Source organism: Stenella coeruleoalba (assembly GCF_951394435.1).
Source record: "Stenella coeruleoalba genome assembly, chromosome: 15".
Classification (NCBI taxonomy): Eukaryota; Metazoa; Chordata; class Mammalia; order Artiodactyla; family Delphinidae; genus Stenella; species Stenella coeruleoalba.
In genome coordinates this window covers 889,892-957,953 of record NC_137161.1, presented here as the reverse complement: position 1 = coordinate 957,953, position 68,062 = coordinate 889,892, and the positions used below count along the sequence as shown (strand labels likewise).

Genomic DNA, 68,062 nt, shown 5'->3' with positions numbered 1-68,062 from the left:
GAAGCCTGCGTGCCTAGAGCCCGTGCTCCGCAACAATAGAAGCCACCACAATGAGAAGCCCGCGCACCGCAACGAAGAGTAGCCCCTGCTCACCGCAACTAGAGAAAAGCCCGTGCACAGCAACGAAGACCCAACGCAGCCAAAAAGTAAATAAACGTAAAAAAAAAAAAACGACTTACAAGAAAATATTTTTGAAAAAGCAAGTTCAGTGTGCCCTCATTCTCTCTGTGCTGGCAGTGGTTTGGACTGTTTTCATTAACATTAGCCTGGCCCTGTCAGCAGGACGGGCCAGGCCCACCTCCGAGGGCAGAAACCCACCCAGCTGAGGTGTGTACCAGGGAGGGCCCATTCTCCCCGAGAGCGTTAGTCTCCCAGAGGCGGGGGTCTGGGTACAGTGCAGGAAGGAGGCCTGGGGTACAGCCCACTCTGCCAGACGGGCAGCCACGCAGGCCCCAGGCACACCCCTCCATCTGTGTGGAGAACAGAGCACAGCTCCCCTCCCTGCCCTCTCCTCTCCACCTCTGACCTATTTTCAGGCACGCAGGGATCTTCCGAATTCCTCCTTCCCACAGCCAGTGGGGCAAAACCTCCGGCCGGCCTTGGGGCAGGGGCGGGGCAGCTCCAAGGGGCAAGCGAAAACGGTCATCCAGGTCGGGGCAGGATGAGGGCCACCGGGGCCTCTTCTCTCTTTAAGGCAAAGCACAGGAGTCTGAGTCAAAAGCCAACTGGAAGCCATAGGCACAGAGCCCACCGATGCAGCACCCAGGCAGCCGCCCAGAACACAGAGCGCAGAGGAGGGGATGGGTGCATGCTGGAGGAGAAACAGCAAATCTTAGCAGTCATTCACACCTTAGTGAGAATTACTGTCTAAGAAATTCCAAAGGAAGGTATAGGGAGAAAGAAAGCTTGGAAAGACAATGAAAAACAGAGCTGCACAAAGTGGTCCAAGCCTGCACCACTCCGCCCCTGCTCACCACCAGGCCTCCCTCTCTCCAAGCAAGATCTGGGTGGAAACAGCCACAGGAAGCGAAACCCAACACTTGATGTGAGCCTCTCATGCAGAAACCAGGAAAACCCGGTGTGCAGGCCCCCGCGGCCGCCAGTCCACAAGCCTCGATGTCCCTGCACCACTGGGCCACCGAGACCCACCTGCTGCTCTTCCTGGCCTCGTTCTCACCCCACCCACTCTTCTTATTTAAGTAACTGTGTTTCAGAAAGAGCTTTAAAACTGCACTATTAGTGGAAAATCACTATCACTTGCCTCAAATAAACATTCACCCTGAAACGCACACAGCACCCAAGAGCCTCCTGGACTCCGCGCCTGCCCGCGGCCGGCTGGAGGCTCTGAGTGACGCGATGATGGGTGACCAGCACCAGAGGCCCCTCCTCCCCACCCCCAGATGCCAGGGCAACCCTACCGAGTCAAGCCCAGGCCCCTTAGTGTGGACCCCTGGCCTCCCAGTCCGGGCAGCCCTGTCCACCTGGCCCCCTGTTCCCCCCAGCGTGCTCTGCCCTCCTCCCCAGGCACACGGCCCAGGCTCAGGGTCTGTCCCCTGCCAGCAGCCCCTGCAGCACACGCCCTCCCCCGACCTCCACCACCCCTGTGAACCCTGGGCTCTCGTGTGCCACCCCCGCCCCCGCCCGGACAGGAGGGTCCATTTTCCTGGGGACCATGGCTTGTCCCCTCCTCCCTCCCCTCCTCCCCCTCCCCCCCCAAGGCCTGGCAGGATGTTCCACCTGTTTCTCCCAGCAGGGGACACTCCCTGTGCCGCTGCCTCTCCAAGGTGGCAGGCAGCCCTGAAGAGGACGGAGGAAAGTGCTCCTGTCGCTAAGCGCCCCTCCGAGGACCCCCTTTCCTGCTGGAATCACTCAGGAGGAGGAGATGGGGGGCGGGGGTAGGGAGGGAAAGGGAGCCAGAGGCGCTTGAGAGGTGGAGGGAGGCGGAGGGAACAGAGGCAGTGGGGGCAGGAGGGAGGAGGCAGGGAAGGAAGAGAGATGGGGGGAGTGGGGGAGACGGTGCTGAGAGGGCTGGAGACACACAGACTGTGGACCAAAGGGGAAGAATTCACCCGGAGGCCAAGGTACAGCGACTAGAAAGACACAGACGAGGGCAGAGACCTGGGCCCAAGGAAGCAGTGCCCACCAGGAGGCCACCCTGGTTCCTCCCGTGGCCAAGGCTGCCAGAGGCCCAGCTCTGGCCCTGCGGCCAGCCGAGGAGGGTCCTGCGGCTCCTGTCCGAGTCAAGCCGTCGCAGTCTTCTGGAATCCCGGTCTGGGCCGGCTCTGGCTCCGTACTGCCGGGGTGGACCCCGTGCTGGGGCCTCTTGGAGCCAAGGGACAAGGGGGCACACAGGGGGGCCTGGGGCAGGGCTGCCACCCTCGCCTCTGTGACGGGGGGGGGGCCTTGGTGGGGGCAGGGCTGCTCCTCCCCCCGGCTGTAAGCGGAAGAGGCAGGGGTGCAGCAGAGCCCCACCAGTGCAGACTCGGGATAAAGAGCCTTGGCCCTGGGCCGGGCGGACCTCACCCCACCTTCACCCTGCCTGGCTGAGGAGACAGCCAGGTGTGGTAGGGGTCCCATGGAGGGACACCCCAGGGCCAAAGGGGTCCCTGCCCCCAGCTCTGCAAAGCCCAGGTTCCAGGAGGAAAGTTCCTCTAAGTGGGCATCCTAGCCCAGGGGGTCCTGCGTGCCTGGGTGGGCTGGGCCCCTGCAGCTGGGCAGGAGGGGCTCAGGGCTGTTAAGGGGGACTCTGCAGGCCCTGGAGGAACTCCAGGGAGACCGGCCCCCAGGCCTGCCCCTGGCCCGGCCTCCTCTATGCTTTCTGGAGGGCAGCAGTGGGGGCGAGCCCTCGCCTTCTCCTTCCCAGGGGTAATTCGCTGGCACTAGACCCCTAGGCAGGGCAAGTGGGGGGCCAGCCTGGGTCCCCTCCCCACAACACGCCCTCTGGGACCCGGGCTGGGCCTGGGGGCAACGGGGGCTGCTCCACTGCCAGGATGTGGGCGTGGGGAGCGTGGGGGGCAGCCAGCCCGGGGGAGGGTGACTGGGAGGCTGAGGAGGCTCCTGGAACCTCAGGGAAGTCAAGCAGGGGTGCGTGGGGAACAAAAGGCCTGTGCCCGCCCCTGGCCAGGCATCGGGCGGAGCCCCTCACGCCAGGCCCTGCCTGGGACTCTGCGCTGGCCTCTGCGCTCCCTGCCTGCCCAGGTGCACCACTTACCTTGTCTCCTGGTGAGCACCTGGCAGCATCCGAGGCCCGAGGACCCCGCAGGAGAGCTGCACCTCTGGGCCTGCTGGGTCCTCGCCCACCCGTCCTTCCTTGCGGGGCTGGGCTAGCCGGGGCCAGGGAGGAGGGAGAAGGGGGTGGGAACTTGGGAGAGGGGCTGCAGCCTCATTTCCATGCCGGCCCCTGAGCGCCCCCGCCCATTGTGCGCCTGGCCAGCTCACAATCACAGCCTTTGTGGTGGCCTTGCTCCCGCCCTGGCCCTCGCCCTCGCCCCGCACTCAGGCATGGCGGGTGTCCCAACCCCCCACCTACTTCAAAGGGCGAGGGGAGGAACTCCTCCCGTCAGGCGCCCTGCAAATCTAAGCCAAGAGACAGGAACAGAGACCCGAGCCTCTGCGCTTGTGGGGGTCTAGCCGTGTTTGCACTCCGGCCTCCCTCCACCCAGTCACACGGGGAGAAGCCATAGGTCGGTGTCCTTGGAGCACGTGGAGCGGAAGAGGCCCCAGGAGGGTCCCAGCTGGGTGGGGTGGAGCCCCTCCTCCCATGGTATCAGGCACTGCTCTGTCAGTCTCTGAGCTGTGGGAGGAATGGAGGGAATGGGCAGGACCCGGGACCTTTCCTCGGGGGATGTTGGGGGGACCTGGGCCTCGCTGCAGGAGCATGTCTGAGGTCCCTGGACCACCCAAGCTGGAGCTTGGAAGCTGTGGACCTTTCTGAGGGTACAGGGGGCCCAGAGCAGGGCTCGCCTTGGAGCCCTGTGTCCACGCCAGCGGACTGCTCCCCGCCCTCGGGCTGAAGCTCCCGGCTCCCCCGCTCCCAGGCTACATCTGCCCTGAAGGCCCCTGCCACTGGCCTCCGGCCTCTCCCCACTCCCTTCAGGTCCCAAGACCCCATCCTCCATTCCTCCCCCACCTTGGAGCGAAGACAGGGTCAAGGGTCAAGAGACCGAGAGCCAGCGGTTCCCAGATGTGCCGCGGCCCCTCCCCTTTCTAGAGGCATGACAGGCCTAGCACCCAGGAGGCCGGGCAGTGTGACGAGGAAGCAGGAGCGGAAAGGGCGGGGGTTCTCCCCTGGTTCCTGTGGATTTGCTTAATCCCACGCGATACTCGCAGGCTTTCACAGTGGCGGAGAGGAGGGGAGAGGAGAAGGAAGGGGGTCTCGGCCGCATCCCTCCCTCTCTCCTCCCCGCCCCCGCCCCTCGGAGCCACCTGACCCATCTCCAAGTTGCAGGCCCAGGCTCGCGAGGTCTTTGTGCGTGCGTGCGGAGGCGGCCGCCCAGAACCCGGAGCCCTGAGCCAACGGCCGAGCCACCTCCCTGCGCCCTTCGCTGGGAGCCGGGGAGCCCCCGCCCCCATCCGTGGAGCTGGCAAATAAATGAATCCACAAACACAAACTCTTGGTGCGCTGGGTGGGAGCGGCGGCGTGGGCAGCGGCGGAGAGAAGGTTCGGGTGCAACTGGGCTGGGGTTTGGTGAGGCTGGGCCGGGGCCCGAGGAGCCGGAGGGAGCACACACCCAAGTGGGGGCCTGGCAGCAGCAGGTTGACTCTTACGGAACCTTCAAAGGATTCAGGGCCACCAAGAAGGTCCCCCCGGGCTGGCACAGAAGGGCGGGCAGGGCAGAGGCTGCAGCTGGTCTCTCTTTCCCACCCAGCACCCACCCCCATGCCCAGGGAGGCCCTTCCTCCCGAGGGCCGGAGCTCGCTGAGAATGGAGGGAGGGGCGAGCCTCGGGCCCCGCGGGGGCTCAGGATCCCAAGAGCAAATGCTGCAGGCTGCCCTGGGGACGCGCAAAGAGCCGGTCTGACCCCAGGCGAGGGGGCCAACCCCCCACCTGAGCCGCCTGGGAGGGATCTGCTCAGCAGGGAGGGGAGCAGGCCTGCAAGGGGCGGATCCTCCCCTGGCCCTGGGTGGGGCCAGCCCCGTACGAAAGGGGATCCGAAGAAAGATTTGGGGTCTGCAAACCTGAGGAGCCCTCCCCCATAGAATGCAGACAAGCTCCAGAGAGCTGGATGCCAGAGCCGTCCTGGACCTGTCCACGAAGCCAAGGGTGGGGGGCAGGCGTGGGCCGAACCCTTCGAGGGTGAGGACAGGAGCGGGGCCAGAAAAGTCCAGAGGCGACGCGGGAGGAGAGAGACTGGGGTTCAGGGGTCGGGTTCAACACCATGGACAGCAGCCCCCGCCTCGGTGGGGACCCGCCCCAGTCGCACGAGAGGCTGCGGGCGGGCGAACTGCCAGCAGGCCCGCCGGCCCCGCCCTCACCCCACCAGCCGGCATCAGGCCTGGGCCCGGCTGCAGCTGTGAACCCACCAGGCTGGGGATCGTACTGGGTGCTGGGCTGGGGGAGGTGAAGTTCAGCTTCCCTGTAGACAAGCAGGGATTTTTCACACCCCATGCAAGGGAGAAGGGCCACTCCTGACACCAGCGAAGGGCAAGGAACTGCAGCTGGGAAGCTTCCTAGGGAGGGTGGTCCTGGTGGGTTGAGGACCCACGGGGGTTGAGGGCAGAGCCTCTCTGAGTGCCACCCCCTTCCCAGTCGGCTCTGCTTCCCCAGGGCTCCTGCAGTGCTGGAGTGGGCCCAGAGGGAGGAACAGGACCGTATTCGCAAGGTTGCGAGGGTCAGCGGGGTCTGCTCTGAGGGCAGATGGCGCAGGGGCTGGGTGGGCCTGGAGGGAAGGAGAGGGGACGGAGGCCTGCTGGCCCGGCCTGGGCCTGCGGCTCCCTCACCGTCTACACCGGAACAAAGGCCCGCGGGGGAGGCCTGAGGTGGTCTGGCTTACAGAAGCCACTAGTCCTTGGCCCTAGTGGGACGAATCAGTCTCAGCCCTCAGAAGGACTCCAAGGAGAGGGCCGAGCTCAGAGTCGGGCCGTGGGCCAGGATCGAGAACACCCACCTCAGTCAGGACACAGTGAGAAGAGCGCTCTTCGGTGGGGGTGGCTACCTCCGTCCTCCAGATAACCGCCCAGTGGGCCGCGGCAAGTCCCTTTCCTTCCTCTGGGGGCTGGAGGGGCTGGGAGAGTGACGGTGCAGAGCGTGTGCCGGGGAGACAACTGCGGGCTCGAACCTGTGGCGCAGGCCGAGGGCGGGGGTGCGTCTGCGGGCGAGACTAGTTTGCGTGGAGCTGAGGCGTGGCTGGTGGGTGTCAGGGTGCGCTCAGAGGGACTGCGGCCGGTGGGCTGCAGAAGGAGCGTTCGCGTGGGTGCAGGAGGGGCGCGGGAGGGGTTGGTGTGTGTGTGTGAGAGAGGCGTTCCCGGGGGCAGACGCGTGGCCTTGGGGCGCCAGGGACGGTCGAGGGCGCTCGAGGGCGGCGTCCGTGTGAGCGGAGGAGCGCGCGGGGCGCGACGCGGCGAGTGTCCGCGGGAGGCACCGGGCGCGCAGTGCGTGTGTGCGCGTGTGCGCGGCGCGCGTGCCCCCGCAGTTCTCAAGGACACCTCGCGGAGGCGGCGGCGGAGCCGGTGTCCGGGTGACGTCACCGCGCGCCCCAGTGATAATCGCCCGGTGCCCGAGCCGGGCGCGGATACGCGCGGAGGCGGCGGCGGCGGCGGCGGCGGCGGGCGGGGGACAGTCGCTCCCGGGCCGGCGCCAGCGAGCAGGAGCTGGGCGCCCGCCGCGCTGAGCCCGCGGACAGTCGGCTTCCAACCGGCCCGCGGCGTTCGGGGACTTACTCGGCTCCTTCTGCGGCGTCCCCGCGCCCTCCTCCGCCCCGGGCAGCGGCGCGCGGGGGCCCGAGGAGGAGGCGGAGGCGACGGCTGCAGCTCCCGCCCTGGACGGGTAACTGTGCTCGGGGCCGGGCGGGGCGGTCCCGCGAGCGGCTTCTCCGGGTCTCCCCGGCTTTCTCTCCACCAACAGCTCTCGCGGTTCCCGGCGCGTGGGCAGGGTGAGCTCACTGGGCTGTAAAAAGAGACTGGCTTTCATTTCTGAGCATCGAGATTCTTTTTTATAACCGCTTTCGTAGCGCGCTCGCGGGTCGGGCCGGGGAGGGAGGTACAGCGGGGGAGGCAGCTGCGGAGAAGCTCGCGCTGCGCTGTCGGAGCGGGCTCCGCGCCTCTCGGCAGCCCGCGGCAGGCGGCCGGGCGCGCACACGCTCGCTCACCCCTCGCCTCCAGCGCCTCCTTGCCGCGATTCCTCGGTGTGCCAGGTTCCGCCCGAGGGGCTTGCTTGGGCCCCCTCCCCGCTGCGGAAGGGGAAGAAGAGTGGGCTCTTCAGAGTTGGGGGCGGATCCGGGCTGGAGTCCGAGGAGAAACCGTCGGCGTGGCGCAGCGCCCCCGCCCCGCGCGCCCCGTGGCGAAGACGCCGGAGCGTTCGCGCCCTTCGGGCGAGGATCCCACGCGAGCCGGAGCCGCTGCCCCGACCCCGGCCCGGCAGCTCGCCGCCCGCCGCAGCCCTGAGGGCCCCTCTGCGTGTTCACAGCGGACCTTGATTTAATGTCTATACAATTAAGGCACGCGGTGAATGCCAAGAGAGGCGCCTCTGCCGCTCCTTTCTCATGGAAATGGCCCGCGAGCCCGGCCGGCGCGGTGCCCCTCCCGCGGGAGGAAGGCGAGCCGGCCCCCGGCGGCCCCTCGCGCCGCGGACAAATCCGGCGAACAATGCGCCCGCCCAGAGGGCGGCCCAGCTGCCGGGCCGGGGACCTGGCCGCGGGACACAAAGGGACCCGCACGCCGCGGGCGTCGCGGGGCGGGTGGGGGCGACCGCGGGGGAAGTCTGCGGCCCGGACGAGGCTGCGGCCACGTGTGTCCACAGCACGGAGCGCCCAGAGGGCGGCGGGGACCGGGAGACAAAGGGAGGGTCCGCGGGGGGCGGCGGAATGGGAGGTGGGCGCCGGCGGCGGTGGTGGGGGACGCCTTGCGCCGGGGAGTTGGCCGCGCGCGAGCTGGGCTTAGGGAAGTCTGGCCACCCGGCGGGCAGGTCGGAGCGCTGTCCGCGGTGCTGGCGGTGGGTGGCCCCACGGGACAGGAGCTCCGCGAGCGCGGGGCCAACAATGTCCCGAGGGCCACTCGCCCCAACCGCGGTGCGCTGGGCAGTTGCCATGGCTACGACGGAGGGGGTGGGGTAAGACCTGAGGTCACTGCAAAGTCTGTCCTTCCTCAGTCCGCTGGGCCGCGGGGTGGGGGTGGCCCTCTCTGAGCTCCTGGAACTGCCCCTGTGCCTGGAGGACAAGGGTCAAAATGGGGAAGGGGGGCGCGTTTACACCCAGGGCTAGGGTCCAGACAAGGGCAGGCAGATGCGCCTGACCACATGGTGCCCCAATTCTCCTCTAGACTATGCAGGACTGAGGCACGTGAGGCTCCGCAGCCCGGGGGAGAAGGCAAATCCCTCCCCCACCATCTGCAGCCGCAGTGACACCCACTCAGGTTTGCTGCAGGCATTTTTTTTCTGTCCTCGGAGCCAGCGCCACCTGCTGGCACCCTGGCCGGCACTCCCCCCGGGCTCCTTCTGTCCCCCACTCACCCACCAGGCTCCATCCCCCCCCATCCCGACAGCATCTTGGGTCACCCTTGGGGCAGTCGGGCCTCTCTGACCAGGTCAGTGTGCCCTGCTTCCCCTCCAGCAAGCCCCCAGCCCTGACTCTGCAGCTGCATCCTTTCCTCTTAACTGGGATGAGGGTGAGGCCCTCTGGCCAGGCTCCAAGCCTGGGCAGGGGCCTTGCTCTCCCTTATTCTCCCAGCCCCCGGGCCCCAGGCAGGGAGCAGAAAATCAGCACAAAAGGAACCACTTGGGTTTCCGGCTGTGGGCCCTCCATGCCCACCCCCTCCTGCAGCTGCAGGGCAAGGGCACCTGCCTCCCCCTCCCCCTCAGCTCAGCCCTCCAACCCCTCCCTGAGACGTGGCCTGCAGGCACAAGTAGAAGCCAAGGGCCTCCATCTGCCACCCCACCCCACATCGGGGTCACTGCAGATCCCGAGGACAGAGTCCTCCAATCTCCTGCCCCCTGGAGGACAGGGAAGGCCAGAGAGCCGCAGCCCGACCATGGCGCAGCAAGGCTGGCCCCTTCTCCTTCCTTCCCCTGTGAGGGGGTGCAAACAGCACCCCCAGGGGCACCTCTGGTCAAGGGGGCAGGAGGAGCCCGGCAGGGGTCACTCTGGGCAGCCCTGGGTCTGGGTGTCCCCGCTGGGTGTGGAAGGAGGGTGGCCCTTGTCCCGTCTGAGCTTTCTCCAGGGTCTGGACCAGCAGCACGGACCTTCTCTTCGAGGGCAGGGGGCCTCTGCACCCTGGTCTCTGGACCAGGAATGGGGTGGGCTCTGTGCTTGTCCACTTCCCTTCCTGGGGACTTGGCTCCTGACTGGAATGGACCTTCCAAGCGGATAGCCGGGGGGGGCTGGGGGACACCTAGGGTGGAGGAACAGCCCTCAGCATGTTTCCCAGGCCGGTCAGTCTCTGGTGGGAGTCCCTGGGAAGAAGCTGGGGGCTCTTCCCCCCTAGAACCCTCCCCCAAAGGAGGCCTGAGGTCACAGCCCACCTAAGCCCCAGTCCCATCCAGCAGGTCCACTGCGCTGCGGGGTTCTCAGGGGCTCCACTGGGCTGGCGCCGCCGGGGCTGGGCTACAGCTGGATGGCAGCCGCAGTGCAGGGAGGGCCACGTGCCGCAGGACAGAGTCCAGACCTCAGGGCTGAGCCCAAACCTGCACCCTGCATCCACCAGAGCCATGCATGTCCGCGCTCAACCTCCCTCCTCACATGCCCACACACGGACCCCCGACCCCACTCCCAGGGAAGGGCTGGGCCCCCACAGGTCCTGGCCCACAGGACACTCCCTATGGAGGTGCCAGGGAGTCATCCTGGGGATGACAAGCTCGGGTGAGCACTCAGCACATGCCCTGAGATGGGGCTGGGTACCAAGCTGGGGTCCAGCCCAGGCCTCTCCAGCAGGGAGCACCCCCAGTGTGGGGCCAGAGTGGGGTACACCAGCAGACGGCAAGGGACCCCCCGCCCCGGGCCTGCCCAAGGATCCAGCCCTGCGGAGAGAACTTCTCTGCTCTGAGTAAAACCGAATAAACAGCAAGGCTGGTGCCACCTGTCTACAACCTCCTCCAAACACCCCCGGAGCCCCCAGCACTGCCCAATCCATCCGATGCGGCAGAAGAGGGAGGCACTGCGGGGCCGGGCAGCGGGCAGCTCAGGACAGTCCCCCACCTTGGCAGCCCAGCCTTCACCCCTGGGACCCTGGCAGCCGAGTCGGGTGCAGGATAATGACAGCTGGGGGGCAGTAGAAGTCAAGAACTGGAAGGGGTAAAGTGCGGCCCCCCTATTGCCAGTAGGGAGAGGGGGTGGTGAGGGCTCTGCCGCTGTGTCGGGTCCCCATTCCAGTGGGACTAAGAAGGTGGTGGGGTCTTCTCACGCACACCCCCAGCCTCATCCCCTCCACACCCCGCGGGGCTGCAAAGCAGAGGTCGCAGAATGGGGGAGCCAGAGCCCCTGCACTCGGCCCACCTCCCTCCTCGGCTTCACGTCCCGTTTCTCTGCACAAAGAGCACACACAGAACACGCGCATCTCCCAGGGGTAAACGAGACAGGCAGCCTTGGGGAAACCTAGGCTCGGCCCAGCCCAGAGCTGGGGCCACGTTTCGGGGGGAGCACGGCCAGGTACCTCCCATCCCACCAACATTCCTACAGCCGTCCTTGTCCCCACACCAGGACACGCGCAGACTGCCTGGCTCCCTCATGGGCACCAGCAGCCCAGACAAGAATGGTCAGAGATGGGCACACACCCGCCCTCCCCAACTCCACTCCCCACCCCAGCTGGCCGGCTGATCCCCAAACGCTCACCACCCAGGGAGCTTGCAGCAGGAAGGCCGGGGCAGGAATCACCCCTGTGCTGGGGAACAAAAGCCAGAAATCATTCTGATGAGGCCCCTCTACAAGCCATTTCTGCAGAGACTCTGATCGGTGTGAGGAGAGCTGAGCCCTGTCCCCATGGCCAGGGGTGGGAAATTGAGGGAGGTGGAAACGCACAGCCCCTCTGTCAGATGACAGGACTCTGCTTACAGGGGCTCCAGGCCCCATCTCAGGTCCTCAGTCCCATTCAGCATGTCCTTTCAGGTCTCCCCCAAATGTCTGTGGGCTCCCTGATTTCCCACCCCAGGGTCACCACCTGGTGCGGGACAACACTCTGGCCCCAGAGTCCAGCAGGCTTGGCATTCCAGCCTCGCCAGGAGCCCCAGATACTCGGGGAGGGCACCTGGGCTGTCCTGGGGTGTGACCACCCTGGACCCTCCTGTTGAGAGCCCCAAGCTGGGACCAAGACCCGTGACCAGCCCCGGGGAAGTCCGGTCCTGTGAGCAGTGTGCACCCCACAGGAATGATGACCAGCAAGACCAGGCTTTGGACACTCCCAGCCCCAGGCCGTGCCCAGCTGCAGCTCAGAGAGCACAGAGGGCCAACGCTCCACAGTGGGCATTGTCTCTGTTCCACACAGCCCACACAGAGTTCTCCAATTTTACACCAGTGTAGACCTGGGTCTGCTCCTGGCCCCCTGCAGGTGCTGGCACTCACCACATGAGGGCACCTCAGAGCCACTGCAGGATTCTGCTTTGGGGACAGTGGGGGGAACCTGAATGCTCTTCATTCATTGATCAAACATTTCTGAGCCCCTTGTAGGGACCAGGCCACAAGTGCCGCCAAGGTCTGGGGTGGGACCCTGATGGGCAGAGAGGGAACCTGGCTGGAACTGAGTCTGGAACAGAGCAGGAGCCTCTTGTAAACAGCAGGCAGGAAGGTGGGCCCCCTCCGCCATCGGTCATGACCAGTCTCAGGCCTCACCCAATTCTTTCACCTCTCTGTGCCTCGGTTTCCTCATCTGTGGTTGAAGAGTGAGCTCAGACACATTCACTCAGTAAATGTTATCATCATCAACATCACCTCCATCATCACCATCGTCACCACCATCATCACTGTCATCATCATCACCATCATCAACATCATCACCATCACCACCATCATCACCACCATCACCACCATCATCATCACCATCACCACCATCATCACCGTCACCATCACCACCATCATCACCATCACCATCATCACCATCACCACCATCATCACTGTCATCATCACCATCGTCATCATCATCACCATCATCACCATCACCACCATCATCACCGTCATCATCACCACCATTATCATCATCACCATCACCATCACCACCATCACCGTCATCATCACCATCACCACCACCATCATCACCATCACCACTGTCATCACTGTCATCATCACCATCGTCATCATCATCATCAACATCATCACCATCACCATCATCACCATCATCATCACCATCACCACCACTATCACCGTCACCACCATCATCACCATCATCATCACCATCATCACCATCATCACCATCATCATCACCATCATCACCATCACCACCATCATCACCATCACCGTCATCACCATCATCACCGTCACCATCACCACCATCACCATCATCACCACCATCACCATCACCATCATCACCGTCATCATCCCCATCATCGTCACCATCACCACCATTGTCATCTCCACTATCATCATCATCAATATCAGCAATGGCAGCCGTCATTACCATCATGGACCTCACAGGATGAGGTCACTAAACTCCCTCTGGCTTGTCCTGTTTTCAGTCCTTTGGAGCAGTGGGGGTGGGCAAGCAGAATGAAGAGGATGCAGACCCACTGAAACTGTGGCCACCCATAGATCACTCAAAAGACCCATGTGCTCCTAGGAGGGTGGCCACATACTGAGGACTCAGGAAAGGCGTTGATGGGGTGAGGCGAACAGCTGAGAGTTGAGTAGTGAAGTGTGGGGCTCTCAGTGCCAGCTGGGTGTGATGCTCAGGTCTCCGACCCCACATACGACAGCGCTCACCAGGCCATTGAGGCCTCCGCCATCACTGCCCAGTCAGCCCTAGACCCAGCTGACCCTTGAAGGGGACTTCCCTGATGGTTCAGTGGTAAAGAATCTGCCTTCCAATGTAGGGGACGCGGGTTTGATCCCTGGTCAGGGAACTAAGATCCCACAAGCCACGGGGCAACTAAGCCCGCGCGCCACAAGTAGAGAACCCACGTGCCCTAAGTAGAGAACCCACGCGCCCTGGAGCCTGCGTGGCACAACTAGAGAGAGAAAAAAAACCCTCATGCCACAACTAGAGAGAAGCCCGCACGCTGCAACTAAGACCCAACGCAGCCAAAAAAATAAAGAAAACAAAATGTCAGGGGAGACCCCTGTCCTGGCACCCGAATCGCATCACCCAACCACTTTGCACCCAGAGAAGCACAGACGCCCCCGAGGCACGCAGTCCTGCCTCCCGGTTTACAAGGCACCACGGCCATCCCTCTCAGAGCCCACTTGTACCAAGTGTGCAGATGGTGCCCCAAGAGCCCACGGAAGGCCCATTCCCAGAGAAACCCCCCTTTCCCCACATGCAGAGCACCCACGCCCAGATGGAGGGTCAGGTAGGACTCCTCCCAAGGGGCCCTTGCTCGTCTTGAGCCATTACCATCTTTACAACTAACCGTCAGTGTTACGGGCCCATGTGTAAGTGGGGGTGTGTGGGTTGTTATGTATTCATGTATGTTTGTGTGTAATGGTTTACACACGTGCACACCATCGGGCATGTGTGTTTGCTCACGCGCACATGTGTTTTATGTATGTTACTGTGCACGTGTGTCCTCGCATGTGTGTGCGCGCGCAGAGCACAGAGGGCAGCTTGAGGGTTGGGAAGAAGCAGGGCCTTTTGGACTCCCAGCTGCTCTAACTGGAAAACCCTCCCCCCCTCCCCAAATAGCCCTCCAGGCCTCAGCTCCATCCTGACCGCCCCAAGGGCAGGCGTCCCAGGGCATAGGCACTTCTGGTGGTCATTTCCTTACTCCCCCCACCCCCTGAAGCTGGGGGTCCCTCACCAGCAGCCAGAGAAGCTGGGACCAGGACCCATCCCATGGTCCAGGGCTGCCGAAGGTCTGTCCACCTTCCTCTCCAGCCACGCCCCACCCCATCCTGGCATCCACCAGGCCACGCCCCTCCACAGCCAGTGGCAGAAAAACTGTGACCCAAGGCGAGAGCGAAGTCAGCTCCGTGCCATCCCCTCCTGGGACCCCCGGCCGCCAGGTACGGGGTGAATCGGGCCAGCCCTGAGCTTCGCTTCCGTCACACTGCCCAAGAGCAAGGCACCGGTGGGGACTGTCCCAGGAAGGCCGGGGGGGACAGTGTGTCTTCCGGCAGCACCCACATTTACCCCCCACCAGCCCACCAGCGCCCCCGCCTCCTGTGCAGCTGGGACCCCTCGTTTGGTCCACACCAGCCTCTTCCTTCTGCCAGCCTGCTCGTCCTCTGAATGTGCTCTGTGACCCCCGGGGGCCTCGTCCCCCTGCAGGCCCAGGGGCCCACCGTGGCAGGGACTGTGTCAACCAGCCCTGTCCCTTTGGAAGAGGCCAGTGACCAGAGCTCCAGAGGCTGACCGAGTTCCAGGTTCCAGTGACTGCAGGGCTTGGGGACGGTGGGAGGCCCTGGGGACCTGCACGAAGGGACACGTCCACTCATGTGGTGACGGGCTTCAGTGCCTGCACCAGGCCTGCGCTTGGGCAGGAAGGAACACTGACATCGCCAGGGGGAGGTGACTGGGGCAAAGGGTGCCATTTGGCAAAAAAAAAAGGGGGCGAACCATAGGCCCCGGCCACCCCCTGGAAACTGTCCTCTTCTGGGACTGTCCCAGGGCTCAGGCATGAAGCATGGACCCTGCCCTGCCTGGGCCACGTCAGAACCTTTGCCAGCAGCTGTCTTCACACTGCGGTGGGGAGAGGCTGTCCAGCCCCTGCCACCGCAGTGGGGCGCAGAGGGCAGTCGTGACTCAGGACCACTCGGATGCCAGGCCTCCCGCAGAGCTGGCAGCCAGTCTCACGTGAGCAAGGAGACACCGCAGTTCATCCCACCAGCGGGACAGGCCCTGCTGAACGCCTGCTGGCCCAGCCCTGGACCCCTGCCCCTGCCTCTGCCGGAGGGCGTCCCACCGACTGCAGCGGCCCAGGGACTAAACCCACTTCCGCTCCCCTGGGCTACTGCCCTGAGCTTCCTGGCCACCAAGCACCTGGCCCCGGTGCTCCCGGTGCACCGGCCCTGGAGAGCAATCGCCAGAGGAGGCCACCGAGGGGCCAGCCACCCGGGGGCCTCGGCGGAACGAGCTGGAGGGGTAAGATCGACCCCGAGGCCTCTCCACCAGGTCGGCGAGGAGCCGGGGCTCCCGGTCCAGAGCAGGGAGCGGGGTGGGTGCGGGTGCCGAGCATGACCTTGAGGCTTCCTCCACAGGGAGGCGTGGCCAGGAAGCAGCGCCCCCAGGATGCTCTCAAGCACACTGTTGTGTTGATTACCAAACTGGGCCCAGCCGCAGCCACGCACTGGAGCCTGACGATGCGCTGCAGCCAAGCACATGCGATCACCTGCTGAGAGCTCCGCACAGACCTCACACGGGCCAGAGCACACACGCAACACGTGCACACACAACACGTGCTCAGCACCTACCTACCTGTACACACACATGCGATCACCTGCTGAGAGCTCCGCACAGACCTCACACGGGCCAGAGCACACACACAACACGTGCACACACACAACACGTGCTCAGCACCTACCTACCTGTACACACACATGCGATCACCTGCTGAGAGCTCCGCACAGACCTCACACGGGCCAGAGCACACACGCAACACGTGCACACACACAACACGTGCTCAGCACCTACCTACCTGTACACACACATGCGTGCATATACCACACATACGTACACACACACATGCACACACACACCTGCACAGGCACAGGCACGCATATACAACACACGCACACATCTACACACATATATAACACGTGCACACACCTATATATACACATACCTACACATACAAGACAATGGCATGCCTACACACCCACGCACACAACCCACGCGCACACACCCACGCGCACACACCCACGCACACACCCACGCACACACCCACGCACACACCCACGCGCACACACCCACGCACACACACCCACGCACACACAGCCAGCAAATGCTTGAGGAAATGGGGCGAAACGCCGGCACCAAGCAGCTCTGGGTGAAAGGTATTCTCTGTTCTATTCCTCTTCTCACAGCTTTCCTGTAAATCTGACATTATTTCCAAATTAAAAGTTTGAAAACAAAGAATGTGGCTTCCTCACCAGCCCTCAGCCCCATCCTAGCCCCCTGGAATATGCCTCTGTGAGCAGCTTTCCCCGACCTGGGACCAGGGCCCCCTTTCGCGGCACCCGGTACCCTCTCCATCTCCAGGTGCCTAAGCCCTGTCCCAAGGGGGTGGCAGGCCCCCCAAAATAGCAAAGGGGAGTGAGGCCCTCCCCAGCCATGGAGCAGCTCCGCCCAGGGACCTGGACGTTCTGGGGGCTCATCAAGCCCACCCTCCTGACCTCTCGACCTAGACTGAGAAATGGTACTTGCTCCCCCCTCAGTCTCTCCCACCAAGACAGGGGCGAGGCAGGCCACCCTGCCACTTCCCGTAGGCCCTGGGGACGCCAAGGCCACCACTAACCCAACCCAAGCAAACTGTCCCGAGACAGAGGGAGGGCTCGGGGTCTCCTCCCAACGGATGGAGGCGGTGGCAGAACCGACACCTGGGAGGTGGGAGGGGTGCTTCCGGGGCTGGACGCCGCCTCCGGCCACTACTCGTCCAGAGCACTGCGCCCCGGGTCCCCGGCCTGGCTGGGCCCCTGCCGGGGAGAGCCCCTCCCCCTCAACCTATGGAAGCCCCTAATTTCCAAGCCAGTTAAGCAGGGCTGAGGTGACATGGCCCTCCCCATGTCACCTTACCCTGTCACCATGTCAAGCAGGGGTCGGCCCCCAGCCCCTCATCTCTCTTCCCCTCCCAGACTCCAGTGGGGCAGAGGGCAGCCTGGTCACATGAGAAACCACCACCCGCACTGCCAGCCTGCAAGAGCCCAGAGCCGCCCTGTACCCGGAGGGGTATTCCTGCACCTCCCGGCTCTGCACCCGCTAGGACCCTCGACGGGAGCCTCGCCCTGTGTCACCATGGGGGCCAGCAGGTCGGGCACCTGTCTGGTCGCTCCCAGAGCTGCCCTCAGGAAGGCTGCCGTCAGGGGTGAAGCCAGGGCCCCCGGGTGGGTGCTGAGGCTGCGTCCAGGTGGCACCTACCCTGGACCCGCTGCCTGGCGAGGAGGGGTCCAAGTTACTACCTGGCGCATGGCTGTTCCCATCCCCCTTCCCCTGCACCCTCCTCTGGGGGCCTTTCCAGTACAGGAAGACGTGGTCCACCGGGTGATCGCTCAGCTCAAAAAGGTTCCCCGGGTGACTCATCCTGTCACTGAAGTAAAGACGCGGTGCAGAACAACTGCTCAAATTCCTTTTACAACACACTGGTTTCGAAAAAAGTTGAGCGTGCAAAGCTCAAGACCGACTGCAGGATGCGGGAGAAGCCAGCGCGGGGGGCGTGCAGGGGAGGCTGGGGAGGGGCAGGAGCGGTTTGCACACAAGGCTGAGTAGCCCACGCGAGGACTCCGCTGGCGGCCACGGCGTTCGCTGGTGGGACACGAGGACCCCGCGCCCTGACAAGAACCTGCTCGTGGGCCTGGGCTCAGGCTGTTGTCGTGCCCGATGAGCCCCCCCCCACCCCACGTTTCCTGGATGGCAAGGGACCCGAGGCACAGGGCCCACTGAGGGAGAAGCCACAGGCCACCAGCAGGCCAAGCCCGCCTCTGTCCGGGCCTCCCTGTCACTGGACAGTTTAACACCCAGTGCGCAAGAGCCGCCCATGGGCCAGCCCGTGAGGACGCGGTCTGCGGTCAGACCCTCCGAGGAAACCTCTGGAGCCGGAGGGATGTGTGGAGCACACTGGGCGGACAGAAGCCACCGCAGAGCTAAGACTCCCCGCGGGTGGGCTTCTGGGTGGGCTGACCGGCTGGGTTTTTGGGGAGGGCAGACAAGCAGCAGCCCTTTGTAAGCGAGATGTGACGCCAGGTCCCCGCTGACCCTTCCACACCGCGACCTGCGTAGCTTTCCCTCCTCGGGAACGTTCAGGCCCGAGTGCCCCCAAAGCCAGCAGGGCGGCCGCCCTCTGATCCAGGGCTGGTGCGAGCTGGCAGCGTTGGGGGTCACCTTCAGAGCCTGTGCCATTTAAGGAACAGGTGCACAGGCCGGTTGGTAGCTGATCCTGTCACGGCCTCTGCCGCTGACTCGCAGGAAGAGGCAGGGCACCGTGTCACAGCACTGCCATCAGCGCATCGCCCACCGACCACCTGACGAGCCGGGAGCCACCTGCTCTTTGAGGCCACCCGACGGCCAAGCACACGTGAGAAACGGCTGGCAGACATGGGAGACACACGGACCTCTCGAAGTGACCCTTTTAACCAGCTCTGCAAGTAAAATATTAACCAGTGGGCTTCCCTGGTGGCGCAGTGGTTGAGAGTCCGCCTGCCGATGCAAGGGACACGGGTTCGTGCCCCGGTCCGGGAAGATCCCACATGCCGCGGAGCGGCTGGGCCCGTGAGCCATGGCCGCTGAGCCTGCGCGTCTGGAGCCTGTGCTCCGCAACGGGAGAGACCACAACAGTGAGGGGCCCGCGTACAGCAAAAAACAAACAAAAACATTAACCGGTAAAACGGGGTGAAGAATGAAGTGACCGCAGACTTGCTAAACAGGTATTGTTTATTAAGGCTTGTATTCTCCTAGAGGAAGTTATCCGATGTCGTCTGTGACTCCGTACAGGCAATAACAGTTCAGAGAAAGTGACATGTTCTAAATACAAGTCTAGATAAAACGGCTTAAACTGTAACTCGGAGGGCCTGGCGAGTACAGCTTTCAGAGAGCACCTGCGCTCCGCACGGGAGGCTCTGCCCGGCTCGTGTGCGGGGCGCCAGGCAGGCGTGCACACTGCTTTCATGCTCGAACTCCCGTGGCGAGTGCTTCGGAGGCCCCTCGTCCCACAAGACACGACAGCAAATTCAGTTTCTAAAAGGTTTTCTGTTTGTTTGCTTTTTTGTACCCATTCAACAGGAAAAAAACTAGACACGCACGCTGAAATTTACAATCGGTGGCATCACCCATCACACCGTCTGGACTACCAGATCCCAGGTTTAAAGCTTAGCATTATTGGCATAAAAACGTGAAACGGCATTAGGACTCTCCAGTGAAGAAAAGGGGGAGCGAACGGCCTGCACACAACGAGGAAGGCCTCCGCACGCGGGCCTGTGGTCACCGCCTGAGTAGGAGCAGAGCAGCCGCCGGGCGCGCACGGCTGTGCAAGACCCGTGTTCCCAGGAAACAGCAGGTTCACCAAACTGGGGAGACTGGAATTTATCCTTCTGTCCAGTAGAAATCAAACGGGCAGATCAGCATTCAGACGACAGGTAACAGACGAAATGGCAACGCGGCTGACGAGGCGGTCATCAGCCTGTGACTTCGGCATATCCTGAAGGGAAGCCCTTGAACAGAACACGCTAAATGCCGGACGACGCACGGGTTCTTACGCTCGCTATTAAAGCAAAAGGGGTGAGAGACAAGAAGTCTCATGTAAAGATATTAAATGACCGTGAGCATAAGAACATAATTTTCACCAATAGTAATAATAATAACTCTTCGGGATGGATTAGGTTTTTGTTTTTAAGGGTACTTAATTTTCACATTAGGTCAGTGTGACTGATAAGCTGACGAAAACATAGTCCTTTATTGGTGAGTTCTACAATACTGTAATACATAGAAAAAATACAAACAAATGCAGATCATCTGGGCAAAAATAAACTACAAAGAACGTAAAGATGCGAGCAGTCGAGCCCTGCGCGAGGCCGGCCAGAGCCGACGCCAAGAGACAGCACCGAGCACACACTCTCCAACCGCGCCAGCCCCACGTCTGACGGTACAGAACCTGCTTCGTCCTCACTGCTTGTTTCGATTCTGCCGCTCCTGTAAAAAGAGAAAAGAAGCTTAACACAGTGAGCGAACGTGCCGCGCAGACAAATTCCCTCCAGGTCGAGGTGCTGTGGCCAGATCTGGACCCGGCTCCCTGCAGGGGCCACCGCCCAAGACAGTTCCAAGCTTCGGGGTCCTGGCCACACGGAATGGGCGCCTGATAACCGCCTGACGTGGTGGCCACCTGCGCAGGGAAGACTCCCCTGGCCAGTTTATTTCCTCCCACCAAGCGGACCACCTTTCCCAAAGTGTGTGACAAGCCTGTGACCCGCAGCTCAGTCCCTCCCCACGGCTGCCTGCCTGCCGGAAGCCATCTAGGCCTCTACTTACGATTCAGCTGAGACATGGAACAGTCCCCCTCCTCCTGCCCCCCTCAAGCAGGATGAAGCTGGTAATGGACACTGCCGGACAGGGGTTGGTCGATGACGCAACGCCCAAACATTTGGGATCACTACACGTGTAATGTACAACACAAGCAAAACCCTCTCTTTTGCTAGAAACGGACCACGTGTGTCTTCAGGTTCATAAGACGCTGACTCCCCCACATCCTCTGTGCCGTCACCAGGGCAGGGCACCTGCGGTGCTTTTCAAACCGTCTCACGGTCCTGAAAAGCCCCAGAGCATGTGGGTGAGCCGGGCTGGGTGGGTGGATGGCCGCAGCTCCAAGAATTAACACTGCCTCCCCACCCTGAACTCTGAACCGGAAGGATCAGGAGCTCCGTGTTCTGCATCCTCCGAGGAAGACCACAGCTACCGCCCCTCCTGGAGAGCAGCGCAAGCCTCTCTTTGGAGTTCAAAGTGGCTGCGGCTGGAGTGGTGCCGACAAGCGTGGGCACCTCCCAAAGCCCCGACTCCCTTCAACCATTACAAGGACCACCACCCCCGAGACTGTGAACAGCCTCTTCTCACAGCAAACCCAACAGAGACGGCGCACTCCTAACCCTGTCTCTGCCCGGTTTTCCACTGAGTTGCGTGCCTGTGCAGAGCTGACCCCGGACCGTGGCCAGTCCAGTCGTATGAGGGACTCTTCAGCTTGACTCTGTCACTTAAAACCTGCACTATTTTAAGCGCCCTAAGGAGTGGCTGTTTCTACATTTAAAACCCAGAGGCTTGCAGGGCTGGGTCTGACCCAGCTGCCACAAGACTTGGTGCTTCCCTAAGGAGCCAGCTGGCTTTCAGATGGACGGCTGAGATGCAGGACAGCCAGCACTCCTGCAGAAGGGCAAGTACATCTTACCTTTCAACACAACGTGTTTCTAAGCGTCATGATCATTTCAAAGCAATGGAGTCAAACTCCAGCTGATCGACAAAAGGACTTCTTGAGAGTCTCCAGGGCGGCCTTCTTGGTGGCAGTGGCCTCGCCAGCAAGCTCAGGGTTTTCAGGGAGCTGCTCCCAACCTCATCTCAGTACCCGTCCTTCTTAAGGACACACCCAACTCCTGCATGGAAAGCAATGCCAGCTGCCGACTCCAGAACGAGCCCTGAAGACAAGCGTCCTGGTGGAAGTTTCTGGGGCAACGTTGAGACCCACCCCCACTCCTCTACAGTCCAGCGAGCTCGAGAGAGGCCACCAGGACAGCAAGAGGTCGGGCTTCCAGAACATGGATTAATGGAACGCTGACCCCTGTGGACAAAGGCTTTCAGCCCAGCTGGCCCGCGCACCTTTCCTCGCAGGCGCTCACCTGCTTCTGGAGCATTCGCTGCCCCAGGGGGAGGGAGGAGCAGCCCGGGGAAGCCTCACAGCGAAGCCCAGCGGCAGAGGACACTGGGCGGCAGAGGACAGCGGGCCGAGCCCGCTGCAGTAACACCTGGAAGCCTCGGGCCCCGAGGGTCTGAGGGAGGGCTGCTCCTTCCTCCGCCCATTCCTGACGCGCCAGCTCCATCACGAGGCAAGTTCTAGGTCACCAGCACCTTCAAACACCCACCAGGGCGGGGCACAAGTTTACCCCTCAGCTCATCACAACCAGCAGAACCCAGGGCCACAGCACCTAAGACGCCACACACACAGAGCCGGCGCCCAGTCACCAGGGACGTCAAGTCTCGTGAGCATGATCTCCGTCCTGTCCCTGCAAATCCAGCAATTTGGTGTTTCATTTTATACCCAATTTCGCAGTAACTGGAAATAAGCCCTTCTCCTTTCCGCCCAAGAGTGAGAGTGGGACCAACCTGCTTTCAAAGTTTTGCAAACTGTGAGCTGTTAGTTTTGTACAACTTTAAAACCGCTACCAGCACTGTGTTCTCTGTACACCCCATTTACAAGCCTTTCTGCCGGAAAACACTCAGGACACTGAACATCCCAGATGGGTAACGCTTTTTTTTTTTTTGTAATACAGAGGACTGAACAGAGGTTGAAAACCCACCTATTATCAACTGACATTTCACGAAAGAAAGAACATTTTAACACCAAAACAGTAGGAAGAATCTCAGGACGAACTCTCTTGAACGAAGTGGCTTTGCCAAGTGTGTCACAATGTCCTTATTTTTCCCATTTCTGGGCCAACTGACAGGCCTCTGAGCCCTGATCTCCTACAGAGCAGACTCATTCCGTGGGCTGTCACAGGAGGTTGGGACCCACTCAGAGACCCACCCAAGGGTTTTCGCTGTGACTCTAGATGCACACATTTCAGTTATGAACTGCCTGCATTCCAACCTCCCCCTCCCCTGCCCTTCTACTCTCTAGACGAGCAAACTCAGGTTTCCAAAAACTGCAGGATATTGGGTTTTCGAGAGAGAAGCAAGCAGCGAGCCCTAGACCAGAGCGTCCCTGCTGCCGAGGGCAACGCCCAGCGAGGCCCTCGGTGGGGTATCTGCCCCAGCAGCCCCGCCTGTCCACCCCAGGGCCACAGAACAGTATTTCTAAGTGTTCCTGGCTGGACAGAGACTAGGAAGCACTGTTCTAGAAAACATCATAATTCACAAAGAGAAAAGAGCAAGTTAGCCGCAGGTCCTTTACAAGAGTGTGTGCACCAGTGTTTCTTAACAACTGGAAAAGGACCCCAGGTTCCGGGGTGGTGACCACTCAGACGTCCCCCGCCCCTGCCAGCGACCCACCGCACCCCCGGGACCCACACTCACCTTGCGCACCACCTCCTCCTCCTCCTGGCGCTTCTCGTAGTGCGAGAAGTCGTCGAAGATGGAGGTGCTGTGCTTGTACGAGGCGATGATCTTCAGCACTTGCTTCGCCTTCTCCAGGGGCACCTCCTGGGTGTCACGGGAGTTGGTGACCGGCTTGTTGTCATTGTTCTCCAGCCGGATGTGCCGGAGCTGGTTGTTGGGCACGTCCTTGACGAAGATCCACTTCACGTCGAACTTGCCCTTCCACTTGTCCTGGGACCAGACCCCGGCGCTGGTGCCGTAGTCCACGGGTGACTTCATCTCAGCCACCCCGCAGAAGTGGCCGCTGCCATTGACGCTGAAGAGCAGGTAGACGGGCCCCTTGCTGCCGAGGGCGCGGAAGGCGCTGTCCAGGCGCCGGTTGCCGTGCTCCGTGCTGCACCAGAGGGAGTACTTGATGGAGCGGTGCACGTCATCCTCTGAGTAGCTCTTGATGATGAACACGCGGCCGCTCTTCAGGTTCCAGTCAAACTCCTTGGGGTTGTAGCTGTGGGCGGCTTTCAGTTTTTCTAGGACGGGGTGGGACTCCGGGCTCGGGGTGGCGCTGGGCTGGGCGCTCCCGGGAGAGTTACTGTCGCCGCTGGTCCCCCCGCTCTGCCCGAACGCCGTGCTTCTGTTGCGAGGGGCGACCCAGCGGGTCTGGGGTGGCTGCTGGGGGCCCGGATGCTGTGGTGGGGCCGGAGGGGGAGGCTGGGTGGGAAGGGGCTGCACGGCCGGCTGGGGCTGGGGGGCCGCCTGGGGGGCCGGCTGGGGCTGCGGAGCCGGGGCCTTGGGCACGGGCCCCTTGTTGTCCCAGGTGCCAATGTCCATGTTATGCTTTATGGGCGGAGGGGGCAGCGCGCCCCCGACGGCGGGCCCGCTCTTCGCCTTCATCTTCGGCTGCAGTTTGGCGGGCTTGCTGGCGATGGCCGCCCACGAGGTCGGCTTCGACACCGGCATGGTCACGTTCGTCCCGCCGCTGCCGGAAAGGATGCCCGTCATCGCCACGCTGCTGACAACCGATCCCACCGTCTTGACTGCAGAGGTGGTGACATCCCCGATCTTCAGGCCCACCATGCCCTGCTCCAGGCTATTCATTCCAGGGGCCTTGTTGAGGGTGTCGCTGTGAAAGCCTGTCTGTCCGTCCACGATCGTGCCGCCCAGGGAGCTCGGCGGGTAGGTGTAGCTGTTCCCATAAGCTGAACTCTGAGCCTGCTGCCCCTGAGACCCACTCGCCCCCCAGGCCGAGAAGGCGGGGTTTTCGGGGAAAAAATTAAACCTGTGCTGATAGATGTTGTTCCCCAGGCCCCCAGGCTGCCCGAAAACAGCATCGTGCACAAAATGCTGGTCTCCGTTACTGAGCTGTCCGTAGGTGGTGAGGTATGGGATTGGAGGATCCCCTCCGGTAGACCATGGCGCTTCATTGAGGGAGTAGGGAAATCCGATGGATGGTGGGTAATAGCTGGACAGGTAGGGGTCGGCCATGGAGGGGTAACTGTTACTCTGCGGAAACAAGCACGTGATGAGTTAGACGTGTCCCGACCCGGAGGAGGCGCTGCCACGTCAAGCACGCCTACTTCAGCGCAGGCTGGTGGGGAACGGGCCTGTGCAGCACCGGCTCCCCTCCCAGCGCGCCCAGCCAGGACAGAGAGGGCGACGCCCAGACGACCCAGGGGCCACTCCAAACAAAAGGGTCACTTGCAACTGATCTGGATTCAAGTTAGGTGAAGCAATCCTCTCAGCAACCCCTCCACTGCACCTTGAAGAGTGGCCCACTTCAAGGCACTCAGCCTGAGGAACAGGTCTCTGTCCCACTGGCAATAATGCTTACGCAGGACACTGACAGCACGGACAGCACAGCGCCAAGTGAGCAAGCTTTAAGGAGGCAGCAGCCACGAGCTCAGGGCTACAGGCGTGCTGATGACCCACCTGGATGACCCCCAGGACTCCCGCCCCGCCCCTACCCCTGAGCCCAAAGGGGTCTGGCCCCCTCAGTCCCCACCGTTTCCTGGGGCTCTCAGAGGGGAGCTGGCTACGGCGGGGAGACCCTTACTGAAAATGTGCCTCCGTGTGATGGCCGGAACCCCTGGGAGGAGTTTAAGTAGCTGCAGGGCCTCCCCTTGGGGGGGGCGGGGTTCAGGAAAGCTGCCCAGGGCCGGGTTTAGACCTGGGGTCAGCAGTTCTGGGAAGACGTCTCCTTGGAGAGAGACTCACCCAGGGGTCCTGGTCAGAACTGGGCCTGAGAGCGGAAAGGCTGTGAAGGAAAGCAAGAGCGGGGGCAAACATGGAGTTCTCTGGTCCGATTTCTGCATAGTTCTCCCAAGTAACCAGAAAGTTCTACAAGCAGAGCGGCGGCTAGAGCCCTCCTCCCCGACCCCGCACCTGTCATCCAGTCAGAGGACCCGCTGCCCTGGCCGGCAGAGGGTGGCTGGTGTCCCAGGTGACTGGAGGAGGCTCTGCTTCACTGGAATGAGAACAGGGAGTAGCTCTCCGGAGCCCCCAGAAGTCCCGTGGAGGACAGGCCAGTTCCTTGGCACATCCCGGCCCAGCACGGGATGTGCTGACCCAGGCACCCTCCGCCGGTCCCCCCTGGCACCTCTTCCCCCCTGCCCCATCCGAGGATTCCTGGGGCTTCGGGAATCACGCCTCCTTCCTGCTGGCTGCTCCACTTGACGGCAGACTATTCCAGAAGCACTTTTAAAATGGAGTAATACCTATTTGCCTGTTAACACGAATCCTTGAGATTCTCAGGGGGTAGAAAAAGCCAGACAAGTGGCCGTCATCAGTGCTCTGAATGCAGGGGAGCCGCCTGAGCCACTGCCCTTGAAAGGATCTCAGTGACTCTGGCCCCCGCATTGTGGCCCCCCAGCCCCGCCTCCCTGCTTGCCTCCACCCACCCTGTGCCCGCAGGAGGGGCTGCTCTGAGGAGAGTCAGTCCCTGGGAGGCCAGGGTGGCGGACTTGCCCTGTGAGGTGGGGCAGCCCCAGGGGTGGAAGCCTCCAGCCTCTGACCTCGGCGCCCACCGGTGCCTCAACAGCACAATGGGGACAAGCCTTCTGAAGGGAGGCCAGCACTCTCCTCCCCCATCAGCTGGGCACCCACCTCGGCAGTGGCGGGGCCACATCAACGCGGCCTCCCTCGCACACAAGGAATGCACTCGGGAGAAGAGAGGACCCAAGGGCTGCGTGGCATCCACACCACACAGCCACGCATCCAACCGGAGCCACAGGAGCACGGCCACGGAGCACTGAGCCCACGGGGCCAGCACCTCCCTTCTGACCCACGCTTCAGCCTTAAGCACGACAGGACTTCCCTTAAAACGTGAGACCACAAGCACTGTGTTAACCAGGGCACGTCCCTCAAGTCCACCCCAACCTCACTATTAATGGAGAAGCCCAACACCCTGGTCACACAGACCCCATCGTGCAGATGGGCAGTTCTCAGCCACCTCCAGCCAGGACTGTCCAGGGAAAGAGGAGGTGAGCCAGCCGGCACCCCCGAATCCTTCACCCAGCCACAGGCAGGACCAAGGCGGAGGCAGCCCTGGGAGGACTCCACCCTCTCCTCCCACAACGTGTCAATGCAGGCAGGTCACTACGAGGAGAGCACCAGTGAGGCTGCAGCTCTTTACTGGAAAATCGTGAAATAACCTGGACTGCAGCTCTCCCTTGAACACTTAAATTCATACAACAAAAGGAACGAAGACGCCTCACTTCAAGTTCACAGGGTAAGAAGCTGTGGTTTACTAAGCAGATGCCGCGTGCCACCCGCACCGCCATCCCCAGGGCTCCGAGCTGGCCCTGGCCGAGCCCTCCCGACATCGTCTGTCCCCACCAGGCCGCGGGGTGCACGGCAGGCTGCATGCAGTGACCTCCGGTGCTGGGAACTGAATCCATTTTCACCCCCTTACTGGCAGCCCATCTTCTACCACATCTGCCGGGTCTCCTTCCAAACTCCAAGAGTGAAGCAGCGGAGTAACAGGCAAAGCTGCCAGGAACAGCGGGAGAACCCGTGGGGCCTTCCCTGCTGCGGTCCGCATCCCCCGCCCCGCCCCCCGCCACCAGGGCTCGGGGCCACTGTCCGCAGTGCTCAGGCTGACTGTCCCAGCCCCGAGTCACAGTGAAACTGAACCGTGCCACTCAGAGAGCTGCAACACAAGGCCGCCAGGGGCACCGCAGGGTTCGGGCACTGCTCGAACTCACACCCAGCCCCTCAGAAGCCCGCCCAGCCGCGGCCTCAGGCTCTTCAGAGCCACGCTCCCCAGCTGGGCTCCTGTGACAGCAAACATGCCATCTACTTAGTTAGCTGTGCAGCCCAGGTAAAGAGGCCCAAGTTCACCTGCCAGGGACGTGGGTGCAGAAACCAAAGGGATGACGACAAATCGCGCCCTTTCTCTTAGTGCATTAATACTTCTGTGCAGAGGCATCGCGGGGCTACTCAAAGGAGCAGCATGGAACCAACTCTTTTAAGGACGACGCAGGTAAAACCGCGCCCCCCCGAAGACCACTTTCACGTGTGACACGTCTAACTGTAGCCTTTGTATAACTTAGGGACTCAAGAAAGGGAGGCTGACAGGTCTCCAAGGCAGAATTAGTCCAGTGACAGTAGAAAAGACACCCCCAAGCGTTGGACTTTCAGGGCGCCTCCTTGTGACCGAGTCAAAAGTGATAAACAAAATGGGCACTCCAAACAAAATAAACTCCAATAGTCGTGACACTTACCCCTAGATGACTTTCTCTGAAAAACCAAACAGTAAAACACGATAAACCCATAAACCTATTCTATAATTAAGTTTTTTGTACTTAAAACAAAACTTAACCAGTTTTATAAAAAACCCTCATGCTCAATGACCAAAACCACCTGCTTGAAAGTTGGAACGTTTGATTCCTGTATCCATTTTTCTGAGAAGTTCTGAAATTACTCAAATGCTTTAAGGTTCACAAACAATAAAGTGACTCAACCATTACAGTGACCAAGAAGAGGGATTGGAGGGAGAAACGGAAAGCCCAAGGCTTCAGACGCCAAGGCACATGGAACACCTCGTACGCTGAGAAGCATTTACGTGGGGGATGCAGGGGGCTGGAATAAACTATGCAAGAGGGGAGGTACCAAGGGCAATTGTGAAAGCAGTGACAAAGTGACCCAGGGCTGAGAGCAGGCCCCCCACGCCCACAGCTCCTGGGGAAAATCCTGGGGTGCGGCTGGCCGCTCGCTTTTCCTGGGCTTCAGGCTGCAGGTCAGGTCAGAGGAGACCATGGCTTCCGACACCCACACAATTTCTGCGCTTGTCTCCCCCCTTGAGGTGCGCGGCTCTGAGCAGCTTCACAGCGGTGAGCAGTGTGTCCCGATGCCACTCGGCGGCACCATCGCCGCGTCTGAAGGACGCGCCCGGCTCCCAGACGCAGCCACTGGCAACCAGTGCCCATGACCAAGTGCTCCCCCTGACCCCCACCCAGGCCCCCGGAGCCACTGTGGAGCAGCAGGAAGGCGCGGGCTGAGCTCCTCCAGGCTCTCTGCACGGCGCAGGCGCTGCGAGAAGGCGTCGGTGCGTCCAGCTTTGTGCCGCTGGGGGAAACGCCCCCAAACCTGACAGAAACACTGGGTGACAGCTGAGCACCATTTCCAAGGAAGGAGCCTTCAGGGTGGCCAGACAGGAGCTTCTTGCCAAGAGAGCAGAGAGGCGTAACTGTCAGCTCGACCACGCAGGACGGACGGCACGTGAGAGACAGTGGACACGAGGTCTCGAAGAGATGCCACACTGACCCTCAAGTGGCGGACACCCCACAGCACTCCGGGCAGCTCTACCCACATCTCATCAGAGGACTCGATCAACAGCACGGCTTAAAGCAACTACAAATGATCAGCCCTAGAACCTGAAACGAGTAAATTTATACAACATTCCTAAAAGGCGAATGCTTCTCAGTACACTTAGAACACAGCTGAATTATTAAAGAGGAAAAACGAAAAAGTTGACTTTTCTCCTTTCTGTCTACGTCAGACGTGACCGGGCACGCTGACAAGGCTGTCGACAACTGAGTGCTTGAGTGGAGACGCAGAATCCCCGGTAACCCCTCCGTCCACACGCTCGGCCTGGCATCTGGCCAGCAGCACCTACACCAAACTCAGAGGCGCTGTCTCCAAAACTCTGAGCAGGAACTTCCTGGGTCCTTGCAGTCTTTCCTTACCTTTCAAAGAAAAAAACAGAGAACGAGAAAGCAGGCCGGCCCTTAGGAGGGCGAAGTCAGGACAAGCCAGCAGCGTCAGAGCCCCACAGCCTCGCCCCTGGGCCCCCACCGCCCCCCCGTGCTTCCTCTCCCCCCATCGTGTCCAAACAGCTGACTGAAGTGTAGTTCAAGTGTGCTACGTAAGGATGCTCCGGGGTGCCACCAGGAAGGAAAACACACACCGAGGGCAGGGTCCCCAGGCCTTCCTGAGGGAAGCGCACCCACCCCGAGCGTGGTACAAGTCAGCTAACGGAAAGGCACGCTTTTAAATGCTTTCCAAGTCTTCCGAAGCGCTAAGGCGTCACAAATCAGAACACCAGAGTGTCTCCAACCGGCTACTACAAACCACAGCTGGGTTAAGAAAAGGTAAGAAAGCAGCCCAGGGCTGACGGATACGCCCACGACCTCCACCGCGGTGACGGCTCCACAGGTGCGCATGCGTACCAGGGAAAGGCCACATATGAAACCGTCCTCTTTAAACACGGGCAGTTCATCTCACGTCAACACCACCTCAGTAAGGCTAAGTGGACAGACAGGAAGTGTGCGCTCACTGCTTCCTGCCACACCAACCTCCGCTCCGGCTTCCTCACTAGCAGTCTGGGCTGGATGTCACGGCAGAGGCCACACCTAGAGGCAGTGACAATCTCAAGGGACCCTTGACTGCATCACAGCCCACGTGAAGAAACGAGTGGCGAACACAGGACCAAAGGATCCCGCTGCACACTTGGGTGAGAGGTACCGACCCTCAGTCCACAGCCTGGCTCTGCCACCAGGCACAGCAGAGCCTCTCTGGCCTTCAGGTTCCTCATCTGTACGACGAAAAGGCCGGGAAAACTAGGATCTAAGAGCCCTCCCGTGTTGCATGCTTCCTACACTCTGCAACAATTGGGCATTTCTGGAAGGTCTGTTCTCAATTAAGAGTTTTCTCAGTAAATTCACTCCTAAGTGATGTGCTGATTAATCATCTTGCTGACAAGTACACATTTTAACACACAAGATGAAGAGGATGTTTTAAGGCTGTCCACTGATAGCACCAACCCACCACGGTGCTTCCACGCGGCGTCTCCAGCGTGAGCCAGCTGGGACTACTCCCCTGACATCAGAAAGTCATCTACTCCACTTTTAAAGACATCCTCTTGAGTATCAAAAGCTCCTACCTTATAAAAAAAGATTCCAAGTGAAGCAACCCCCTCCCTTGAATTTCTGGTTAAAATCCACACACAACACCTGCTAGAGCAAATCACGTAAGAGAAATAAGTAAGTCCACTTAACTTCCTGCCATCACCTCTGGCTGAAAGCCCGTCACTGAGCAGCCCCTTGTCCTGCCCGGAGGAGGGGTGGGCCCTCAGGGGGCCCCCTGAGCAGGGTCTCTCAGGCTCCTCAGCTGCTGACTTGCCAAGTGCAGCAGGAGGAGAAGAATGGAGAAAAGTTCTAAGACGTTCTACAGAAGGGCAGACTAGCTTCATCCCACAGGGAAGAGGCAGAGCCTGACTTTGCTCTAAAGCAAACATACACTGTGCATTTTAAAAGCGGCAGATCTTTTGCTTAAACCTCAACTCCAACTAGCCCAGTGGTTTTAACCAGGACAGTTTAGCCCCCCAGCAGATGTTTGCTGAGGCGTTTTGGGTTGTTATGCGGAGGGTGGTACGCAAATACTAATGACAGCTCACGGATGAAGGCCAGGGACGCTGCTCAACATCCTACAAGGCCCCCCAAACAGCGAGCGTTTCTGTCCCCAACCCCCTTAGTGCCAAGGCTGAGAAAGCCTGCGACACCTGAGAGAACAGGTGGCTCCATCTCGCTCAGGTGCCGCCTTGAGCCCTCTGGGCACCATCTAGTCTCACCCTCCCCACAACCCTATCAGGGGCCGCCTCTTCCAACTGTCCTAAGAAGAGGGAGCAAGCACAGAGGGGGCAAGCCATCGAAGAAGCGTCACAGTCAGCAGCGGTGTGAAGAGCCCAAGGCCGCAGTCTCACTCCAGAGTCCTGCTCTAGCTGCTCGAGACCAAACGTCCAATCATCCAGAGCTAAAAACAGTCCCCGGAAAACTTCAGAGAACTCCGCACACCCCCGCTCTGTCTAACGCAGTGCATCACTCACCCACCAGTGCTGAGGCCGACGAGAATCCCGCGTGCCTGCCAGGCGCGTGGGACACCATTTCCTCCAGAGAGAAAACCAGCTTCCCCGCACGCATGCCCCACCTTCAACGTGAAGCTGCTCTTCAATAGAAGCCTTTGTCAGCCTCTTCCTTTATTTCTAGTACTTTATAGTCTGCTTCTCTGTTGTTTAGGATAATAAAGTCAGATATACGCTAATAAAGGTTTATTACAAACCTCAGTCAAAATAAATGTAAAAATGTTAAAAAATAAAAAAACAAACTCACCTGGTTTGACTGTCCAGAAAGGTAGGGCTCAAAGTCATTGTCATGAACTGTATCCTTCTGATGCAAAGAACCATTTTGTACTAGAATGAGAAGTTGCAAAATATTACCTTTGAATTTTTTTAAAGTTCCTTTTAATCACAGAAATTAAAGATAGTCAAGTTTATACCCATCAACTTCTACTATAAATCACTTTTACTTAAAAATGGGCACAGACATTACAGAACTGATACTTACACAACTAATTAGAAAGCTGACACAAAACTTTCAATAACTTAGGTTACGTTTCTGATAAAAATTAACCGTACTTTGGTAGATATTGACAAAATATAGGTGCAGACAAAATACTGCAAGGAACTCGTAACCAGGTTTTGGTAAAGATGATGTGGGCTGAGATCTATGTCTGCCAGACAGAGAACGGTGCTTCCTAAAGCCTGGCTATGTGGGCAGCAAAGCTGGGAAGCTGCAGCTGAGCGACGCTTCTTAACTGGTATCTGGCTGTGCTCTTATTTTCCACTGTCACCACGCTCAGCCAGGAAAAGAAGGGAAAGGTAAATAAGTGCTGGGCCTTCTCCAATCTCACCGTATTTGGTTACACCCGAGTAACACACACACTGGTTCAAAACAGTCTTCGGAGTAAACATGAAGCGACACCAGTTCTCCCAAGACGGAGTTTTGGGGGTGGACCCCAAGCCAGAGCATCCCAAGAGGCTCAAAAGACTGGGGTAAGGCGCCAGCGTACAGGGCCAAGGGCCAGCAGCCGCCCCAGGGCCAGCCCCACACCTGGGGCCGCAGACAGGCAGGTCGCTGGGCCCCCGGCCTCCTTCCCTTCCCCCACCCCAATCAACCAGCCTGCCGTGGGAGGGAGAGATGGAGTTACTCTCACCACCGATTTGCTTGCTTCTCCTTGAAAACTCCCTGCTTCCGACCTGTTACGTCTCCCCCACTATCACAGCCTAAGGTTTCGTCTCCCCAAAGAAGAGGGAGAAAAACTCCGCGGTTCTGGCTGCCGCTTCCAAGACCTCTCCTCCCCCAACACGCGCGCCGAGCTCTAGGCGAGCGCCGCCCCCTCCGCTCCCGGCCCGCACCGCCATCCGGACTCCGCTCACCTTTATTATCTTGCCCTTTTGTTCTCTGCTTCGCCGCAGGCCCAGACGCGCGAGCGGACAGCACCAGGGGAGAGGGGAACACAAAATTACCCATGAGAACCCCTCCCGGCGGGCGGCGCGCTCCGGCCCCAAAGGGCCCGCGGTCCCGGGCGACGTCGGCCCAGCCCCGCGACGCCGACCCCGCGACCCCGACCCGGGCCCCGCGACCCCGGCCCCCGCGTTCCCGCTCCGCGAGCGGACCCCGCGACCCCGGCGCCCGGCCCCGCGACCCCGGCCCCACCGCTACCTGGGGGTCCACGCTGGTGGCCGACATGCTTCATGAACAGCCGGCGCGGTGCGGGGCCGGGGCGCCCGCCGGCTCGGGCCTCCCCGCGAGGCCGGGCCTGTCACCCGCGCTCTCGCGGCCCCGGGCCCGCCGCCTCCTCCCCAGGCGCCGTCCGGGCGGCGGCGCCGGTGGCTGGGCGCGCGGGCCGCTCGCGGGCGGGCGCGGGACGAGACGCACTGACGAGGCGCAGACTTCAATGGCGGCAACGGCGGCGGCGGCAGCTGCAGCGGCGGCGACAGCAGCGGCGACTACGGTGGCGGCGGCGGCAGCGAGGACGAGGCTGCGCGACGTCAGCGAACGCGGGGCAGGCCGGGAGGTCGACGAGCCGCCACGCGCCGCGCCTGCGCGTCGCCGCCCGGCGGGATGGATCTCACACCCGGGTCCCAGTCTCGCGCGGCAGGGCGGGGCGAGCCTGGGCAGTCACATGGGCGTGTCCAGTGGCGCCGCGGGGACCGCCCAGCAGGTGTGCATCTGTCGGACCTCGCGCCAGCAGGCGCAGCGGGGGCGATGATGCTGCTGCCGCGTGGCGTGCAGGCGCAGACTGGTGCAGGTTGTGAACCTGGTGGCACCACCGCGCTGGTTCTCCAGATGTGAAGAAACTCGAGCCAGCGAGTGCGGCCACCCACCGAAAGCCACTTATAGCCAGGCTGCAGTCCACTCTACCCCGCAGCTCTCCCCCAAACGCTCCTCCAACAACCCCTGGAGGGGCGCCCAGGCTCTGAGCTTTGCGGTCCTCGGGGCAGCTCCTCCTGGGCTTCTGCAGCCTCTGTCCCCGCGTAGCCTTCGACTCGAGGTTCCCCGAGGGTGCTGCTGTGTGAGCGCTCTCTTGGGTCTCCAAGGGGTTCCCCAGTTTATAATCATAGTTGCATGTTAGATTCTTGACCACAGGGAGGAAAAGAGTTCATCCCTGCACTTTGCCCTAGTCCAGGACCTGCTAGGTGCCTTTTGGTCTCTCCTCAGAGATGGACAGCCCCTTCCTGGCTCCACCTTCCTGCAGGGAGACCACTTCTCTCTCCCCACTCACTCCCAGCCCACCCCACACCAGGCCCCCGGCCTGGCTGCTCCCCGGGGCTCCCGCGCCCCTTTGGCCACTCCCCAACATGGCTTCCAGGTGGGTCTCTTTTCTTCTTTTCTGGCTCTGGCAGGTGTAACATCTTCGCAAGGCCCAGACCTGCTGAAGGTTGAAGGCCTGGAATGCCGGCTCTCTGCCTCTGTCAACACATGGCCTTCCCCCTGTGTTCTGCCTCTGAGTCTTCCTCCGCTTATAAGGACACCATCATCGGATTTAGGGCCGCCTTAGTCAAGTATGACCTCATCTTAACTTCATTCTATCTACGGAGACCCTACTTTCAAATAAGGTCACACTCACAGGTATCCTTTGGACAGGAATCTGGGGGGACACTATTCAACCAGTACAGGGATCACAAATAATGTCAACTGAAAAATTTGGAGGTGAGTTACAGGGGCTGAGCAGTGGAAGGAGTAGCCCTGGAAACCAGAGGCCTGCGGAGGTATGGCCACACAGGCCTGCTGGCCAGGGAAGGGGCAGGCAGGATCTGATAGCCACCACCTGGGCCCACCCCGGGCTGCCACCCTGCCAGCTGGGAAATCTGGCAGTGGTCCTCACTGATCTCAGGGAGAGGGGGGTGTGAGGGCCGCTCAGAGCAGGGAGCATAGGCCCCCAGAGGCCCAAGGTGGGGACTCTGTGGGCCCCGCGCAAGGGGCTGAGGCTCCCAGACCAGCCCCGGGGAAGCCTTTCCTCTGCCAGGCCTGAGGACACAGGAAGGGTGGAGTCACGGAGTGTGGAGCTGAGCTTCCTTTTACTGCAGAGGGTCACTGCCATGGTCCAGCCGTGAAGGGAATGGGAGAAACTGCCCCGGCTCCTGGCACAGGGAAGGGGTGTGGGAGACTCATGTGACACTGATCAGCTCAGGCTTTGGAGCAGCACGGGGACCTCTGAGGCAAGGGTTGCCCGGCCCTGGGTCTGTGCTGAGACCAACGGGCTCTCCCCACTGCCCAGAACACTCTGCTCCTGCCCTCCCCCACCTGACCCCTGGTCACCCTTCAGCTTTGAGGAGGAGCCGGGTCCATGCAGGCACGTAGCTCAGGGGTCTCCTGCCAGGTGTGTCCAGTGACAGAGGGAGCCCACCCCATCCGGGGCCTTCCACCCTCAGGCACCCCCTCCCTGCTGTACGCAGCTGGGGTGGGATTGTCTAAACATTTCCAACATTGATTTAAAGAGGTTTGATTTTCTATTGGTTTCACAGGCACGTAAGCACGTGGTGAAAAACCTCATCTAGGACTTCCCCAGTAGTCCAGTGGTTGGGACTCAGCACTTTCACTGCCATGGCCCCAGGTTCTATCCCTGGTCGGGGAACTAAGATCCCAGGAGCCACGTGGCACGGCCAAAAAGACGAACAAACAAACCAAGAACACCTCATCTATGTACTGAAAGGTACAAGGTGGGAGGCAGAAGGTCCTTCCCAGGCTGTCCCAGCCTCGCTGCCCCTGATGCACGTGCACACCAGTGCACGGACACCTAGAGGGAGGTTCCTGCAGGCAGATCACTGGGTCAGAGAGCACACCCATTGGCCACCTGCGTGATGTTAGATCCGGCAGGGGACCCCCAAGACAGGCCTCTGGATGCACCGGCAGGGAGACCTTCTGCCGAGCTGGGAGTGGGGCCTAAAGGGTGCTGGCCCTGAGTTCAGGTGACCACCTGGCTGGAGCAAACTGCCCCCTGGGGGTTGGACAGGGCTCACCCAACAGCTGGCCTCCGGGGGCCTGCAAACAAAGACACCTGGCCACCCGAGCGGTGATAGAGGTGCTCGTGCTGGCGTCAGCCCCTCCCCGGTCCCTTTCTCACCTAAACTCTCGGGGCTCATCCTTAATCAATGGCCTCCTTCCAGAAACCACCCCCTCTGCACTTTCTCTGGAGCTGCTTCATACGCCACAGACCTGCTCACTTTCTCGGGCTTCCCTGCTCCCCAGCTCAGGAGTAACCTTGACGTGCCTCCTGTAATTTACAGCACTTTACGGTTTTGAAACTGCCCCTCCGTAAGTGTCTCATTGGGTCACTAATTCCGTTAAGTGTTCATTGAGCACTACTGTGTGCTCTGCATGTGTGGGGTTCTGGCGGTACAGGCGGTCCCTACCCCACAGAGCCCCTGAGGTGGGGGGATGCTTCACAGCCTGCAAAATGCTGATCGCTTGATCGTTCATTGAGGGGAAGGTTCAAGGGCAGAGGATGCACCTCATGCTGCCCCACGACCCAGAGGGGAGAGAGATGGGGGGTAAACAGGGCACCTTGGATCAGAGCTCAGATGGAGCCAGGAGGGGTGCCAGCCTGACCTGGGGAAGGCCTCTGGGGCCCATCCCAGAACTGAGGCTCAGGACAGGCAGAGCCTCGCCAGCTAGGCCTGGGAGCCAGGGCGCAGAACTGACTGCCCACCCACTGGGAGAGGAGCTCCTGCAGCCCGGGCCATGCCCGTGTCCACTGCTGAGTGCTGGGAAGACAGCTCGGTGTAGGGGAGGTGAACCATCTAACAGGTAGAGAGCAAACTGGTGAGATAGAAGCAGCTCTGGGTTCCTGGAGCTGGTAAGCCTCCCAGAAGAGAAAGCTTGCCCAGACCGCACAGCTAGTCTGGGGCCGGCTGGAGGCACCCCTGGGCCCTGCCGCTTCCCCGGGGGCCCTGCAGCACCCCTGGCCCGTGCCGGTCATGCCTGTCAGCTCCCACCCTGCTTCTCCAGGAGCTGCACTTGTGTCTGAGCTCCACGTGGTCAAGGGCACCTTCGGCCTCAGCAGCGAACCACCATCTGTCCCCAGAGACAGTGCCAGGGGGTTTGGGGCCCGGATGTCTCACAGCTGTGGGAGCGGGACGCACCCTGCCGGGTGGTTGAAACGACAGCAGGGATTGAGTCGCTCTGCAGCTTCGTTCAACTCGGGGGACATCGACCTTGGCAGTGAGAGGATGCAGGTGAGCTCCCGGCGCAGCGGGGCCACCACAGTGCAGGCTGCAAACCTGGGGCCTTGTTCCAGAAGCAGGAAGAGGCCTTGCCTCCCTTCCCTCCGCGTCTCTCGGACCTGTGGCGGCAGTCACTATTTATTATTTGCTGGTTAACGTCAGGGGCTCTCACAGAGGAACACAGACTGTCGTAGACACCTGGGGCCCATCCCTGTCAATCAGTGTTCCTCTGTGTTCACCCCTAGACCCCCGCTGGGGCAAGGGTCAGTGATGGTCACTGGCTGGGGGACAGGGAAGTGGGCGGCCAAGAATCGGTCCTAGGGGAAGGGATGTTGGGAGGCCCCAAGTCCCTGCCACGTGCCCCTTTGTCCCACTGGATGGTACTTTACAAAACGTACATTCAAAGACGAAGTATTAAGAATGTCGAGATGGTGACCACAGAGCTTTAACCCCCAAGCACCAGCTCACCGCAGTGCGGGTCGGATGCCGTGAGGCCCCAGGACGCCACAGGGACTCTCCGCTAGAGGTCCACGAAGATCGGGGGCCCCAGCAGCAGCGTGGCAGCACTAGGAGAAGGGGCAGAGGGGCCAGGGTGACAAGACCATGCAGGATGTATCAAGGGCTGCGTGTGGCCTGGAAGGGGAGGGGCCTCGATGCCTGGGCCAGGTGCCTGGGGAGGGTAGGTGGGCGGGGCGGGAATAAGGGCGAGCAGGGCCAGCCCTGGAGAGGGGCCCGGCACCGGGAGGGGTCCTGGGGGCAGGTAAGGAGAATGGCGCCGGACAGCACAGCCCTCCTATGGGAGGAGGGGAGCCCAGGGCCTGCAGCGACTGTCCTGGGACGGGCAAGGCTCTCCACACGGCTCACCCGCTGTCTCTTTGCATGCCAGCATCATCCCCCTCTGTCCGGCGACACGTCCCGCTAAACTCTGGCTGGGGTGGGCGCCTCACCTGGCCCACTCAGAGCCTGTGAGCCCCAGCCCAGGACAGCAGCTGGGTCCCCAGGGATGCGATGCTTCCCGGGCTGCTGAGCTGTGAGTGCAGGAGCTGTCGGTGGTCACTCAGTGGACATTCTGGACTTTGCGGGACTGAGAACAGAAGGCCACTGTTCAGCCTTCCCTCCTTTCCCTTCCCCGGGCCATAATTCCAGTCTGAGGTCCCCCGAGCCTCCCAGCTCAGCTTCAAGGGGTACCTGGGCTTGGGGAAGGGGCAGGAAAGAGTCAGGCTAGCTGTGCCGAATCCTCTTCAGGGACCAGCCAATTATCCTGCCGGGCCTGGGGCCATGCATGCCCAGGAAATCATCTGATCTAACAAGCCCAGGTGATGCAGACTGGGGTGCAAAGGCAGCCCCGAAGCTGCGGTCCAGGCGACAACGGCGCGCAGGTGGGTCCAGCCTCAGCCAGCGGGGAGATGCCCAGGAGGGGGCCGGCCGCTCTGGTGCTCGCTCTCCCCACGCGCCCCCTTCTGGCCTCTTGCGGCTCTGCCCTCGGCTCTGGTCACAAGCCCGGAGCCAGAGCCTGGCCCAGCTGCTGGGGATCCGCAGAATCCAAGGCCCCCAGCAGGGGTGCTCACAGCAAGGACCCTCAGGAGCACCCCCAACATCGGCGCCTTGCCCACCCTCTCTGGCTGTTTCCTGCCGTGACCCCCAAATAAAGCTGTTCCACTCCAGTCTTGGTTTCAGGGTCGGCTCTGGGGGCCCCACTCCAGCCTCAGGGGTGGAGGTGGCGTAGTATAGAACATCCTTCTCTAAGGGTGAATTTTAAAAGCCATCCTTTCCCTCTCCCTCCGCCCCTCTCGCTCTCCTTTCCACAGATCTTTATGATACTCTGGCCCAGGCACCGTCCTAGGCTCTAAGGACCCCACCCCCAGAACCGCAGCAGACGTGGCTCCCCCCAGCCCACGCGACTGCCTTGGTCTGTCTGTGCCCAAAGGCAGTGCCGGTTGCACCCAGCCTGTACTTCGTCTGACTCCCGCTCGTGGCTGGAAGGACGGGTCCTCGTCATTGTCAGCAAGTGGGGTCCCAGGTGGAGCTCGGGCCTCCAGGCAGGGTCTGTCTGCAGAGGCTCTGAGGGGGATGTCTCTGTGGACACGGCAGGAGCCGGTGCTGAGGATAGGGTTGGGGTGTGGATCCCAGCCCCAGGTGCTCTGCCCCGCCCTCCCCAGGCCCTCAGCCCGCGCCTGCTCTGCTGTGCTCACCTGGCGCCCTGTGGTCACCTGGAATCCTTGCTCTGCGGACACAGGTCGGGGTGTCCCTGTGCCAGCCAGGTTCCCAGACCCCTGGGTGGGGTGCTTGTGGAGCTCTTTTCTCAGCCAGAAGAGAGGTGGGGGTGTGGGAGGGAGGGGGACCCTACTCCCCCATCTCAGAGGAGTCTGTGGTGCCCCCAGGCCTGGGCAGCAGGCCCAGCGGCTGAGCACTGAGCCTCCTGGAAACTGCAGAGCCCGCAGGGAGCCCTGAGGCCCAGACCGGACCAGAGCTCGGCGAGCACCCCTCCCCCGCTGTATGCGGACTCAGGTCTGGGCCTCAGAAGCCTCATTCCAGGGGAATAAGTCCAGCAGGTCTAGCCACCTGCCCAGGTGGCCCTGGCCCCGCCATCCTGAAGGAAAGCCAGAACTCGTTGGAACGGCTGCCTCCGGGGGGTGTGGCTCTGGGGGAGGCGGGACCTGTGATCCTGCTGGTCCGGCCCCCCACCGCTCTTGTCATGCCTTCTTGGGCCAGGCCCCATCCTGGTGTGGTAGGGAGGGAGCCCTCAATTTGAGGATATTCCTGTCCAACCCCAGCTGGTTCTGAACTTTTCGGGAGAGTGGGGATCTGGTCCGAATCCAGGAGCAAATTGTATGGGGTCCTGGGTCGTCTTTGGGCTCCTGTCTTTAAACAGATTGGGGTGACCTGGAGGCCTCTACCTGCCGTCTCCCACCTGGCATCGTCTTACCTGGGGAGATTTCATTGTAAAGACTCACAGCAAAGGTGGTCAGGGTGAGCCATCGGCGGCATCGACAGATATCCGTTCATGTTTAGAAACTGACATACAAACAACAGCAACAAAAACCTGGTTTGTGCCCATTAAAAAAAAAAAACAACTGGCACATAACATTAAGTGAGGAAAACGGGCAGACACACAGGGCGCGTTTGGAAGGAAACAGTGAAATGTAAGAGCCGTGCTCCCAGTGGAGGGGAGGCTGATGTCTAGTAAGAGCCGTGCTCCCAGTGGAGGGGAGGCTGATGGCTAGTAAGAGCCATGCTCCCAGTGGAGGGGAGGCTGATGGCTGTTTTCAGTTGCTTCTTTTGAAGTAATTATAGATTTACAGAGAGTTGCAAAGAAATCTGTGAGGCTCCAGTGAGCTCCATGCCCAAGCAGCTGTCGGGCAAGGTCGGTTCTGGAAAACTGGCCCTGGTGGTGCCAGAGCTGTTCAGATGGTGACTTTTACTTTCTTTATGTTTTCAGTATTCTTGAAGTTTCTGGAATAAGCATATGATAGTTATTTTTAGCTCCTGATTTCTTTTCATGTAACTGTATAAGTAAGACACGAATAATTCCTTGTGTCAAGAATTTCAGCCATGGCCACAGACAAGCACAGAGGCCGAGGCTGTTCCTCCTCCGAGATGCCCACGGCTCTGTGGGCGATCCTCCCAGCCCCTCCTCTGTGCAGCCACACGCTTGGATGTGCTCGCAGAAATACCTGCTTCCAGGTGGGGGGGGGCAGGGGGCGGGGCTCCCTCAGCTCAGGCACCGGCCCTCCTTCACGGGGAGACTCCACCACAGGGTGGGGTGGTGCCTGGAGGATGCGTGTTTGGAATTTCCAGAAGTGAGGGAGGCTGTTTCTCCCCTCCCCACCCCCAAATTTCAGGATCCGAGGGAATAGACCTCAGATGTGCACCCAGGGGACACCGCCCCTGCTGCCAGGGCCACCTCAGAGGGTCCTCTGAGCCAGCCAGTCCCCAGGTCCAGAGGATTCAGAGCAAACCTGGGGGCTGCGGTTTCCCTCCTGAGATAGGAGCAGCTGGAGACCCAGTACCCGGGGACCCTTGTCCTCGTCCCCGGCCACCAAAGGGTGCGGGTAGGGCGGGGCAGAGGGCCGTCCCCGGAGAGACCCACTGAAGGGGCCCCAGGACGGGCACACCTGCGGTTTGTTGGAGTGGCAGAGGTCACAGTGTTTCTGCACAGGTTGGGGAACCGGAGAAGAGAGGGCAAGGAGCGGGGGTCCCAAGGCGGCTCACTGGGAGGTCCCAGCTGGGGCCCATCCGTCTCCACCTGCCCCCAGGACGCTCTCCTGGGAGACCCGGCCTTCCAGTTGCCCGAGCGCCCCTCGCCCAGTGCCCCCCCCCCACCAGCCCGGGATAGGCAGCTCGGGCTCAGGAGCCTGGGAGGGGCACAGACATCCGGCCACACCCTTTACCAGGCTTTCCTGCAGGGAACTAGAAGGCTCCAGGCCTCTGCTGGGAGAGGACTCCAGGGACTCCATGGGACCCTGGCCACGTGGGGCTGAGGGCCAGTGCAGCCAGGATGTCAAAGGTGTCTCCCTGGGGGCAAGAGTGCACCTCACTCCCAGGACTGGGGTACGGGCCTGGGCTCCAGGCTCCTCGCTCTGTGCCGGGCTCGTGCAGCTCCACGGGGCGTGGGGGGAGGGCCGCCGAGGGGAAACGGGTGCTCCAGGCCCGGGTGGGGCCCACCTCTGCCCACCCCCCTTTGTGGCCCTCCCTGGGCCTGCCTGGCCCTGGGGTCCAGGCAGGGTCCCCACTGAGCCTGTTCTTTGCTCTGCTCTTGGGAGCAGCAAGGCCCTTTGCACTCCGGGGAGGGGCTGTGGGGGCAGGCCACCCCGTCCGGTCTTCCTCTTCGTCCCTTCCACCCCAGAGCCCTCTGTCTTAGGGACCCCGCTCTGCCCACTGGGGTTCCAGCCCTCCACCTCCTTCCCTAACTGTTGGGTTTGGGGGCGCTGGGGCCCCTGGGCTTGGGCTGATAGGCAGACCTGTGGCTGTGACCAGGCTTGAGGGCAGCCTGTCCAGGGAAGGGGACACCCACATGGCCAGGGGCTTGGGCTGGGGCCTGGAGCAGCCCCGGGACCCCCAGACCAGGAGCCAGGGCACCCTGGGCTGGTTGGGCTGCACACCTAGCAAGGGGGGGTGGCAGGGGGTCCGGACCTGGGGAGGGGGGCCAGCTCTAGGCACCCAATGGAGCGTCAGGTACAGGGAGCTGGAATTGTGGACGTGCCCCAAACGTCCCTGCCGTCTGGGTTACAGCGCCTCAGGGAGTCTAGTTCAAGTGGGAAGATCGACCTCACCGCATGTGGCTCCACCTTCTGGGCCCCTGGGACGCTGAGGCCGAGGGAGGGGACAGCATCTTCAAGGCCGGAGGGCAGGAGCTGCTCCAGGGCCCGCTGAGGGCCTGGGACTCCCGCCCAGCTGGAGCAGGGATGACTCAAGCCCCTTTCAGCGCCCGGGTTTGGAGCGCGAGAACATCCAGGGGAACCAGTCCAGGGCAGAGGCCCCGCCCTTCACTACACACCCCTGCATCCTCGGCTGACCCATGTCACCCCTGTAGAGGGAGCTGCCCTCCCACTGCCGGGCAGCACTGACTGTGTAGTTTAGATCACCTGGAACCTTCTGCTTTCAGAGGCCCCACTGGCACGCCGCCCAGGAGCTCGGAGCTGATGGAGAGCATCACCCACCCCTCCTCCCCTCCCCCTCCCCCTCCCCTCCCCCCATCAAGGTCCCAGAGCCAGTACCAGCCCTCTGCTGCCTTGGGTGGGTCTCCATGCTCCGGCCCCTCCCCTCGTGCCCAGGGACCCCGCCTTCCCCTGTAGAGCAGAGTGAGAGCCGCAGCACTCACAGTGGCCCCCGAGCCCTGTGACACTCCCTCTGCAGCGAGCATGTGACACAGGCTGCCGCGCTGGCCCCTTCCAGAAAGTGGTGGGCCCCAGCGGCCCCCACCCCCAGTCCCCTGGCTGCTCCCCCACCCGGGGCATCTAGGGGGCAGGACCATGCCTGCCCAGCCACTGTTGTCCCCAGGCAGGGCCCAGGGGTCAGGAGCCCTGGGGAGGCTGGCTGAGCACATTCCAGAACCAGCTGCCCAGGGGCCCATCCCTGCCACAGAACTTGTCACGGCTGCTGTCTTCTCTATGGGGTCGGAGGACGGGACCAGGTGCTGGTGCTGTGGCCTGGAGCCCAGCCGCTGTGCAGCTGGCGGTCGCCCCGCTTGGGGGCGCCACCGACCCCACTCTCCGTGCGGCCACCTTCAGGGCCAGCGCCCCGACAGTGCCCTGTCCTGGGGAGGCCGGGACCACATGGACGGGCAGATCCTGGGCCAGCTGCGCCCCCTGGCAGAGGAGGAGGAGGAATACGGGGCCGGGGACGCCCCGTCCGCAAGGCCCGCCTTCCCGGGGATGGGCTCCGAGGAGCTGCGGCTGGCCTCCTTCTGTGACTGGCCACTGAGCGCCATGATGCCGCCGGAGCTGCTGGCCGCCGCCGGCTTCTTCCACACCGGTGAGTCCCAGAGGCCTGGGCGCCACTGCAGATCCTTCTGGACTGGGCTCTACCTTCTCCACGGCATCTGCCCCCGGGACAGGGAGGGTCCCCACAGCCCTTCCATGCCTGCCCCCCGCCCTGCAGTCTCTCCTGTGCTTCCGACCTACACGCGCACCTGGGGAGAGGCCAGACCAGCACGGAACAGTTGGACCCTGGGCTGGGGGGACAGTGATGGGACGGGGGAGCCAGGAGGAGGAGAAGGGGGTATGCGGGCACCGGCAGGGCCCCCGGGAGTCCAGGGACAGGCTCTTGGAGGGCTGGTAGTGGGATGTGCCTGTAGCAGCCCCTGATCTGTGATCTGTTGATCGTAGGGGGTGAGGCAGGGGTGAGGGTCTCGGAGGTATAGAGATGAGGGTCCACATCCCCCGGTGGAGTCGTGAGCCCCTAAGACCAAGCCTGGCAGCAGACAGCTCCCCTTCTTTCCATCGCTGGGAATCCATCCTGAGGAGGGGGCACCTGGGGCAGAGGTGCGGGGTGCGAGGGCTCTGCCCCCACCTTTCCATACATACTGTGGACACCCCCTGCGTCCCTTTCCCCAACGTGCACCTCGATCCTGGCAAGTACCCAGACATCGTTACCCCTATTCCACTGTCGAGAAAATGGGGTACACGTGAATTCTGAGGAGAACGCTGGGCAAAGGGGTGGCCAGTGGGAGCCTGCAAGGCTCACGAGCAACCCCAGAGAGCCCCTGCCCCAGAGGGAAAGGCCACCTGGGAGCGCCCAGCCCTGGCCTTGGGGGACACACAGGCTGTGCAAGGGGCCAGGCGAGGTCAGGACCAGTGTCTTGACTCCATCCCAGGCCAGCAGGACAAGGTGAGGTGTTTCTTCTGCTACGGGGGTCTGCAGAGCTGGGAGCCAGGCGACGACCCCTGGACCGAGCATGCCAGGTGGTTCCCCAGGTATGGGCTCCGCGGGCCAGCCTCCCTTCCCCAGTCCCGCGGGTGTCGAGTCTCAGGGACCGCGGTGGGGGGGACTCTCTGGGGACGGCGCTTCTGCTATTTCTCCCTTGATGTTCAAGGGTCTGTCTCCAAAACAGCTTCCCAGCAAGCGCCCACCACCCCGGAGCCCCAGCTGCCCCCACAGGGGTGGGGGAAGCGGGGGCAGAAGGCAGAACCCCGGCCCAAGGGGTCCACGAGGCCAGACCTGGCCGGTGCGGGGGGTCCTCTGACAGCCCCAGCCCACTGCCCACTGCCCACGGGGCTTCCGAACTCACTTTCCTCAGGTGTGAGTTCCTGCTCCGGACAAAAGGAAGGGACTTTGTCTGCAGGGTCCAGGAGTCTTGTTGCCGCGTGCCGGGCTCCTGGGTGAGTTCTGCCTGCCTGCCCTAGGGCTCTGGGGGTGGTGGTGGTAAGGGTCCCCCCAACCCCTGCTCCTCCGCCTACTTGGGGCACAGGTATTCTCTGGCTCCTTCCAGGACTGTTCAGAGGAACCAGAAGACGCAGGTCCCACCACCCCCTCAGGTGAGCCGGGACACGGAGCCTAAGCCTGGCTCCCTGGGGCACCTCCCTCCTGCCCTGTGGCCAAGCCGTTGGGTACCCCCCCAACACAGGACATTAGGGAGAGTGAAGGGTGCTGCCTGGGCTTGCTTCACGGGGGCTTCACACAGCCACTGCGTGTGTGTCCGGGGCTCTGCTACCCCTGCCTGGCCTCTGTGTGCACAGCCAACCCCGAGGCCGGCACAGGGGCGTGGGCGGGAGAGGCTGCCATGCACTGGGCAGCCTCTGCTGGGGCGGCAGCCAACCATGCGCGAGAGCCGACCGGCCTCCATCCCCAGCACAGAGGGGCCGGCGGCTCGGAGCTCTGCTCTCAATCAGTGCCGGGCGGGGGGTGGGCGGGGCAGGGTTTGAAGGGCTCCAGGGTTCAGGTCCCGACTGTGCTCTCTGAGCCTCAGTGCCCTGAGCTGTGAAATGGGGCTGGTGCCAGCCTCCACTGGGATTAAACAGGGGTCTGTGTGTCGCCCCGGGAGCAGCGCCTGGCACGTAGTCGGGTTCTGTCCGTGGCTGCTTTGGTGATCAGGTTTCCATCTTCCCGGTGCGGCGGCACCTCTGACACAGGCCCTGGGGACACAGCCCTGACTCGGACATGGATGGAGTGGCTGTGATGGCCACAGGGCCCCTTGTGTTGAGGTGGCCCTGGTGATGTGCCACAGTGGCGGGCCGCTGCCTCTCTGCCGGGACCCCGAGGCCCTGGCCCCTGCCTGCCCTCGGTCCAGCACCCCTCGCCCTGCCTTGCAGATGCTGGGGGCGACCAGCAGCAGCCCGCCTGGAGCCAGTACCCAGCAGTGCAGGCCGTGCTCCGGATGGGCTTCGGGCGGGGCCAGGTGCAAGGGCTGCTGCAGCGTAAGTACCGCCAAGGGGTGCCGACCGGCATGTCCACGTCGCAGCTGGTGGCCGACCTGCTCCAGGAAGAGGACGGGGACCGGGAAGCAGGGGCCAGAGGTACCTCCACCTCTCTGGACCCCGCCCACCTCTCCTCTGGACCCTGCCCACCTCTCCCTGCTCACTGCCTCTGGGCACAGCCTTCCCTCGCCGCCGCCCCCCCCCCCGCCCCGGGGCCAGCCCGCAGCGTCCCGGGCCACGGCGCGAGGGGCTGGATGGGCCGAGCGTCCTGGTGGAGAGTGGGCTCTGGGATCCTGGTGTACCGTAGGTGGGGGAGCGGGCTGGTACTAGGTCTCACCTGTGGCCTGCTATCTCTGGCCAGGCCTCGTGTCCCCTGGGGACCTGGGCCTCACCCCTGTTCTATCTGCCCACAGCTCCTGTCCACCCAGGGCCCGAGCTGCCCACGTCCGGCAGAGAGGCCCAGGTGTCAGGCGCCAGGGAGGCAGGTGAGGGTGAGGGCCCACCTGGGGTGGGGGCGGGGCCGGCCCTCCTGCATCCCGCGGTGGGGGGCGGGCACTCCCGGTCTGGCCCGCCTCCCCATCGGCCAGTACAGAGGGTGGAGGTCAGGGTGTGGGGCGATGTCACAGGTCCCCGCTGTGGAGACCCAGGTGGAGCCCAGGCCGAGGGGGTGCCGGTGGCTCTCGAGGCCCCAGGAGCCCAGGACGCCGGCGTGGAGAAGCAGCTGCAGCGCCTGCGGGAGGAGCGGACATGCAGGGTGTGCTTGGACCGCGCTGTGGCCGTCGTCTTCGTGCCCTGTGGCCACCTGGCCTGTGCCGAGTGCGCGCCCAGCCTGCAGCTGTGCCCCATCTGCAGGGCCCCCATCCGCAGCTGCGTGCGCACCTTCCTGTCCTAGGCCAGGTGAGCGCTCGGCCTGGACAGTGACCTCAAGCGCCGGCTCCTGAGATCCTGCTGCAGGGCCGATCCTGACAGACATTGCTAATCAACCCCATACCTTCCCCTGACGCTCAGATATTTGCTCTGAATCCTTCTCAGCACAGCACCCTGGGGGGCCACTACCACTCCGCTTAAGCGCATCTCTGCCTTGGTTTTCCTAGCGGTCAAGGGGGATAATTCCTCCTGTCCAGCTGGGCATACGTGGCAGCAGCCAGGCCAAGGGGAGGACGTCTTTGGAGGCACGTGAAGAAATGCACGATGCCCTTGTTAGGAGAAAGCGCTGGGGTCTGCCTGAGCATAAGACCCCGATGGGGATCTCAGCCTGGGATCTGGGCCCAATGGAAAGGCATGGTGGGTGGGGGAGGGGTGCGTGACGCTCCAATGCTCATGTGGGGGCAGGAGCCGTGGGCTTCTCAGGGTTCCCAAAGGCTCTGAGCCCCAAGGTCCCTCCAAGAATCCTCCAGGGGGAGAAGTGGGAAGGGAACTCCCTGGGGGCTGAGGGTCCCCAGCTGGGGGGAGAAGCCAACTGGAGCTGCCGCTTCGCCCTCCTCCCCACCAGGAGCTGTGAGCACTGGCCCCACGTGGGCACCCACTCGGTGGCTTGCTGAGCACGGCTGAGCTCGCGTCCAGCACTGACCAGTCCAGCGTGGAAGATGGAGCTGCAGGCGGCTTGGCGTGTGGGGTGGGGGGCCATTTCCCCTGTGTGTGTGGGTGCTTTGGAAGAGTCAGAATAAAGTGTGGGTTTTCCCTGGATGGTGCGCAGCACTCTGTTCCAGAACCACCAGCCCCCTCTCCACCACCTTGCCCCAGGCGTCTGTCCCCCCCCCCACCTCACCAGTAGGGCAGGTGAGGCCAGGCCCATTCCAGGCCATTCCCACCACCCCTTACCCTTCCCCCTTTCCCTTGTTCTTATCTTTTCAGCATTCTAAGGACTTTTAGAATGGACTAGCCTTGGGCTGCTTCTGAAACTGAACCTGTAATTGTCCCCCAAGGTCTTGCAGGGTAGGGAAGGTGGTCTGGAGGTCAGGTTCCTTTCCATCCTCTACTTGTGGGCACCTTGGGATACACTAGGACTGTTGCATCCCGGGGGCTTGAACAGTGCCCTCTGCTTGTCACCAGGAAGCCCTTGCCTTGTGGGCTCCTGGGCAAGCCCAGCCCTCACCCCGGGGGTCCCACCGGCCGCAGCACCTGGGGCCCTAACCCTAACTCCCACCGCGCTCAGGTGGAGGTCCCCATGGGCTCACTGGACCCTCGTGGTGGGGTCACTCTTTCCCCGTCTCGCAGGCCCCTTGGCCAGCCCGCCCCCTCCCGCCCCAGCACGGGTGTGTGCAGCCCCCGGGGGTCTGGCTGCCCTGGGGAGGGCATCTGAGGGACGGGGCCCCTTGGCCAGCCCGCCCCCTCCCGCCCCAGCACGGGTGTGTGCAGCCCCCGGGGGTCTGGCTGCCCTGGGGAGGGCATCTGAGGGACGGGGCTCCTTGGCCAGCAGCCCCAGGCCTACTGTAGATGGAGCGCATTCCCAGTGCTACCGGAGGCCAGGGATGAGGTTTTTTCTCGTGTCTTTTTTTTTTTTTAGAAAAAGGAAACAAACTCTTTAGAAGTTGCAGCCGTCCCGCCTGGTGCTGGCCCTGCCACCCTGGCTCACGTCCAGTCACCAGACCCTGGGGGCGCCTGCAAGGCCACGGGGGCGGGAAGGTCCGCTGCCTGGAGGCTCCTCACCGTCAGCATGGGTCACCGAAGCTGGAGGTCGTGGGGGCGGGTGGGGAGCGGGATGGGTGCTCTTCACCTATGCCACCGGCCGGCCTGTGGGGCAAGGTGGGGGGTGAGCAGGGGCAGAGAAGCGGAAGGAAGGCGCGGTCAGCGGGGCTGCTGTGCCCTCGTCCGTTGGAGAGCAAATGGGACAAAATCCAAGAAGGGGAGGGCTTCCTGGCCTTTGGAAAAGGGCGCGGGGAGGCGCCGGGCTTCTGCGAGGCCCGGCCAGGACCGGGACTCCCCACGCAGGCAGCTGGGGGCCTTGTCCCTGCAGAGCTGACTCTGGCCGCAGACATCTCGTTGGGGTTTGAGCCAGGGGGCTGGGAGCGGAGTGAGGGGCTCACCCTAGGTCCTTCTGGCTGCCCAGCTCCACGGCCAGGGGGAAAGCCCAGAGGCGTGTCCAGCCTGGCCAGTTCTCCCAGCTTGTGTGCCCAGGTCATCAACTCCCATATACCCTGCCCTGGCTCAGGGGTCTGAGCGAGGCCTCTCCTCCATCACGGGAGCTGGATGCCTGCTACCTCTGATGGCCCTTAGCTGACGTGGGGCCTCACTTATAGGGTAGAAGGACTGGGGGGCTACCAAGAGGGCCAGGCTCCCCAGGGATGGCCGCAGGTGTGGCCCTGAAGGGCAGGCTTGACTCTGAGGGCCTGGGTGAGACGGAGGAAGCACAGCTCTACCAGGAGAAGGACCACAGCCACCTCTGCTGACCCCGACTTTCAGGAATCCATGTGGGCCAGGGCCCATGGCAAAGGCCGCTTCGGAGGAGGGGGGCCAGTGGCCCAGGCACCCCCACTGAGGCCTGGGGTGGTCAGGGCCGTGGACACTGCTTTTCAAGAGGGAAGAAGTCTGATCCTCCAAAAGTAGGAAACCAACTCCTCAAATTTCCTGCCACCGTGAGACCCAGGAAAATCGCTCTATCGCTCTCCTGGGTGGTGGCCTCGCAGCGTCCCCTCAGCCCCGACTCCCACAGACTCTGCTGGGCACGGGGGCCGAGCCCCAGAGCCTCTGCACCCCACACCCGGCCCAGAGCCGGCACGGAGCAAGTGGGAAAGTGGGGGATGGACAGACAGATGGATGATGGATGGACAGGCAGGCAGACGGATGCCTGGTGAGGTTTCCCCAAGGAGAGGAGCCTGGCGGCTATGCTACCTGGATTGGCCAGACCAGCGGGGCAGGCTCTGCGGCCGTGCTTACAGGCACGCCTGCTCCAACGAGAGGCTGGAGGGCTTTTCGCTGACATGGCAGAGAGGAAATGGGTCAAATCCACCAATGAAATCAACTGAAAGAAACCAAGACCCAAATAAAACAAACCCAAACAATGGACGGGACGGCAGAGTGGAGAATGTTCCCAAGTGCAAACACTCAGGAGGTGACGCAGAGGTGGGGGGGGGGCCGCGGGCTGCCCAGACTGGAGAGCAGAGGGTGAATTCCCGCTGGGTGCAAAGCTTCAAAGGACGCTGGTGCTCTCAGCGGGGGGCTGTCCCAATCACAGCGCCTCAGAGCTGTGTCTGCACAGCACATGGGCGGCCGGGGCTTGCTGGGCAAAGCTAACACGTCTCTGAGCCCCAGTGCTGGCTCCCGTCCTAAAACGTTTTAATGTAACCAATACAGGAAGCCCCTTCTGTTTCCTCCCAGCCGGCTGTGGGCTGAGTGATGGTTTGGGGCCACCCAGCACCAGGACCGAGGGTAGCTGGGGGCTGGTCCGGGACTGAGTCTGGCCTCTGAAGGACACGTGGACCGCCTACCCCACGGCCACCTGACCTCTGGGAACAGAGGCTCTGAATTCTGATTCAGATCCCAGGGAAGGCTCTGCCCACAGGAGCTGTGGGCCCCCTGGGTGCGCCCAGCCCCGGCGAGACCCCGTCTGAGCCTGGGGTGGTCAGGGCTGGCGAGGGCACCCGAGTGTTGATGCTGCAAATCAGAGGAAACGTCAGCAGGGTTCACGGGAGGGGGACGTGCGAACTTCCCTCAGATGCATCCCTGCTAGCACTGGGCCTGAAGGTGGGCCACTTCCCAGCTGCAAGGGGGCACGGGGCAGGGGGACTTTCCTCTGTAGGTCAGAGCTCAGCCTTCCGCCTGTGACATCTGTGGGGATCGTGGGGGGCAGCTCCGCAGCACAGGAGCCCTCAGACTGGAGGAGCTGGGGTGCACCGACCCCTGGTGCCCACAGCCCAGGGCCTCCCCTGTCTCTGCTCAGGCCAGGACCTCCGTGGCACGGGGACCCATTTAAGAGGCCAGGTCCCAGGCCTCTGTGGCCAGCCCTCAGCTTCTCTTTCCCTCCCCCACTGCCTGATGGGGCCAGCAGGTCACTAACAGCATTCTGCAGGAGGCTGGTGGTCGCACACTTACAGCTGTCCTCCTCCTCGGTGACAACGCTGACCACGTGGCAGGCACAGATGAAGCCCACAAGCTGAAAGACATGGAGACGTCACTCAGGGTGAGGCCCCGGGAGCCACAGAAGCATCATCGTGGGGTGTGGGCCCCCACGCGTCCTAACCACACAGCCACTGCCCCTCCTGGCCTCGGTGTCCTTGTCTGTAACACTGATCGAGGGGAGTGATCTGCCAGCCTCCTTAGCTCTGGAGTTCCAGGTGGCGTCCACTCCCCAGTGGGGCTGACCTAGCCCTTGCTTGAACGGGGGGACGAGATGCAGAGAGAAGCCCTGGGAGACACATGACTGCAGCCTGAGGGTCCCCCAGGCTGACCGCGCCCCCACAGGCTGACACCCCTGTGACAGCCCAGCCATCCTCCCCAGCACCTCTCGCCGTAAGCAGACCACTGTCAGGTTTCTCCTCCTTGGGAAGCCATGGTAGAGAAGCTTCGAGACAGCCAAGCTCACGGTGTGCACGGCAGCGCAGGGGAGACAGACCGAGGACTTGGTGCAGCGGGCGACTCGGGGCAGAGTGGACGGGGCTGGAGTTGAGGGCCTGGCCTGGCAGATGTTCATTAGCCAGGCTCCTCAGAGGATGCTCGGACTTCAGGGCAAAGAGGACAGGCCTGCATTAAACCCCCACAGAGGCCCGGGCACCAGGGCCACTGCAGCAGAAAGGGCTCCCTCTGAGACGGGGCAAGGCCGGCACTGCCCACAGCCCGGGTGATGGTAAGCATGGGGGAAGGGGGAGTTATTCCCTGCGTGGTGTTTACTGCATCCTCTTTGATGAGAACGAGGGGCCCAGCCCTGACCCGCTGCTGGGGCTGGCAGACAATGCACAGGGCGGCCCGGAGTGGGCAGCAAAATGCATCTTGAAGCCACAGGGTCTCGTGGAAGGCCACAGCCCCGTGTGCTCGCAGGACCCCTGGAGGGGCAGCCCCGCCCCAGCTCATCCTGGAGGGGAGCCTCTTCCACAGAAGCTGGAAACATGAGAGGTGGCCCAGGACAGCAAAGTCATGCCCTCTGGCCTCTCTCTGCCCTGTAGGTCAGCCCAGCATCCTCTGGGGCATCACCTATTGTCTTTGGTCACCCCCATAGCAAGCAGTGGTCTCGACCCTGAGGACATAGCACATAGTGAGGTTCCAATAGTGGTGGGTCAGAGGTGCCCCACCTGCCCCTCCACATTCCCCACCCTGCATGGTGTGGCCAGTGTCCACCAGCGCCCTCCAGCTTGGGTTGGCCCATGCGGAGCCCAGCAGGAAACTGGGGGGGGAGGGGGAGAAGAAGGGCTCGTATCCCCCAGCCCCTTCTCTGCCAGCACAACTCCTGCCCACCTCCCTTCAGGCAACAGCTCAGCCACGAGCCCCAGGGGAGGGGGATATCCCGTGGGGTCCCCGACACGGCACCTATGCTTAGAACAGCCCCTTCACCTGCCCCCGGGAATTAACCTGAGCCGAGTGCCTCATCACTGTCTTGCTGGGACCCTGACTGATCAGGAGAATAAGCAGAAAAGAGGTCTCATGGGGGGTACCTGCCATGGAGGAGCTGCAGCGGGTCTTCTGAGAGAGGGTGGTGGGGTCTGTCTGTGGGGCAACCACAGCCGGGGCGGGGGGCAGGGGACAGGAAGCCAGCCAGTGGTGCAGCTTTAGGGGCAAAGGGCCACGGGAAGGAGAGACTGGCCTCCCATCAGCAGTGGCAAGACCTCAGGGGGGTTACTCTCACCGAAGAACAAGCCCAACAGCCTCCCTTGACGCCCCACATGCCTTGAAGGAGGAGACGGAGCTGGAAGGGCTCGGAAGCCCGTCCTTCCAGGCGGCAGGTCGGGGGTCTCCTCTGTGCCCGTCTCCCTGCCATTGGAAGGCAGACCTGAGCCGCCTCCCGACGCCCGAGAGCTGGCCGAGGTGCTGAAAACGCCTCCGCAGCCCCGCGCGGTGGGCGGGGCGCTGGCGGACACCGCCCCACCTGCCACACCTCTGCCCGCCCACCGCCCCTCCCAGGCCCCCTCGGGATCCGGCCCAGCTCCTCCCTGAGGCTCTCAGCCCTGCCCGTCCCGCCCCCCAGCACCGGCCGACTGTGCAGCCAAGGGTCTGCTGCTCCTGGACCCTCAAAAGCAAGCAGCAGAGGGCTGCCTGGTATCTAGAAGCCGGCATTTCACCGAAGACCTGCTGGATAGCACAGGGAACTCTGCTCGATATTGTGTAATAAGCCACACAGGAAAAGAATCTGAAAAAGAGTGGCTGCATGCATACGCATAGCGGAGCCACTTTGCTGCACACCTGAAACGGACACAGTGTTGTAAGTCAAATACACCCCAATATAAAATAAAAATTATATTAAAAAAGAAGGGCTTCCCTGGTGGCGCAGTGGTTGAGAGTCCGCCTGCCGATGCAGGGGACACGGGTTCGTGCCCCGGTCCGGGAAGATCCCACATGCCGCGGAGCGGCTGGGTCCGTGAGCCATGGCCGCTGAGCCTGAGCGTCCGGAGCCTGTGCTCCGCAACGGGAGAGGCCACAGCAGTGAGAGGACCGCGTACCCCCCCCCCAAAAAAAGAAACCCCCATCCCTGGGGATGAAGGATAAAAGTGAGGAATCTGTCTCTGCCATCACGTGCAGTCAGAAACGCCCAGGAGAATCCTCCTTTGTTCTTTTCCGCTTGCTTCCTGTTACCTTTTCACAGATTCTGTACGTGATTTCAGAAGCTCTGGCCTGTATCCTTGGCAAGCGGTTCTTTCTCCTTTCGAGGAATGCACCCAGGTTCCCAAGTATTTTGGGAAAACCAGAGCCCTCTTTTTGCCTCAGTGAATGAGCCATGGTGGGAGAGAGAATGTCCCAGCACCCGAGGGACCGGCAGCACCCAGATGCCCCAAAGTCTGGATTTCTGCAGGTCCTGTAAGAGCAGGAGGGGAGGGAGCCCTGGGAGCTCGAGAGGCACCCGAACTGTCACGTGTTTTCTGCCAGGGAAGGCCCTAGACCTGGCATTCAGCTTCCAACGTCAGCTGTTGGCGCAGAGCATCCGCGTTTAAACCCAGCATCCAGCCGGACACGGTGCTGTTGGCCTGTGAGCACCCAAGCAGGCAGGAGCCTCCAGGTCTGACCAGCGCCCTCCAGTGGCCGCACCCGTCCTGCCCGAGCCCTGGAGTCAGCCGGGGCGGCCAGCCACTGGCCCAACCCGCTCCGGCCCTTCCCGTCTGACCACTTCTCTGGAGCTGCAGACAAAACACCCCATGCTCGACTAAGTTTGAATTTCAGATACAGAATGAAACCATTTTTAGTACAAGTAGCTCCCAAACGTGGCAGGGAACACGCTTACACTAAAACTTGCTGTTTCTCTGAAATTCACATTTCACTGGGCGTCCTGTATTTTTACTCGCGGAATCTACACCCCTACTCTCTACGCCGCGGGAGCAGAAGAGGCCAGCGTGCAGGCCAGGCTGGGTCTCCCCCGCCCCTGGCCCCCACGGTCGGATTGTCGGGTATGGAAACAGACGCTCTGACTTGGAGGAGGCTGTGGAGAAGCTCCCAGGGCTCCTCCCCTGCCACGCTGCCTCCAGGGTGGGCGGTGGGGCTGCAGGAGCCTTCACCTTGATCCCCCTCACGGAGGGTCCTACCTGCCTGCCCGACCCCACTGCATCATCAGAAGTTTCAGGTTCTGTCCCCTCGGTTCATCCTCACGCCAGCGCTGGGGTTGGAATTGGTTCTCAGCCCACTTTGCGGAGTGGGTGGCCCAGGCCACACAGGTGTGGGGGGGGTGCGGTTCCTTAACCTCTGGGCAGGGACGGTGTGAAGAGGGGCTCCCCGCCCCCTGCAGAGGACCTCCTCTGCCTCCACAGGAAAGGCTGAGACAGGGGCCCACAGCAGGATGAGCCCCTCCCCCCGCCCCACCTCCCCTCCCCCGCACTCACCGCCACCAGGATCTGCAGGGCGCTGTGCAGGGCCTCCACGTAGCCATGCTCCAGGGTGCAGCCGATGCCTGGCACCAGGGCCTGGCTGTCCAGGGGACCCAGGCTGGCCGCCGGCTCCTTGTGCACGCAGCCCGGGCCATGCTCCTGCCACCAGGAGTGGTGCCGGGAGAGGCTGAAGGTCAGGAGCCCGCTGTCCTGGGGGAGGGGTGGGGGGTGGGGGTGGGACCAGGTCAGCACCAGGGACAGAGCCAAACCCCACCCACTGCGGCCCAGATGGGCTCCCTGAGAAGGGCAAGGGGTACTCTGCCCTCCCGCCTCCCCTGCCCTGGCCCCTTGGGCTCCAGCCGTCGGGAGCAGGGGGCACCAAGGCCCTCCCAGTCGTTCCCATGTAGGGAAGGCCTCCCTGTGCTTGCCATGGGCCCTGGCTCACACCCCGTCCTCCAGGAAGGCCTCCCTGCCCAGGACAGACCCCCAGGACACACTCTAACGGTGCCCTGGGCCCCTCCTTCGCATCTCAGGCCAACGCTGCTGTTTCAGGTACATCTGAACTAACCTCTGTCTCCCCCACTGCTGCCCGGGTGTGGTCCCAGGAAGCAGGGGCCATCTGCCCCACTGCCCACCCGTGCCACCCCACTCCTGGCTCTTAGACTCCCCTCTGAGCTTTGGGCAAAGATGAAATGCAGTGCTTCGTGTGACGTGTCTGAATCAGCTGCGTAGGCAGGCTTTGCTCACACTGATGCTCCCAGAACATGGCTTGGGTGAGGTGTCCCCTCCCCTGCAGGGGGGACCTGGGGACTTTATCAGCATTTGAAGGAGCAGCCCAGAGGGTGGGCAGGGGCACGACATCCCCTCTGCCTGGCCACCCCGGCGGTGTTCCCGCCTGCGCCCTTCTGCAAAGGCTGGTCTCTCTGCTCCTGCTCCGCAGCCCTGACTCTCCTTCCAGGTGCTGCCCAGGTTTCAGGCCGCCTCCTCCAGGAAGCCTTCCCTGGTGCATCTACTACCAGCTGGAGACCACCTGCCAACCAATGCCCGCAGCCCCTCATCCATCCATCAGATCACTGATCTTTCCCCAAAACTTTACTGAGTCGCTGCTATGGGCCGGGACTGTTCAGGGTGCGAGGGAGAGAACCATGAAGAGACCCGGCCTCTGCCACCATCGGGGAGCCGCGCGATAAACAAGCAAACACATCCAGTGCCCCCGGGCCCTCGCCAAGATCCCCTCCGTTTGCGTGAGTTTCCCATGACTTAACTCACCTTTGAGAGGCCCCTCACTTCCAAGTAGAAGCAGATAATGAAGACGTTCCAGGTGACCCAGGCGGCCGCCCACACTGCGTACTGTGGAGACAAGAGAGGGCGGGGGGGGGGGGGAGGGAATGTGACTTTGCACCTCCCCCTTGGAGGACAAGGCCTCTGCAGGGTGGGGGGGGCTCTGCTCCCCGAGTCTGGAGCCCAAGATGCTCCGTTTGGCAGAGGGCGTCCCTGAGCCCACCGGGACAAGGCTCCTGCCCCAGCAGGGCCGGGGAACACCTAGGAGATGGGGAACAGCGGGCTGGAGGGGGCCAGCACAGAGCACACTTCCCGAGCTTGGTGTCCTGGCCCAGAGGTGCCCGTGGCCCATGCCACATGAACCAATGACAAGCAAGGGCAGAGCACCCCCAAAACCCACCCCAAAGATTGCCCCCAAGAGCTGCCTGCAGCGGGGAGGGCTGCCAGCCGGCACCTGCTTTCGTCAAGTTTTACTGAGACGCAGCCCCGCCCATTGTGCGGCACTGCTCAGGCTGTGTCTGGGCCATGAAGGGCTGAGTACCTTCCATGAGACTGTGCGGCCTTTACAGGAGGGTTTGCTGCAAACCCTGATCCAGACCAATTATTCTGATCTGTACCGAACGAAAATGCTACTCTGCTCGGCGCAAAACTTTCTGCACATCGTCTGAGCTTCTCCAGAGGCAGGACGGTCGGGGGCATGGGACCACGGGCAGGGAGCGGGTGCTGAGACATGCTGGGTTCCAGTTCCGCCTTGGGCCCCTGGCAGGTGCTCTGCAGCTGTTTCCCAGAAGCAACCCGGAAGCCACAATGTCCAGGTCAGAACTCAGACGTCCAGGCTGTGGGAAGGTCCGAGCCTGGGGGTCTGTGCGGCTGAAATCCGGGCCTTTCCAGGTTTTCTCATGGCTTCCAGGAAAGTACTGCCACTGAAGCCCTCCATGTCGGTCATCCCGGCCCCCCTGCCCACAGGAGAAGGGCCGGAGCAGAGCGGACTCACCACCACGATGTAGCGAGGCCGGTACTGGATGGTGCCGAAGAGCCCCAGGATGACCACGACAATGTGGGTGAAGGTGGCCAGGATGGGTGCCCACTGGTAGCCCAGGAAGTCGAACACCTGCCGCTCCAGGGCGGTGACCTAGGAGCAGGGCAGGCGTGTGAGGGGCGGCGGACCCCTGGGAGCCCCAGGTCCCGCTCCTGCCTGATCGCCACCATCCGGCGCCCACTGTGGTCTCGGCTATGCAACAAAAATCTCCAAACAAGTCGACGGGCCTGGAAGCATCGCCACTGGGGTGCCCCTCTTGGAACAAGCCCCCGCCCTCAGCTTCCTCACCTGCAGAACGGGAACACGCGGCCGCTCTAAATTCGGGGGCTGCAGGGCCAGACAGCAAACGTGGGGCAGGAAGGCCAAGCGGGACACTGGGCTCCTTGGGCCCCCAGACCAGCACCCTCCCCGTCTGCGGGGCTCTCTCACCGCTTTGGGGCCTCTCTTTCCAGGACGTTCCCACCGCTCCCCCGCTCTGTGGATGCCAACCCTGCAGGCTCGGCCGACAGAGGACCGATGCCAGGGGATCAGATGTGCCTAAGAAACCTGCCGCTTTATACGCAGGGGAGATGGACCAGATCTGAGCTCATTCATTCATTCATTCACTCATCATGTTTGTGGGGCCGAGCTCATCACCAGGAGAAAGTACGACCGAAGCCACTGCACCCCAGATGCCATCCCATCTGTGTTCACGGCAAGGAAGGTGCGGCGAACAAGGGCAGAGAGGACCAGCACATCCCAGAGGACGGTGGCAGAGAAAGGACAGCAGATCAGCATGGCCCGTGGCTGCCCTGCACAATGTCCCCGTGGGCCACCGTGCGTCCAGCACTCATTGCCACGGCCCGTGGCTGCCCTGCACAATGTCCCCGTGGGCCACCGTGCGTCCAGCACTCATTGTCACTGCAGAGGCGAGAGAGCCATCTGGACCCAGAGCAGGTGGGCTCGGGGGCCATCCACTGAGCCCGGGGGTGGGAGGGACTCTGCAGGGCGGAGGAGGGAGGGGAGCCCCTCCCAGCAGGCAGCCTCAGGCGGGCATTGGAGAAGCCAGACTTCTCACAGCTGGGCGGGGGAGGTCACCGCATGCCCCTCCTCAGGACTGGATGGTCTGAGGCCAGCACAGCAGGGCTGGGACAGAGGGGAGCGGGCGGGACGGGGCTGCGAGGGGTAGCCTCCCTCCCACGTGGCCCCCGGCACTGAAGGACGGAGCCCAGCCAGGTGAGCCTTTGTGGACTGGCCCGGTGGTCACCAGGCCCGCTGGCCACAGAAGCCCCTACAGCAGCCCGGGTGCTCGGCCCTCCCCTGACCACCCTCCTCTCCTCTGCTCCAGGCCTGTGTCCTGGAGCCCTCACGGGACCACCGCCAGCCCCCAGGAAACAGTTGCTGTGGTGCGTCCTGGGCACTGCCCAGCCACTGTGGTTGGCCTGGACCAGGTAATAGCTATTTCCAAGAGGTCTCGGGGAGGCGGCATTCCAAGCGTGTCCTGCGGGGGGGCTGGGGTCTGCCCTAGAAGACAGCTGGAGTGGGGAGTGGGGAGGCGGGAGCAGACCCACAACGGGGCATCCCATCAGGCAATTTCTAGCGAGATGGCGTCCCGCAGAAGGGTGGCCAGACAGGACCCCCAGGGCGAGGCGCCAGAATGCTCTTCCCCGACAGGAGGAAGCACACAGTAGGTACAGAGCCGCGGCGCAGAGTGGAGACCTTGGCAGTGAACTGGGCCAGCTTCAGGGCACAAGGGTGAGCAGTCATTGAGCCCCCTCCCCAGTCCACTGGACTGTGTCCAGGGAAGCCTCTTCCCTGGCGGGTGGGCACCAGCAGCCCCCCCAGGCCTTCGGGGACACCCCACTTCAGGGATGCCCACGCCCTTTAGACAAAGTCTGAGCTCCCCGCGTGGGCCCGGGCCCTACCACCTGCCCCTCCCCCCCCAACAGACCCTCACTGCCACGTCCCCGAAACCCTGCATCTCTCAACTCCCAGAGCCACACTCCTGCCTCACCTGGGTCCTCCGCATGCAGCTGTCTCTGCGGGAGCCCCACCACACACACTTCTCCCCAGGTGCCTTGCATTCTCACACGCCTGCGACTCAGTCCACTCCGTGTCAACGTCAGCAGCACTGACCCAGGACAGCAGGAGGGTCTGTCTGTCCGTCTGTCTACAGATGTCGCCTGGGCTAGGCCACTGCCTAGCCCCGAACGAGCCTCCTCGCCCATGAGGGCTCAGCTGCCCCGTCTCGGCGTGGCCCCCGGTGCCCAGAGGAGGCCTGCACATTGAAACTCCCAATTACAGATTTGGGGCAAGGAGACAGGCATCTGAGGGCAGAGGGCCTGCCTCTGCTGCCTCACGAGAGCCCGGCCCCGCCCGACTGGGCAGTCGTGGGCTGGTGGACTCGACCCCACGCTGGCAGTCTCCACGGAGGACGGCCACGTGGGCCCTTGGCCGCAGATGAGGGCAGGGAGGGTGGATGGGCCAAGGTCCGAGGTGGTGCAAAAGGAGGGGTAGGGGCACACGTGAAAGGCCTACACTGTGGTGGGAAGCTCCGTGGGGCAGGGAAGAAGAGATGCACATCCACACGCACACACATGCGCACACACGTGCACACACGAGCACACACGAGCACACATGTGCACGCACACAGCCCTCGGGGCACAGCTGGCCAACAGCACCTGTTCCAGACACAGAATGAAATTTCAGTCTTAGCCCCAGGCCTCCCCTTGGTGCCCAGAAGCCCCTGACCAATGGGCAGGGACGCCTGCCCTGCTTGAAGTCGCCCGGGGTGCCATGCACGGGGCGGGGAGGCGGAGTGAGGGTGCCCCAGGTCCCCTTCCTACCCCACCCCGACCCATCACCGGCCGCCGGCACCGTCCTGTGAGGCCCAGACTCAGGGCCAGCCTGGCTGTGCATCCCTGCTGAAGTCTAAGTCTGAGGGGCGGCCCCCAGGGTCTGCTTGCCAGAGAGACCCCACAGCTGGCAGGGTGGGGCTGGTGGGGGTGTCTTTTTCGTTTCTAAGCCAAGGTATTGGAAGGCTCAGCTCTCTGCAGTGCCCCAGTGGCCTGCTCACGGGTCCCAAACCCCTCGCTGGGCCCTGGCTCCCATCAGAGCCAGGGCCCAGCCTGGGAAAGGGCCTCAGGGTGCTGCAGCTGGCTCAGAGTATTCTTCAGGGAGAGGGCTCTGAGATGTTCAGGCCTTTGTCCCATAGCTGGGTAACAGGAAAACTCTCACGCTTGTCAATAAGAGAAAAGAAAGCAGAGGACTCCCCACAGGGCTTCCCCCTCGGCTCCCCCGCCCCGCCCCCCACAGGGACCAGAGCAGTGGGCGGCGTCAAACCTCTTCCTGCTCCGCTGCCCCCTGCACCCGGCGGAGGAGGGACGGGTGCACGGCCGGGACAGAAGGCCATTTGCAGCTGTCCGCTGCTCTTAGCTGTGGCCACTGGCCGCATGGGGACATAGCTCCGTCCCGGCTCGCCTGGCTGAGACTAAAGAGACTGCAGGAAGCCCCCATGCAGGGAAACCCTGCTGCCCTCAAGCCTAGATAGCCCTTCCCCCACAGCTGCGGCCAGATCTCCAGAGGCCTGTGGTGGGCTCATCTGTGTACCGCCCACCACAAGACAGTGAGTGACACCATTGCTCCAAGGCCCGGGATGGCTCCCTATTGCCAGTGGAGCAGCCCCTGGGCCTCATGCCTTCTGCAGGCCCGGGCTCTCTCTCAGCCTTATCTGTCCAGCAAAACCCCCCAGACCGCCCACCTCCCTCCTCACTCCCCACCACCCCTGCCCATCGCTTCCACAGCACTGAGCCTGCTCCACAGGGAAGCTCCAGCAGCTCCTTCCTTCCTCCAGGCGGGCCTGTGTACCTCTGCCCCCTGCCAGCCTGGACAGGAGCCCTGTCCCCAGGCAAAGGACAGAACCCGCATCCGTGCATGGCCGTGGGTGCAGGAGGACTTCCTACTCACAGCCTCTTTGAAGCAAGCCCCTTCCTCCTCCATGGCCCTCTAGCTCCAGAGAAAGCACCCTGCCAGCTGGGTTAGGAGCACACCCAGGGATCTTGGACAAAGCAGCATTTCCCTTTTAAGACCAGGGACCCAGGGGCTCACCAGCAACTCCTCCCCAGCCCAGGGGCCTCCACCTTTGTTTAGCCCCCACCCCCTAGGCAGCAGGAGCTCCTGAAGCTCCAAAGGCAGAACTGACACTTGGCAGAGGGATGCCCAAGTCCGCCAACAACGCTCTGCATCCAGAGGACCCAGCTCTGCACGCAGGCCGGACACAAAAGACAGGCAAGCACAGCCCTGAGCGGACACGAAAGACAGGGAAGCACAGCCCTGAGCACAGGCGCAACCTCTTCTCCGCCCCAGACTCTCCAGGCCAGGGCAAAGGGGAGGGGCCTCCTCCTCCAGTTTGGGGCGTCAGGGGTGGGCACGGCGGGGCTCACACACCCCTACACAGACACACCGGCAGACATGCAGACAGACACACACTCCCAAATTCACAAGCACCCTGGCCGCCAGGGGCTGTCAGGTCTCAGAAACTGGACTCCGCCGCTCACTCATTGCCTAGTGCTGGCTTCGGAAAGGGAACACACACAAACACACACACACACACGCACACACCCTCGCAACACTCCTTGCGCTCACAGCCGGGGCCACACATACCTTCCGACACGTGTGGACACCGCGCGCAGCGGCGCCCCTTCCCAGCCGCGCGCACGGGACTTGGAGATCGCGGAGCCCGGCGCTCCCGCCGGGAGGGTTTTGTACCACGACAGGCACTTCCAACGGCTCCCCAGCACCTGCCGCGTCTCTCCGGACCCCGCGGCCGCCCCGCCCCGCGCCCCCAGCCCGGACTCCGCGCGCGCGCACACAAGACGGGGCGCGCCGGGGCGCACGGAGGGGCCGTCGGGGTCGCACATAGGGCGCTGGCTTCCCACCCCACCCGGACAGCGGGGAACTTCGGCCGCAGAAGCGTGCGGGTCCGAGCCATGCCCAGTCGGGAGCCCCCAGGGGCTGTCGCGGACCCAGCGGGCAGGGCTGACTGTGGGGATGGCGTCCGGATCCCCCAATGCGCTGGGACTGCCGGGCCCGAGGAGGGGTCGTCGCTCACCAGCTGGAAAGTGCAGAGGAAGATGAGCGTGCAGCGGCCGGAGCAGCAGCCCATGGTTCCGGCCCGGCCCGCCGGCGCCGCCTCTGCGAGTCTGGACCAGGTGCCACCAGCGCGCGGGACACCCGGCGCCTGGGCCCGCAGCCCCCGCCCTTCACTTTCCCCCACTCCCGCCCCCCCAAGTCCCCGGCCCCCGGCCCCGCCCCACTCTGCAGCGTCCCTCCCCCCCATTGCAGGGCTCCGCCCCGCCTGGCCCGCGATCCCAGGTCCCCGAAGTCCCTGCCCCGCCCCCCCCCCCCCCCCCCCCCGCTGCAGTCCCGCCTCCGCCCCACAGACTCGAGATCACGGCCGGCCAGTTCCCACCCCGCAGCCCCAGCCAGTCCTCTGTCCCGCCCTGCTCGGCAGCCCCGGGTCCCCCAGCCCAGCCCCGCCCCGCCCCGCCCCGCCCCTCCGAATAACAGCTGCGCAGCGTCTCTCTCCCTCTCTAGCCTGACTCGCAGCCTCTGAGGGCTTGTGCCAGCTGGGGAGGGGGCGCGGGACCCCTTCTTAAAGGGGCGATGGCGCAGCTTGTCAGGCGGTGCGGAGCTGGAGGGGCTGCGCGGTGGCCCCAGGACAGACCCGGAGCTGCCGCAGACCTGCCCCATAGAGACCAGGATAACCCCCAGGATATCCTACCCCGACCCCCGCACCCGCACCTCCCGCGCTTGCCCCGGGCTCTCGTGTGACCCACCCACCCAACCTCCTTCCTAATGGGTCCCCGGGCGCACTCCATCCCTGAGGCATCCTGGACTAGGTCAGGAGCTCCCAGGTCCCCCTGCAGGGGTGAAGACTCAAGAGGAGGAGGGGCAGGCTAGCCTACCAGGAGCTCACCTGCCCAGGCACTGCGGAGGGGCGGGGAGCGGGGTGGGGGGGGGGCTGCAGGCCAGGCCAGGGTCAGGCCTGAGGGGGAGGTTCCCTGGGAGACCCTGGGCTGTAGGCAGCCTTGGGGCACGGGACCTGTGCTTGGTGGAGGGAGGGCTAGATGAAGACCTCCATGCGCAGAGGTGTGGAGGTGGGACTGAGCAAGATGTAGGGCCGATGGTGGGAGCGAGGCAGATAAGGCGGGGGCCGGAGATGTGGGCACAGGCTGGCTTGGGCTTTACCCCACTGGTCATAGGCAGTCGCTGGGTTCTATATCAGGGTGACCCATGGTCAAGTGAGTCTCGTGCTGGGATGCGGGCTGTGGCCCTGGTCAGACCCCGGGGGGAGCAGGACCCAGACAGAGTGGCCAGCGAGGGGCAGCCCAGCACGAGGCACTTCAGCCTCGGGCCGCAGGTCTCAGCTCCAGCAGTCCAGAACCAGAGGGTCCCAGCCCCGTGGTGACGGTGGTGACAGGGCGCCTCGCCTCCTGGCAAGGGCATTTGCAGAGAGGTTGCTGGACATCGGGTCCTTGGAGCTCTGGCCACCCCGTTATCGCCAGCCCCCTTCCCAGAGGAGGGACGTGAGACCAATTTCCCATGGCAACCTCAATTCCTGACCCCACTCATGTGAGTTCACAAACTACCCGGAGTTTTCCCCTCCGTGATTTTGGTTCCCCCGCATGCATTTGCCCACCTGTGCCAGGATGCACGGGTCATGGCTGTCACCGCGCTGTCTGCAGACAGAAGCCTGACAAGCACCTGAGAAGAGAAAAGCCACTCAGAGCCGTGAGAGAGAGACCTCTTCACACCCACCAGGATGGCTGGAATCCGCAGACAGACACAGCAAGTGCTGGCCAGGACTCAGAGAAACCAGAACGTGCACACACTGCTGGTAGGGGTGTAAAACGGTGCAGCCGCCGTGGAAAACAGTGTGGCAGGTCCTCAGAGGTTAAATATGAAGTTACCATGGGACCCAGCAATTCTACTCCCATATATTTACCGCAAAGAAACCAAAATGTCCACACAAGTGTTTCAGCGGCCTTGTTTATAAGGGCCCAGAGTGGAAACAACGCAGGCATCCCCGAATGGATGGATACATTGTATGGCTGGACCACAATATATATCCAGCTATATAACAAGGTATCTAGTTACTGATACCTGCTGTGCCGAGAACCAACGTTGAAAACCTTATGCAGGGGGCTTCCCTGGTGGCGCAGTGGTTGGGAGTCCGCCTGCCGATGCAGGGGACACGGGTTTGTGCCCTGGTCCGGGAAGATCCCACAGGCCGCGGAGCGGCTGAGGCCATAACAGCGAGAGGCCCGCGTACCGCAAAAAAAACCCAAACCAAACATTATGCAGGTGAAATAAGTCGTTGCAGGCCAGCCACTCCTCTTCAAAGCTGCTGCCAGGTGGGGGTGGAACGGGGCTAGCCTCCCCTGCCGGCACCTCCTGGAGGCCTCCTGGGCATCACCCGCTCCGGAGGGACTCGGACACTGACCTGATGTGTGGAGCTCTGCACAGGGTCAATGGCGTCCATACGCCTGGGGCATGCACGCTGTGTGGCCAGGAGGGACCCCCGGGCGCAGAGCCACCCGTCTTACAGATGACAAGCCTGTGACTCCCTAGGTCCCCTCTGGACTGTGAGATTTTACTAACACTGCACTTCATATTCCTCCTGGCAGAGGGTTACGGCTCTTGGAGGCTGAATGCTGCCAATTCTGCATCTTACATAGACCCCCAGATGGAACTCAGTGATCGGAGGCCCCCCTTGCCTGAGCCGGATCGGGGCAGCAGGAGACCGCAGTGCTATGCGAGTCCTGCGCAGAGAACAGAGGAGGGCTATCTCCAGGCCCCAGCAGGCCGTCTGAGGAGCTGGGGGACAGACGGCAGCCTGACACCTGGGCAACGCTGCCGGGTCACCAAGGTGAGGCCGGGAACTCCACACTGCCCACAGCTGAGCACAGACAGCAAATCTGGAGGAAAGCCTGCCCCGGGGGTCTGCGGGCCGAGGTGGCACGGTCGGGGGAGGTGCCCCTGGTTTCCAGGATGCTCTGCGGGTGGGACTGAGTCCCTGGGGGAGGAGCAGTCTCACCCAGAGAAGGCCTCCAGGCAATTTGCTGTGGCAGCTGTAAGTTTACTACAAACTGGGCGGGGGTGGGGTGGGGTGGGGGTGGAGCTTAAAACAGCAGAAGTTTATTCTCTCCCAGTTCTGGAGGCCAGAAGTCCAAACTCAAGGTGTCGGCAGGGTCACGTTCCCTCTGGAGGCTCCAGGGCGGGACCCATCCTCGAGCCCAGCTCTCGTGGCCCAGGCGTCCCTGGGCTTGTGGCCACGTCACTCACATCTCGGCCTCCATCTTCACACGGCCTTTTCCTCTGTCTGTCCCTCCTCTTCTGTCTCCTGTAAGGACACATTGCGGCCTCACCCAGGTAATCCAGGAGAATCTCATGCGAGATCCTTAATTCAATCCCTGCCGAGACCCTTTTCCCAAATAAGGTCCTGTTCACAGGTTCCAGGCAGTAGGGATGTATCCTCCGGAGGCCACCATTCAGCACTACACTTGGAGAGGCCAGATTGAGGTTTTGGGGGGCCCCCTGCACCCCTCTGCCACCCCCATCCACCCTGCAGAGCTCAGCCATCCCTGTGGCAGAAACAACAGCCGGCCTCGGGGCCTGTGTGGGGTCAGCTCACAGCGGGGCTAGAGGAATTTCAGCTCTGTCAAAACCTCTTGCCTACTAGTGAATGGACTTGAGGATATGGGGAATGGGAAAGGTAAGCTGTGACAAAGTGAGAGAGAGGCATGGACATATATACACTACCAAACGTAAAATAGATAGCTAGTGGGAAGCAGCCGCGTAGCACAGGGAGATCAGCTCGGTGCTTGGTGACCGCCTGGAGGGGTGGGATAGGGAGGGTGGGAGGGAGACGCAAGAGGGAGGAGATATGGGGACATATGTATATGTATAACTGCTTCACTTTGTTATAGAGCAGAAACTAACACACCATTGTAAAGCAATTATACTCCAATAAAGATGTTAAAAAGAAAAACAAAAAACCTCTTGCCGTCTCTGTTCACCCAGAGCGACGGAAACTGCCACGTGCAGATGTTTTCAGACGAATTTGGGAGAAATTTGTAAGTATCAACAAACACTCCCGGAAAGATATTGGCTGAGCCCCAGAACTGCATGTGGGGGGGGCCTGACCCCTTAATCCGGACCAGATAAAAGGCACCGTGGGTCCTGTTCTTCCTTTGAAAGAGCAACAGAGCTGGACAGGCTGCAAAGGACGGAGAGCGGCCTCAGGCTCCCTGGGGTGCCTGACACAGGAGCAAACTCCCTCGGCCCAGGTGGAGGCCCTGCGTGCAGACACCCCACTGGTTCTCCCAGACGGACCACAGGCCCTGTGAGGGTGCCCGTCGTCAGGCTGGGGTACAGACGAGGCATTAAATCCAGGAGCCCTCCTGCGGGCCTTTGAGAGCTAGAAGCGCTGGGCGGGAGGAGACAGCTCGCTGCCGTGACCCAGACGCGGCCCAGGTATGTCTCTGGCCCGTCCACCGGCACGTCGGCCCGGGCCTCCTGAGACCCGGTCGAGGAGAGCCCAGAGGACACAACCGCAGCTCTCACTGGGACCTCGTCATCACTCTCAGCCGTGCAGGGATTAAAGAGGAAAGCGGGGTAGCGGGGGAGTTGCTTAAATATTTGGCTCATTAAGCAAACTGGAAACAAAGGAGAAGGGAAGCTGGTCTGCAGGCCTGTGTGTGTCCTCTGCTGAGGTCAGCGGCTGCCCCCCCGCCTGGCTCTGCGTTCTCGCTCTCCCTCTGTCTCTGTCTCTCTCTCGACGGAGGGCTGGCCTGGGGTACAATCCCCGAGTGGCAAAGGACCGCCCACATCAAGCCACGTTTACCGAGTCCCCAGGAAGGACTCCTGGGCTTTGGGAGCAAAGGGAACGGCAGGTGACAGACTCTTCCAGCCCTGCTGACACCCCCTCTGTCACTCCTGAAGGCTCTGCTTCTGTCTTCGTGCAGGTGGGGGTGGGGTGTGAAGTGACCAGGAGCCCAGGGTCCCTCCCGGGCCCAGAAGCCGCACCTCCTTTCATCTCCCTCGATGTCACGGGACCGTGCGGGAGGAGCGATGATGATCCCGCTTTACAGCTTCACAGAGGCTGAGGCTCCGCCAGGTCCAGAGACCTGGTCGCCCGCAGCTCAAGGCGAGATTGGGTCCAGGTCTGGGTAAGTCCAGAGACGGAGCGCAGGGGCAGGGGCTTTGGGAGGGGCAGCAGAGGGAGCCGGGGGCAGGATGGCAGCTCGGTGGCTCCCCTGGCCCTGTGATTTCTCAGCTGGCAGGTGCCTGGGAGGTAAGAACGCAGGATGAGGGCTGCTGTGGGCCCCCCGGGGCCACCGGCTCTCAGGCCTCCTGGCTGACCGACCAGGAGCGCTCTCAGCCCAAAATGTGACTGGCTGCGTTTGTGGTCCTTCAAGACCTGATTTCCAACCGCCCGCCCCCCCCCACCCTGCCTCCCCGTCGTGTTGGCCTTGGGGTCAGTGTGTCAGTGGCTGTTCCCAGTTGCCGCCCACCCCCTGGCCGGCCCTTCTCAGCCTCCCCGTGGCGCCAGGTCCTGTGTCCACCTGAAACCCCTCTTCCCTCCTGCCTCCAGGCCAAGTTCCTGCCTCTCTGGAGAGACGATCTGCCTGTCCACCTCCACCCATTCCCTCCCTCCTTCTAGCAGCAGCTCCCCCGA

The 68,062-nt window shown here is 62.4% G+C and overlaps 3 protein-coding genes across 6 annotated transcripts; 1 reads left to right on the top strand and 2 right to left on the bottom strand.

Moving 5' to 3' along the window:
* Positions 1-18,550: 18,550 nt before the first annotated feature.
* YTHDF1 (YTH N6-methyladenosine RNA binding protein F1) lies at positions 18,551-33,550 on the bottom strand. 3 transcript variants are annotated; one of them, XM_079943913.1, is made up of 5 exons: positions 33,225-33,550; positions 32,939-32,966; positions 31,833-31,912; positions 23,209-24,729; positions 18,551-20,127 (listed from the first exon to the last, which is right to left on the bottom strand). In XM_079943913.1, exons 1-5 carry the CDS (start codon positions 33,249-33,251, stop codon positions 20,101-20,103), a joined length of 1,683 nt encoding a protein of 560 aa, XP_079800039.1. In that variant the 5' UTR covers positions 33,252-33,550; the 3' UTR covers positions 18,551-20,100. The 3 variants fall into 3 exon arrangements, with proteins under 3 accessions (XP_079800039.1, XP_079800040.1, XP_079800041.1); XM_079943914.1 differs by having other exon boundaries at positions 32,939-32,963; XM_079943915.1 differs by lacking the exon at positions 32,939-32,966 and having other exon boundaries at positions 31,833-31,889.
* Positions 33,551-43,200: 9,650 nt separating this feature from the next.
* BIRC7 (baculoviral IAP repeat containing 7) lies at positions 43,201-46,975 on the top strand (the record flags this gene model as incomplete). Its single annotated transcript, XM_079944595.1, has 7 exons — positions 43,201-43,702; positions 44,544-44,643; positions 44,967-45,048; positions 45,138-45,204; positions 45,979-46,182; positions 46,497-46,568; positions 46,671-46,975. 7 exons carry the CDS (start codon positions 43,201-43,203, stop codon positions 46,973-46,975), a joined length of 1,332 nt encoding a protein of 443 aa, XP_079800721.1.
* A 1,599-nt stretch (positions 46,976-48,574) lies between these two features.
* Positions 48,575-62,621, bottom strand: NKAIN4 (sodium/potassium transporting ATPase interacting 4). 2 transcript variants are annotated; one of them, XM_079945376.1, is made up of 6 exons: positions 62,432-62,621; positions 57,298-57,435; positions 56,292-56,372; positions 55,038-55,232; positions 51,115-51,175; positions 48,575-48,816 (listed from the first exon to the last, which is right to left on the bottom strand). In XM_079945376.1, exons 1-6 carry the CDS (start codon positions 62,483-62,485, stop codon positions 48,800-48,802), a joined length of 546 nt encoding a protein of 181 aa, XP_079801502.1. In that variant the 5' UTR covers positions 62,486-62,621; the 3' UTR covers positions 48,575-48,799. The 2 variants fall into 2 exon arrangements, with proteins under 2 accessions (XP_079801502.1, XP_079801501.1); XM_079945375.1 differs by lacking the exon at positions 48,575-48,816 and having other exon boundaries at positions 50,081-51,175.
* Positions 62,622-68,062: the final 5,441 nt, after the last annotated feature.

Excerpts from the sequence above, each read along its gene's own strand:
- YTHDF1 (XM_079943913.1), bottom strand. The coding sequence starts at position 33,251 with ATGTCGGCCACCAGCGTGGACCCCCAG. Across the intron at positions 31,913-32,938 it reads AAAAGGGCAAGATAATAAAG|TACAAAATGGTTCTTTGCAT; the intron begins GTGAGCGGAGTC and ends TTCTCATTCTAG. Across the intron at positions 24,730-31,832 it reads TTTCTGGACAGTCAAACCAG|AGTAACAGTTACCCCTCCAT; the intron begins GTGAGTTTGTTT and ends TTGTTTCCGCAG.
- NKAIN4 (XM_079945375.1), bottom strand. The coding sequence starts at position 62,485 with ATGGGCTGCTGCTCCGGCCGCTGCACGCTCATCTTCCTCTGCACTTTC. Across the intron at positions 57,436-62,431 it reads TCCTCTGCACTTTCCAGCTG|GTCACCGCCCTGGAGCGGCA; the intron begins GTGAGCGACGAC and ends CCCTGCTCCTAG. Across the intron at positions 55,233-56,291 it reads AAGTGAGGGGCCTCTCAAAG|GACAGCGGGCTCCTGACCTT; the intron begins GTGAGTTAAGTC and ends CCCCTCCCCCAG.